This window comes from Salvia hispanica, chromosome 6 (genome assembly GCF_029641045.1).
Source record: "Salvia hispanica isolate PSC_SH4W2 chromosome 6, Shi_PSC_v1, whole genome shotgun sequence".
NCBI classification, from domain to species: Eukaryota; Viridiplantae; Streptophyta; class Magnoliopsida; order Lamiales; family Lamiaceae; genus Salvia; species Salvia hispanica.
In genome coordinates, this window is record NC_142697.1 from 33,432,362 (window position 1) to 33,484,935 (window position 52,574).

At 37.4% G+C, this 52,574-nt stretch overlaps 3 protein-coding genes across 9 annotated transcripts; all 3 read right to left on the reverse strand.

The window, feature by feature from the left end:
• Positions 1-1,614: 1,614 nt before the first annotated feature.
• Positions 1,615-8,467, reverse strand: LOC125203650 (uncharacterized). 7 transcript variants are annotated; one of them, XM_048102045.2, is made up of 6 exons: positions 7,966-8,466; positions 7,600-7,821; positions 7,258-7,470; positions 5,344-5,562; positions 2,322-4,307; positions 1,615-2,222 (listed from the first exon to the last, which is right to left on the reverse strand). In XM_048102045.2, exons 1-6 carry the CDS (start codon positions 8,426-8,428, stop codon positions 1,819-1,821), a joined length of 3,507 nt encoding a protein of 1,168 aa, XP_047958002.1. In that variant the 5' UTR covers positions 8,429-8,466; the 3' UTR covers positions 1,615-1,818. The 7 variants fall into 7 exon arrangements, with proteins under 7 accessions (XP_047958002.1, XP_088917280.1, XP_047958004.1 ...); XM_089061154.1 differs by having other exon boundaries at positions 7,258-7,467; positions 7,600-7,715; positions 7,966-8,164; XM_048102047.2 differs by having other exon boundaries at positions 7,600-7,715; positions 7,966-8,164.
• A 1,787-nt stretch (positions 8,468-10,254) lies between these two features.
• LOC125206650 (uncharacterized) lies at positions 10,255-35,759 on the reverse strand. Its single transcript, XM_089059845.1, has 6 exons — positions 35,260-35,759; positions 34,911-35,215; positions 34,361-34,497; positions 17,110-17,773; positions 10,846-12,024; positions 10,255-10,746 (listed from the first exon to the last, which is right to left on the reverse strand). The coding sequence occupies exons 1-6, from the start codon at positions 35,757-35,759 to the stop codon at positions 10,364-10,366; spliced, it is 3,168 nt and encodes a 1,055-aa protein (XP_088915971.1). The 3' UTR covers positions 10,255-10,363.
• Positions 35,760-41,205: 5,446 nt separating this feature from the next.
• Positions 41,206-45,720, reverse strand: LOC125204949 (nitrate reductase [NADH] 1-like). Its single transcript, XM_048103720.2, has 4 exons — positions 44,609-45,720; positions 44,179-44,319; positions 43,081-43,313; positions 41,206-42,758 (listed from the first exon to the last, which is right to left on the reverse strand). The coding sequence occupies exons 1-4, from the start codon at positions 45,618-45,620 to the stop codon at positions 41,427-41,429; spliced, it is 2,718 nt and encodes a 905-aa protein (XP_047959677.1). The 5' UTR covers positions 45,621-45,720; the 3' UTR covers positions 41,206-41,426.
• Positions 45,721-52,574: the final 6,854 nt, after the last annotated feature.

A 52,574-nucleotide genomic window follows, 5' to 3' on the forward strand; every position in this document is an offset into this window, starting at 1 on the left:
GCTTTCTAGCTACAATGTATGGAGTAAGTGGAGCAACAAATGAAAACAATTTCCGGACTATCATGATGTGTATACTATATTGTAGTGTTACTTAATCAACGGGAGAAAGATGGATTTAATTGTTATAACTTTAAATGTACGACGAGAAACAATTGTCTATGTACGACGGGGCAAATATGACTTGGTCAAATCTTAAAGTGGAGTTTTTTAGAGTGAATGGAGAGAGTAATTTGAGGCTACATACCTTATGCATGCCGCATGCGGAGTACTGAGGAAAATAAATAATTAAAATAAAGGTAAACTGCTTCTAAAATCGTGAACTTTCACAATAGTTTGGTATTTCCCGTAAACTTTAAAAGTTACATAAAAAATCATGAACTTTGCTCACGTGTGCCGATTTCCCGAGTCGGGTTTTCCGGCTAAGTAGAGTGTTGACGTGTATAAGTGTCTGACGTGGATGATGTTGTGGGCGCTGATCTATACAATTACATGGATTTAAATTTTAAATTTTAAATTTTTTAAATCATCACATACCATAAAAAAACCCCAAACCCCTAAGCTAACCAAACATCAGAAATTAAACATCAAATTTCTTCTGCTCAGCGAACATCTTAAGATTAATTTGAGAGCTTCCACCGTCGTCAACAGCCTCCCTCGCCAAATCCCTCCATTTCTTAGCGTTTTTCCTCATCTCCCTACTCTCATCTCCACCGTCCATCACCATCTCTAAGCACTGCACGGTCTCATCTGCCTCCACAATCTCCCCCTTCACAACCCTCACTCCACACCTCCATGAATCCTCCACCAGCTTCGCAATCGCCACCACCGGCACCCCCAACCGCCACGCTCTCCAGCGTCGAATTCCACCCACAGTGGCTCACGAAAGAGCCAACGCACATCAGGGAGGATGGTGATGATCTCCAAGCGATGATTTTCTCCCCTGAGCTGAATTGGCATCCGCCTGAGATCTCCCCGTCGTTTTACGTTTGCAAATTTTAGACATAATTAAGGGATATTTATTTAATTTAAGGGATGCAGCGAAAATTATTTTTTTTTTAATTTTTTTATTTACAAAACACAAAACGACGTAGTTTTGTGTTCCGGCTGCCTAGTCACGCTTCCGGCTGACACATAAGATAAGTTTATGCCAGAAAATTATCGGGTCGGGTCGTTTGGGAAATTTGCACAACCCGACAAAGTTCATGATTTTTTATGCAACTTTTAAAGTTTACGGGAAATACCAAACTATCGTGAAAGTTCATGATTTTAGAAGCAATTTACCCTTAAAATAAATTATCTCTCTACCTTTTCCTTTCATACTTTATTCTTCTTTTACTTAACTCAATTAACACAATTTTTTTTTATAATTTATGTGCCAAAAAGAAATGCATTCACTACTATAGAACGGATATGTAGTATATATGATGCTTGAAAGAACACCATTATTTTCACATGTATATATTGTCCAATAAAATATATAAAACCTTTTGGCATGGGCGGATCCGCCTATTAAGAGGTGGGGCATTTGCCCCTCCTTAATTCTTCTTTGCCTTTATAGATTGTTATAAATTTTCAAATATATGTAAAAAATTGCCCTAAATGCCACTGTTCAAATATATAAAAAATTCTTATACATAATTTTGCCCCTGCTACAATAAAATTCTGGATGCACCCTCGTTTTTTGGGATTTTAATACTCGTTGCTGCAAGTATACAACTTTACGGTCTCATTATATTCTAAGTCAAATTCAACACATATCATACATATTTCTATTGTGGAATTTATTTCATGCTCTGCTATATCGGATATATACAAGAATCAAACCCTCGTATGGCGAATACTAGCTGCAAAAGCATACCCTGGACGACGCCTTTCTGTCCCTGCAACAATTGTAGCATAGATCTTGTGCAAAGCAGATGTTGCTTCAATCATGTTGATTCTTTCATCTGCTGAAACGGCTAAACATTTCATTGCCAATATAAATATTGACAACAAACATTGCACCTTGGTAGAAAAATGTTGATCTTCCCTTGACAACAATTCTGGCGCAACCATTTGAGTTGCTACATTTTGATCTAATGCTTCACTTATCCACTCTTTTATGCCCCTTTCTTCACCGAACATATCGTCTGTCGGCCTTTTTCCAGTGAATATCTCTAACAGCAATATCCCAAAACTGTATACATCCCCATTTGTTGACACTTTGCCTTCCATTCCAAACTCTAGTTGTATCACGAACATGCATTCAATATTTTGTTACGATTAGTAAAACATTTTAATAAAATGAGAAATAAATATGAAAAATTAACATCATGCATCACCTGGTGCTGCATAACCAATGGTTGCCATTGTTTGTGTTTGAATGACAGTTTCCCCTCCATCGAAAAGCTTGGAAATACCAAAATCAGCAAGATGAGCAGTCATGTCTTGATCAAGCAACACGTTACTTGGCTTTATATCACAATGAACAACTGGGAATGTATGGCCGTGGTGAAGATATTCCAATGCTGCTGCAACATCTATGGCTATTTTCAATCTTTGTATAAGATCCAAACCACACATGTTGGAATGTAACCATTTATCCAAGCTTCCATTTGGCATATATGTGAGAATCAATGCCCTAAATTCCATATTACAACAACATCCAATAACTTGAACTAAGTTTCTATGTCGAATGCTGCTCAATATAGAAGTTTCCGCATCAAAGCTCCTTAATGCTCCTTGCAGTTCCAAGTTGAACACTTTTACTGCAACTTTCAACCCATCAGAAAGTATTGCTTCGAATACAGAACCGAAACTACCTCTCCCAAGTAGGTTGGTTTCACTAAATGAACTTGTTCCTCGTTCAAGTTCTATGTAAGAAACTCTTCTCCCTTTAGTAGTTGATGGTAAAATATTAGTTGTGGGTGCTAATTTTTTCTGTTTACACATCTTTATGTAAACAAGAACAACAATCACCACAATGACAGCCAAAATCAAAGATGACACCATTAATTTCTTTAACCATGATCTATGATGATTTGTGGGGCACGGTGGAACTTGAAATGTTATTGGACCACAAAGTGCTAAGTTGTGGGAAAAAGACGAAGCACTAAAGTTTTGAAAATGTCCTCCATCTGGAATTTTTCCCTTCAATTTGTTGTTGGAAACATTAAAATTTTCTAGCAAGGGAAGGTTCTCTAAGGACTTGGGTATTGACTCAGAGAGATTATTGTAAGATAAATCCAATGTTACCAAACCTCTAATCCTTCCCAACGATTGAGGTATGACTCCACTGAACAAATTATTCGATAAGTTGAGAAATGTTAGCGATTGGCAATCGGCAATGGAGTTGGGAATACCATCTGAAAATTGATTCGATGACAAATCGAAGGAGGTGATTAACTTTAAATTTCCAATTTGTGGTGGCAATTTACCACTCAAATGATTCAAGGACAAGTTCAAAGTCACAAGGTCGGTAAGAATCCAAAAGTTGGGAGGAACAATTGAATTCAATTGGTTGGAGCCTAAGTTGACAACTCTAAGTGACTTAACTTTACCCAAACATTCAGGTATTGGACCCACAAGCATGTTACCATGTAGACTTAACTCCCCCAAATTAGTAATTTGGCAGATATCATTAGGGATAGAATCTCTCAATTGATTTCTATTTAGATCTAACCTTTGGAGTTGCTTCAATTTTCCAATCATTGGTGGAATGGGCCCACTGAGCTGGTTTATAGCCAAGCTTAGTAATAGCAAACTGCTTAAGTTTCCTATTTCAGCCGGAATGCCACCCATGATATTGTTGTTTAATGCTGCAAAACTCTCAAGAGAAGAGGAAAAATTCCCAATTGAGGGGGGTAGGATGCCATTTAGTGGATTGCTTGATACTTCCAAGCTCTTCAAATTTCGACAATTAGTTAATGAAGAGAGAAATGTCAATTCCTGAGATGGGAATTCTGTTCCACTCAAATTATTATTCCAAATGAAAAGTGCTTGGAGGAACTTCAATTTACCAAAGTAGGGTATGGAACCACTAAATGAGTTGGCAGACATGTCCAAGACTGTCAGTTTAGAAGCATTGGTGAGAGAGGTTGGAATTGGGCCACTGAGGTTGTTATAAGCCAGTATAAGCCGTTTAAGATTGACAAGTGAATTCCCCAAATCTGAAGGAAGAGTACCAGAAAAATCATTGTACGAAATTTCGAATATCATCAATGTTGATATGTTGAATATGGAAGATGGGATGGATCCATATAGGGAATTGCTAAACACAGTGAAAACTTCGAGCATCGATAGAGTGCCAATCTCTTGTGGTATTTCACCTGTCGTAATAATCGCTGTGAATGAGAGTGTATATATTTATATATAGGGTCGCACTGGATGAAAATCACTCCGTTAGATGATAACTCAACTACTAATTTGAACCCATTAGATATGGAAATTAATGAGCATAATATTGATCTTGACGGATATCATCAATACTAACGTAGATAATATTGCCTGAACGATAAAAAAAAAAAAAAAAAGGCAAAACACATTCTTAGGTCCTTATACTTTAATCAAAATGTTCATTAGGTCCTCGTACAATTTTTTCGTTTTAATAGGTCTTTATACCTTTCTTATAAATTTCATCACATCCTCGTACAATTATTTCGTTTTAGTAGGTCCTTATACTTTGATTATAACTTTTATTAGGTCTATATACAATTTTTTTAAAGATATTCTTTTACTTTTATCTTAGATAATAATTTATATTTAATTAAATTTAATGAACCTTTTAATTTTATTATTTTAGCTTATCTTATGATTATTAATATTCAGGGTATCTTTCAATATATATATAAATAATCAATTAAAAATTCAGATAGTTATTCTAAAAAAAAAACTTCGATTTTAATCTTCAATCATCACGGTTAATCTTTTTATTATTCTCTACAACTTATTGAGATTATTGGATAACAAGATGATATATCTTTATAGACTATGCTAAGTTAAATAATGGAATATTAAAAAAGTTCATTAAGTTTAATTAAATTTAGATTATTATCCAAGATAAATATAAAAAAGTCCCTAAAATAAAAGATTGTACACGGATCTAATGAAAATTATGATAAAAGTATAAGGACCTACTAAAACGAAAACTTGTACGAGGACATTATAAAAATATTGTGAAAAGTATAAGGACCTATTAAAACGAAAAAATTGTACAAGGACCTAGTGAACATTTTAACTAAAGTATAAGGACTTAAGGATGTATTTTGCCTTAAAAAAAATTAGATAGTTTATTATGTAACAAAATAAATCTAACCACTTTTTCTCTCTTACAAATTATATCTTTAAACAAGAAAAAAAATATACCTGTGAAATAATTGAATGCCAAGTATAAATCTCTAAGCATGCTCGTATTTCCAATTGAACGAGGAATGTTGCCACTGAGATTGTTTTGGGAAAAGTCCAACAATTGAAGATGTTTGCAAGTCAACATATTTGGTGGAATATTCCCTTCAAGTTGGTTCTCTGAGAGATAAACTTCTCTGATGCTGGAATTATTATTGCACATAATACTTGGGAGCCAACCTAAGAGAATTATTATCCAAAATATTATAGAGTTTGTTTTCAAAAGGTGTTTTACCAAAGTACTAATATCGAATAATCCCTTTTGTCCTATAGAAATAACACATCTTGGATTGACATAATACTCAATTGTTAATAAGAGATAAAAAAAGAAAAATTAGTATTATTAGTGGAGAATGGTCCATATCATTAAAGAGAGAAAAAAGTTACCTAAAATAGAAATGACTAAAAAAAAGAGTCAATTTTCATGGGAGGGAGGGAGTGCATAGTAAAAATTTGATTTTTTATTTCACTTTTTAATGAATTGTAGGTCTATATTCGATTTTGCTCGTTAGGATTTTCAATTGTTAATTGTGCTAATTTTGTTTTATTCGCAATTCCCCCATAATATTATTTATTATCAATTTTTATATTAATAATTATACCTTTAGAGTAAGGATTTTGATCTGTGCAAAATTAGATTTTAATATATAAACGCAAAATAAAATCATACAGAATGCATGTTTAGGTCATTGGTAGTGTATTTTTACGTCATTTTAATAATAAATGACTTAAAACTGATTAATAATGACCTTCTGTGTTTTTGGCCAATTATTGATCGTTAGATCACCTAATCCTAGGCTCAATATTTGAGCAAATGGACAAATAGATAAAAAAAAACTAATAATAACCATACTACAATATATAGAGAGGTTTAAATTAGAGTCCTTGTTAACGTGAGAACATGAAAACCATTTTCCTATGCGCATTTATTAAGAGAGTTCAAATAAAAACTCGATTTTGAGAAGAAAAAACAAATCATGTGTGATCCTTTAATTATGCCAACTCAAATATTCGAATTCAGTGCCAAAGAAAGTGTCACTTATACTTATTAGTGTAACTATATGGAGTACCTTTCCAAGTACAATTTTTCTAACCAAAATACTAATTGTAGCCAAAATATAATACTAATATATTATTGATTTAATCCTTAAGTAGTAAAGGAAAACAATAAAATTTAGATAAAAAATTACTCCCTCCGTCCCACTAAAGATGATTCACTTTCTTTTTTGGTTTGTCCCAATCAAGATGACCCATTACTAAAATTGGAAACACCTTTATCTCTACTTTATTCCATTTCTCCTACTTTCCTCTCTCCACTTTACACACAAAATAAAAATGCATAAAATCCCGTGCCGCCCAAGGAATGAGTCATCTTCCTTGGGACGGAGGGAGTACTACCTATTTCCATGAAAAATAGACAAGATTGTGAATGACACAGGTTTTAATGTATAATTGTTAAAGTAAGAGAGAAATAAGAAAAGTAAGGGAGAGATAGAGCAAAAAGGCAGTCAAATGAGTATTAGTGGATTGTAGGGTCCATATTTAGAATGATGTATAGAGTTAGTATTGATTGAAAACTTTCCTTTTTGAACTTAGTCTATTTTTTGTGAATAACCAAAATGGCAAAACTTGTCTATTTTTCGTGGACAGAGGGAGTATAGTGTAGGGGTCCAAATTACGGTGAACAATTCTGAGGTATATTCAGAAGCGTCGTCTCAAGAAGAAGTTGTGACATAAGCAATAGGGGTTGGAGACGAAGAATTTTATTATCGAAGTTGAAATTATTTTTTTATTTTAAAAATTATACTAATATCTTACTTTTTGAACTTATAGTTACTTAAACTAGATTTTAAAACAACGGTTCAATAGCCATACCTGTGAACTTGTTATTATCAAGATATAACTTCTCAAGCATCGGTAGATTGTGGAATGTTGAGATACTTCCTGACAAACTATTGTCAGAGAAACTTAAGAACGTCAAGGAAGACATGTTGAAGATAGAAGATGGAATATCTCCAGTCAGAGAAGCGTCGTCGATGTTTACTCTCTCTAGTCTCGAAAGATTTCCTATTTCAGGCGGAACCCCTTCTGTGAGAATAAAAATATACCATTTATATATACTTCAAGAATAAAAAATACACGAAATTGCATGGATAAACAAATCGCACCGCGTTTATCTATAAAATCAAATATCGAACGAAGAACAAATATTTATACCTCGAAATCCATTATTGTACCCCAAGTACAAGTATGTTAGCATTCTCAATCTCCCAATTTCACGTGGGATGTTGCCACTGAAATTATTGAAGGATAATGACAAGATCTCAAGAGGCCTGCATTTCCATATATTTGATGGAATATGTCCTTCAAGTCGGTTATATGAGAGTGACAATATTTTGATGTTGGGCATATTGTTGCACATATCATTTGGGAGCCAACCTGATAGGCTATTATTTCTGATTCTAATTTCTCTTATGGAAGACACATTGAACATATCATGTGGTATGGGCCCACTCAATTGATTATTGTTCAATTGTAATATTTGTAGCATGGTATTGTTAAACAAAGACATAGGAATTGTACCTAAGAAAGTGTTGTTGTACAAATAGAGCTCCTCCAGTTGAGGTAAAATACCCAACCATGTTGGTATTTCTCCGGTAAATGAATTTGCTCCCACATTCATCACCTTCAAACGACGCAGTTTAGAGAGCTCAAAGGGTAACGTCCCCGTGAAACTATTGGAACTGATATCCAAATATCTAAGAAACGAAAGGTTTCCGAGATGTGGAGCGACAGTTCCAGCAAGGTCGTAGCCAGGGAGATTGAGAGCAGTGACACGACGGTGTTTGAGGCCGCACGACACACCAATCCAATAACAAACTGATGCATTTTGAGACCAATTGGTGCTCAAGATAGCATTAGGGTCGGAAGTGATGGAGTTTTTGAAGGAAATCAGTGCATTTTTATCTGTGACAGAATTCAATGAGAAGGCAAAGCCTATTAAAAATAAGATTGACAGAACAAAGGAGAATATTGAAGTCTCCATTACTAATTAGCTACTTGTTTTTCATTTGGGTTGCTCTTCTTATGTAGAGTCCAACTGCTTTAAAAAGTAGCTAGCTAGATGCAATTAATTTGTAAAAGATGGGTCGTTGTCGTCAACTCAATTATTTGTACCAAAAAGTAGTGAGATGCTATTAATTTTCACGAATATGAAGATGAATAGATTGATTTATATAAATTTGTATTGACTATAATTTGCACCTCTCTATCCATTCAGAGGGTATGTAACTTTTGTTTGTCTGAAAAATTAGGTGGGAAAATTGATCAAGTAGGGGAGTAATAAGTTAAAGCCATAAACATATGGTGTAAATAATGAAATCATATATTGATGTTTGATATGTATTGAATTTTCATTTTAGGTAGTGCCCTATTTAAATGTGATGGCCAAATAAGGTACGATATATCTAATTTTTTTTCATCTATCCAAGCTATTTTCCGCAACTATTCTCACCTTTTGTTTTAGTTGTTTAATCTCACAATCCTAATCATATTTTCAATTACTTTAACAAAACGGGATTACAAAAAAGAGAAAATAAAAATAAAAATTTATGAACTTCATTTCTTCTCCACAATGTTTAGGTTATTATGAGTAACCGAAAGTTATACATGATCAGTCTTCGTCAACGATGCACTATTAGGTCCCTCCATAATGAATTTGCTACTTGTTTTCATTTGGGTTGTGGCTGTTTATGTAGACAGCATATGATGCTTTTTTGACTTATCAATAGGGCAAAATGTGGGTCTTCGTCGTCAACTCAACTTGTCACAAACGATTCAACTATTAATTCGAAGGAAATAAGTGCATGTTGATTGTGATAGAGTTGAAGGAGAAGGCAAAGTTAACAAAAGTCTCATTTTTTACCGATATAGGTTTTAAGAAATTGTTTGATTTTATAAATGAAAATAGTAGAAAAAGTTAGTGGAATGTGGTTCTTACTTTTATATATTGTTTTATAATAAAATGTGGTTAGACTGAGTTAGTGAAATACGAGGTCCACTCGCCAACAATAATAAAATTGAGATGAGACTTCTAATTACGATCAGACGAAATTGTTAAAAAGAGACGTCTATTGGGAACCGGAGTGAGCATGATTTAATTTACTTTCAAAATTTCATGATTGAATTTCTTAGGTCTTCGTCAACGAATACATTAAGCATATTAAGTGGATCACATCTTTTTTTAATCCGTATATTCAATCCATACCATAGCTCTTCACTTGCACATAATTTATGAAAATCTAATGATTTATTTTTTAAAACAAATATATTTTTTACAATAAATTACGGAGATTATACATCCTAGGATACTTTTATGCTACTAAAGTGTCGTGGTTAATTTTATGTTGGAAAAATATAATAGATATTCAATCAAATTCTTACCAATACATATTTTTGTTTTTAAATAGTGCATATAAATCTACCAAATAAATTTCCTTCAAGAGAAGTTCCGTGGCTATTTTGACAATTTAATTTGATGTACACCATCTGTATGAACACATATGAACCAAACTCTAAAACTAATTACTAAGGGAAATTAATAAATTTCAACATCCAAAATTTTGAAACACCTATATCCATGATTTCGGATTGTTGGAAATTTAAATATACTGACAAAACTTTGGAAAAGCAATTTCCAGACTAAAGATGTATATAGTCCAGCCTCAATTATTTTAAGGCCTTTTTGGTGATCCAAAAACAAATTCGCACGGATTTGGCTCCATCCAAAGCCGACAATATCAAACTAGCAGACAATATAATATCAAACTAATTGCAGTCGACTATTCTAATATGGCCTCTCATCTACTTTATTATCTCTCCACAAATGTATCAATACAACTTTCAAATGCTTAAGTTTTTTCCATATAAAGTTTCCAGATGCTATGCTATATACAAGAATCAAACTCTCTTATTGCGAATACTAGCCGAAAAAAGCATACCCTGGACGACGCCTTTCTGTCCCTGCAACAATTGCTGCATAGATCTTGTGCAGAGCAGCTGCTGCTTCAATCATGTTGATTCTTTCATCTGCTGTATCAGCCAAACATTTCATTGCCAATTCAAATATTGACAACAAACATTGCACCTTTGCAGAAAAATGCTGATCTTTCCTTGATAATAAATCTGGCGCCACCATTTGAGTTGCTACATTGTGCTCTAATGCTTCACATATCCACTCTTTTATGCCCCTTTCTTCACCAAACATATCATCCGTCGGCCTCTTTCCTGTAACCATCTCTAGCAAAAGTATCCCAAAACTGTATACATCCCCATTTGTTGACACTTTGCCTTCCATTCCAAACTCTAGTTGTATCGCGTACATGCATTCAATATTTTGTTAGGATCAGTAAAACATTTAAATAAGATGAAAATTAAGTACGAAAAATTTTCATCATGCATCACCTGGTGCTGCGTAACCTGTGGTTGCCACTGTTTGTGTTTGAATGACCGTTTCTCCTCCATCGAAAAGCTTGGAAATACCAAAATCAGCAAGATGAGCAGTCATGTCTTGATCAAGCAACACGTTACTTGGCTTTATATCACAATGAACAACTGGGAATGTATGGCCATGGTGAAGATATTCAAAGGCTGCTGCAACATCTACTGCTATCTTCAATCTCTGCATAAGATCCAAACCGTAGATGTTGGAATGTAACCATTTCTCCAAGCTCCCATTTGGCATGTAAGTGAGAATAATTGCTTTGAACTCCATATTAGAACAACATCCAATAACTCGAACTAAGTTTCTGTGTCGAATGCTACTCAATATAGTAGCTTCAACATTAAAGCTCCTTAATGCCTCTTGCAGTCCCATGTTGAACACCTTTACTGCAACTTTCAACCCATCAGAAAGTGTTGCTTCGAATATAGAACCAAAACTACCACTTCCAAGTAGGTTGGTTTTGCTAAATGAACTTGTTCCTCGTTCAAGTTCCATATACGAAATTCTTCTGTATTCAGTTATTAATGATGGAATATCAGCCACTCTTTTCTGCTTACACTTACTTATGATAACAAGCATTACAATCACCACAATGACAGCCAAAACAAGTAATGGCACCATGCGTTTCTTTAACCATGATCTATGATGATTTTCTGAGCAGTGTGGAACTTGAAATACTATAGGACCACACAGAGCTAAGTTGTCAAAAAAAGACGTAGCGCTGAAGTTACGAAAACGACCCCCTTCCGGAATTTTCCCCTCCAATTCATTGTTGGAAACATTAAAATTTTCAAGAAAGTGGAGGTCTTCAAAGGACTTAGGTATTGATCCGGGAAGATTATTGTAAGATAAATCCATTGCTATCAAACCTCTAACCTTTCCCAAGGATTCAGGTACAGTTCCACTAAACATATTATTTGATAAGTTAAGAAATGATAGTGTTTGGCAACCATCAATTGAGCTAGGAATATCATCTGAAAAATTATTGAATGATAAATCCAAAGAATAATTGATTGACTTCAAATTTCCAAGCTGAGATGACAATTGACCGCTCAAATGATTGGAAGACAAGTTCAGCATCACAAGGTCTGTGATAATCCACAAGCTAGGAGGGATGGTGATAGAGACCCAGCCCAGACGGCCCAAGAACGCCATGCAGAGGTGCACGAAGGAAGCACACCGAGAGGACGAGAAACAAGGAGGAAAGAACCAACCCAAGCCAAGAAGGATAGACCAAGAAGAGAGGCACTGAAAACTGCTAAATTCAAGGATTTCATATCTCACTAGAATTAGGCCTTATTGTATTTTTATTTGCTTTCCTTATTTTTCGAAGATTGCATTAGGATAGATCTTTATTTTTTTATTGTTAAAATCTTTTCGGGTTTTCTTCTTGATTCTTTTCCGAATCGTAAGTCGAATCAAGCAGGGTCCGAACTCTATATAATGGAGTTCATTAGAGAGTCAAAATATCGAGAAGAAGAAATAAAAAGCTTATTCTCGAAACCCTTGTTCTTATTTCCGCCGCCTTCTTTTTTTCATTTGCAAAACAGGTGCTTTGTTCCACCGATAGGTTACTCAAACCTATCATTTGGTGCTTTACATTGAGTCCTCTTCTCCCACCACCCATACACAATCCCCCATGGCTTCTGGTTCAGGTTCAGATTCAACCAACAACAATGACGTTCCACCGCCGACCCCCTACTCCAACGAAGAACTTACCCAGATGCTTATCGACATGAAGATCCGTTACGCCGGCCAAGATAAGAAGTTGATGTCGAATCAGTTCGACCTCGAGGCGTTCTCTCGCCGGCAGGAAGCGACGAACCGTAAGATCGAGGAGAGTCTGTCCATCCTCATCGACGCAAGCCTGAAATCTCGCTTGCCTGACGCAGCCATCGCGTCACCTTCCACTAGGGGCTGGAAACTACCGTCGTCCCTCACCCAGCCACCGACGGACGTGGAGACAGAACCCCTAGCATGGGTCAAACCTGAAGCCCCTCCCTTCAATGGAGATAACGCTGCTGATTGGATCCGTAAGATACAGCGTTACTTCAATCACCACTTCACCCCACTCCAGGACCGCATCCACTTGTCGCATATCTATTTGATCACCCGGCCTCTAGCTGGCTGACATACTGGGAGGATAACTGCAAGAACAAATCTTGGGATCAATTTCTAATGGCGATTAAACACCGCTTTGACCCGGATCTCTACGTCGACCATGTGGGCTGTCTCGCGGGGCTGAAACAGACGTCCACCGTTGAGGCATATCAGTCTGCCTTTGAAGATATCATGCAGAAGGCATCGAACATTTGCGAAGAAACATTGATTCCGCTCTTCGTCAAAGGCCTTCATGAACCAATGAAACACGAACTCCTCACCAAGCGACCATCATCTCTGGATGAAACCTTTGCCCTCGCTCAACGATCGGTTGCCTGCCATAAGCTATCGTCCTTCACCAAAACTACCCAGCGCCCAAATTGGTCGGAGAGGGAGGCGCGACCTCGGCAACAGCAGTCGCCAGCCTTGACGTCGGCGGGTTTCCAGCGGTCAAACCCGGACAGCCAGCAACGTTCAGACATTCTGGTAGTCCACGTCTCTGCAGCGGAAAGGAGTGAGCGCGCCCGGAAAGGGCTGTGCTATTATTGCCCAGAAAAGTATTCTCGGGAACATGTCTGCAACAAGAAATTTTATGCTCTGATAGGAGCAGATGACGAGGAGGAACCACCGCTGTCTGACCAGGAGACAGAGACGGACACGGAGGGAGAGAATATGGTGATTACAGGAGATGTATCCAGTGTGCTGGAGATTGGCCCGAAACTGCGACCACGGTCTATTCACCTCCTCGACGATATCAATGGTTCGCAGGTGTTCGTACTGATTGATGGTGGCAGTACCCATAACTTCATCAAGCCCACCATCGCGGAAAAGCTAAGTCTCCCTATCCGCTCTGTAACTCCTTTTCGTGTCTTTGTTGGTAATGGAGCGTCCTTACGTTGTAATTTTGCTTGCCTAAAAACTCCTGTTTTACTGCAAGGTCATGGGTTCGACATCGACCTATTTATACTGCAAGTAGAGGGGCCGGACGTCATCCTAGGAGTCCAATGGCTGCAGGAATTGGGCGATGTTACAAAACATTATCGCAATCTGACTATGCAGTTTGAATGGGGAAGCCAACAGGTCTTCTTGCGCGGAGAAAGCTCGACCCCGCGGCAGATTTCTTACAACAATTTATTCTCGCTCATTGGACAAGAGCCGGACTGTGCAGTATTTGAAATCATCTCAGCACCCAACCAGTCCAGGCCCTTCGTTCCCAACCAAGGGGATCCCACCCCTGCTCCATGTCTCACGGCAGTCTTGGAGACTTTTGACTCAGTTTTCTCTGTCCCAACTACTCTACCACCACCGCGACAGTGGGACCACAGAATTCACCTACCCGAGGGTACGAAACCGATCAATGTGAAGCCATACAGGTACCCTTATTTTCAGAAAACTGAGATCGAACGGCAGGTGAAAGAGATGTTTTCCCAAGGTGTGATTCAACCGAGAACCAACCCGTTCTCATCTCCTGTCCTCTTAGTGCGAAAGAAGAATGGTTCCTTCCGATTTTGTGTCGACTATAGAGCACTAAATGCAGCTACAACTCCGGACCATTTCCCGATCCCAACGGCAGACGAGTTGTTTGACGAGCTCAACAAAGCACGGGTATTTTCTAAACTTGACATGCGCTCGGGATACCACCAAATCCGAACGAATATGGCAGATGTGCATAAGACGGCGTTCCGCACACACGACGGGCATTTCGAATTCCTAGTGATGCCGTTTGAGCTGACGAATGCTCCATCAACATTCCAAGCGGCGATGAACAGTGTTTTCAAGCCCTTTCTTCGCAGATTTGTGATTGTTTTCTTCGACGATATACTCGTCTATAGTCCCACGATAAACAAGCACGCTGCCCATTTGAAGCAGGTCCTTAGTATTCTGCAGCTCAATTCATTTTATGTCAAAGCCTCGAAATATGCATTTGGCATGGGAACGATCGACTATCTCGATCATATTATATCGGCTGGAGAACTGCGGGCTGATCAAGCAAAGATTGAATCAATGACGGCATGGCCAACACCGGTCAAGCAATTGAGGGGTTTTCTTGGTCTGACGGGCTATTACCGCCGCTTCGTCAAGCACTATTCAATTATAACCGCACTGATCTACTGCGAAAGGAGAATTTTCAGTGGACACTGACAGCAGAGGAGAGCTTTGCTGCCCTCAAACGGGCCATGACAGAGGGGCCCGTGCTGCGTCTACCCGACTTCGAAGCTCCATTTACTATTGAAACTGATGCTTCCGATTTCAGGATTGGAGCAGTGTTGCTCCAACATGGGCATCCGTTGGCCTTCTTTAGCAAAAATTGGGGCCTAAACGTCGCGTAGCGTCAACCTACCACAAGGAGTTGTACGCGATCATTGAAGCAGTCCAAAAATGGCGTCAATACTTGTTAGGGCGCGAGTTTGTTATCCGAAGCGATCAGTGGAGCTTGAAGGACCTTTTATCTCAGATTGTGCAGACGCCGGACATCAATTCTACATCCGAAAGCTCATGGGATTCAAGTTTCGGATCGAATATAAATCAGGGGCATCTAATCGGGTCGCCGACGCACTCTCTCGCCGTGACCCTGACCCCCAAGCCGAGGAGGCTGCGTTGGTTGCTATGTACGCACACCCACTCCCTGCAATTATGGAAACGATCAAGGCCGAGAATGATAAGCTGCCAGATCTGGTGCACCTGCACCAAGCTGTTGCTGACCGAGCAGCACCTATGCACATCTCAGTGGCTGACAGAATTTTGTTCTTCAAGCACAGCCTCTATCTCAGCCGCGATTCATCCGTCCGAACTGATATTTTAGAAGAATCACACAGCGTGAAAACTGCTGGCTATCCAGGAGAAAAACGCACCTTTGCGAGAGTGGCTGCCTGGGATGAAAGCCGACGTCCGTCGCTTCGTTGCGGCTTGTGCCGTCTGCCAGGCGACAAATTACATCACTGATAAACCATCGGGCCTTCTTCAACCTCTCCCGATTCCTGACACGGTATGGTCAGCTGCCTCCATGGATTTTATTTTGGGCCTCCCTTCATCTAATGGTTACACTGCAATTATGGTGGTCGTAGACCGCCTTTCCAAGTATGCTCACTTTGGGGCTTTACAGCCGGGTTTCGACACCCCCAAAGTGGCTAAGTTGTTCGTCAACACCGTGGTGAAGTTACACGGCTTTCCAGAGAGGCTGCTCTCAGATCGTGATGCCATTTTTATGAGTGATTTTTGGACAGAATTGTTGTCACTGAGCGGTACTAAACTGCAGTTTATAACGGCATATCACCCGCAAACGGACGGGAAAACGGAGGTGACTAACCGCGCCCTCGAGCAGTATCTCCGAGCGTTCACATTCGAACAACCGAAGAAGTGGTTTGATTATTTGCCATGGGCAGAGCTCGCGATGAATTGTAGCACCAATGTGAGCATCGGCATGTTGCCGTTCAAGGCTCTTTATGGGAGGGATCCTCCGAATGTTTTTGGAACACCAGCGAAACCTGCTAACAATGCCGCGGTGGCTGCTAATCTGGGCGAGCGCACGGCTCTGTTGGGCATTTTGAAGAAGAGCCTTACTCATGCCCAAGCTTTGATGACGCAGGCAGCTAACAAACACCGCTCTGACGTCGAATTCCGCATTGGAGATAAGGTACTGTTACGCCTACAACTATACCGTCAGATCTCAGTAGGGAAACCGCTCTCCGCCAAGCTCAGTAGAAGGTACTACGGCCTGTATGAGGTCACCTAACGTATCGGTGTTGTGGCTTACCGCCTTCGATTGCCCTTAGGGATCGAATTCATGATGTGTTCCATGTCTCTCTCCTCAAGCCATTTGTCCCTCCCATATCAGACTCGGCACTCTCCCAACTGCCCAATAGCTTCAAGGGGAGCAGGCCGATTGATTCCCCTGTTCGAGCAACGGCCGAGAGAGTTGTGCTGGTAGATGGCGTTCCTCAGGTTCAATGGCTCACCACTTGGTCCTCGGATCCATCAATGTTGTCATGGGAAACCCGGGACGACTTGCTACGTCATTTTCCGACGCTTCTCCTTGAGGACAAGGATACTTTTATCAAGGGGGGAGTTGATAGAGACCCTGCCCAGACGGCCCAAGAACGTCATGCAGAGGTGCACGAAGGAGCCTAAGTTGATCTTTCTCAATGATTTAACATCACCCAAACATTCAGGTATTGGACCCACAAACATGTTACCAGAAAGGTCCAAGTCTCCCAAATGATACATTTTGCAAAGATCATTAGGTATAGACCCAACCAAATGGCTGCCATTAAGATTTAGTCTTTGGAGATCCTTCAAGTTTCCAATTGTTGGTGGAATGGGTCCACTTAGCTCATTTTCAGCCAACTTTAGTAATAACAAACTACTTAAGTTTCCTATTCCTATTGGAATGGGGCCCATGATATTGTTGTCTAATGCTACAATCTGCTCAAGAGATAAGGAAAGATTCCCAATTGAAGGAGGTAGGATGCCAGTCGGTGGATTGAATGACACTTGCAAGATCTTCAAATGTCGACAATTAGTTAACAAAGAGAGAAATGTCAACTCCCGAGTTGGGAATTCAGCTCCGCTCAAATTATTTCCCCAAAGTCGAAGATTTTGGAGGAGCTTCAAATTACTTAACTCGGGTATGGAGCCACTAAATGAGTTGACAGCCATCTCCAACTCTATAAGTTTAGAAGCATTGTTAATAGAGTTTGGAATTGGGCCACTGAATCTGTTGTACGATAAATATAGATGTTCAAGATTGGGAAGTGAATTTCCCATTTCTGATGGAAGAGTGCCATTCAACTCATTGAATGAAGTTTGAAATTGTGTCAATCTTGAAATGTTGAATATGGAAGATGGGATGGATCCATTTAAAGAATTGTTGAATACAATTAAAATTTCGAGTGCGGGCAGGGAGCCAATCACTTGTGGTAATTCGCCTGTCGTTTACATAGCAATAAATGAGGTAGTAACATTAAAATTTATATAAATTATACTCTCTCAGTCGCAACCAAGATAATACACTTTCCTTTTTAGTTTATCTTAACCAAAATGACACGTTTCTATTTTTGGTTTCTCTCTCGATTTAATACTTACACTCACTCTTTCTCTCTCCAATTTACTATATTAACCAGCAACTCCTAAAATCACGTGTCGAATAAGAAATTTGCTATCTTAACCGGGAAGGAGGGAGTATTAATACAAAAGGTGCAATATTATACAAACCAAGTTATAATAACGCTTCCTCCATCCTAAAAAAAAAAAAACTCATTTTTCCATTGTCTAGGCATTCAAAAATAGTCTCCTTTGAAAAATAAAAAGGTTCTCTCAAATAATTATTCTTAAATTCCTACTTATTTTACAAGTTATACCTACCATCTATATCCCCATCTATCCATCATCTGTTTCTCTCATACTTAATCCATTTTTTACATTTCTCTCCTCCACTATATCCATTTATTATTCTTTCCTCTTTTAATTTACTACTCCTTCCGTCCCAGATAATTCGACCCAGTATTCCATTTCGGGCCGTCCCACATAATTTGTCTCATTTCACTTTTACCATTTTTGGTAGTGGACTCCATATTCCACTAACTCATTCCTACTCACGTTTTATTATAAAACTATTATATAAAGGTAGGACCCACATTCCACTAACTTTTTCAACTCACTTTTCATTACAATTCTTAAAACCCGTGCCCGGTCAAAGTGACCATTATCGAGGACGGAGGAAGTAATTTTTTATTAAAACTCGTGTCATTACCGAATAGGACTATTTTTAGTGGACTGAGTGAGTTATCAAAATACAACAATTCGTAATTCACCTACGCAAATTAAAGATTTTTTTTTTTTAATTTGGAAAAAAAAGTTTATGATATTTAAAAGTTTGTAAAGATGCAAAAAAGGAAAATATTGGGTTGAATACATGTGAAATGATTCGACGACAAACAACCTTATTTTAAGCATGCTTGCATTTCCAATTGCACGAGGAATATTGCCACTAAGAATGTTGTACTCTAGGTTCACCAATTCGAGATGTTTGCAGTTCCATATATTTGTTGGAATACGCCCTTTGAGTCAGTCAATTGAGAGTGTCAGTATCTTGATGTGGGACATGTAAATCAGGGCTCAGCCTAAGAGTGTTTTTACTTGAAATATTACTCCATCCGTCCATAAATAGAAGGCCAAGTTTAACCGGACACGAGTTTTAAAAAATATAGTAGGTTGAAAAGGCTAGTGGATGGTGGGTCATATTTTTATATATCAGTTTTATAATGAATGTGAGTGACATAAAGTTATTGGAATGTGAGGTCCATTACCAAAAGCAGTAAATATGTAAATGGATATTTATTTATGGACACACGAAAATGGTAAAATGAAACGATTATTTGTGGACAGAGGAAGTAGTGCATTTTTTCTCTAAAGATGTTTCAGAGAATGATATCTAATAAATTTAAAAATATAATACTCTCTCTATCTCATTAAAAATGAAACGTTTCCTAAAATAGATACAACAGTATCTCTACCTTTTCCTCTTTCTTACTTTACTATCTCTTCATTAACTAACAAAACAACACTATATCAAAACAATTTTGCATGTCAACTATATGAACTATATGTCTATATTTGATTTTGCATGTTACAATTTTTAAATAGTACATACCTGTCAACTTGTTCCTATGAAGATATAACTTCTCAAGCTTTGGTAGATTGCTAAAAGTTGGGATAGTGATAGGATGCGGGATCCTATCGATTGGTAGAGCACACGAAACGATGAATTGAAGTAGCAATTATCAACCCTAACGTGAGGCTAGGGTTTAGAGAACAAGAGATGAGAAAAAGTGTTTTTATTACTTTAATTCTCAATGACTCGATCTATGGGAATTCTACATTCCCCCTACTTGATTCGGACTTACGATTCGGGAAAGAATCAAGAAGAAAACCCGAAAAGATTTGACTCTATCATAATAATAAATAGTTCTGCAAAATAAGGAAATAAACCAAAAACAATTCAAAAACAAATCAAAACAAATATATCTCTAATATTGGACGAAGTCTCGATACTTGGCAGGTCGAGGGGCGTTCCTTCTCGGACGCTCCTTCTTGGTAGCTCTGCTCTTCGATCTGCCCCTTTGATCTGATTCCTCCTCGCCGGCTGACGTCGAAATGTCTAGCTGCATGGGCTCGTGCAGCTCCGTCTCGTTGTCCATCGGCCTCTCGTGGATTAGGGTCGTATCAACTCCCCTTCCCTTAACAGCGTCCTTGTCCTCGAGGCGCAAAGTAGGAAAATGAGACCGAATGAGCTCTTCAGGTTCCCACGACGGTGCAGCATGCACATCCGACGACCATCGGACCAACCACTGAACCTGGGGAACTCGATTCACCAAAACTGTACGCTTCTGCGTAGCTTCCACAGGGGTATCACGCGGCTGGCTCCGACTAAACTCAGGCAGCAAACCGACCCCCACTGATTTATTAGGAACAAAAGCTTTGAGCAAGGAGACGTGGAAGACATCATGAATTCTGCTGTCCGCGGGAAGTTGAAGTCGATATGCAACCTTCCCAATGCGTTCAAGAATCGTGTATGGACCATAGTAACGTCGAGCAAGCTTGTTCGAGAGCGGCCGTCCCACCGACTTTTGGCGGTACGGCTGGAGTTTAAGGAGAACCGAGTCACCCACCTTAAATTCCACATCCTTCCTCTTGTGATTCGTGAATTCTGCCATCGAATGTTGAGTTCGCTGAATTCGCAGCTTCAAGGCACGCAAGGTTTCTTCCCGTTCAGCCAACAGCTCAGCTACCTCAACATTATGAGAGGGACGTGCATAAGTATCAAACAAACTAGGCGGCTCCCTGCCATAAAGGGCTTGAAACGGAGACATCCCAATACTCGAGTTAACACTGCAATTGAGGGCTAGCTCAGCCCACGGTAGTGTTAGGTTTGGTATACTGAAAAGCATGTTTCGAGCAAGTTTCGCTCGAATAGAATCTTGCTTGTATACGTAAAACTCTACAATCCACTTTTAACCCGATTCAGTATTATTCGAGCAGCTCCGCACGAATAGAATCACTATTATTATTACATTGTATTTGCTTGTGCATTTATAAGATGTTTTACAAACATTTAAATGCATAAGAAGTAAACAAAGTCTAAGTCTTTTGCTTAGTAGACCGGTTGTGGGCGTCGTCCACTTTCAGGTAACACGGTCAGATCTATGCAATGCTTTGCAAAAGAAAAAGAAGAATTTCACAACCTAGATAGGCTTAGACTACCTATCGTGAAAGGTTGCAATGTCAGTCCGCATATTTCTAAGCCTTACTAAAATAAGATGACATTGGTGTGGTATAGCACTGAACGGATCTAACAGCAAGACGTGTCTTTATGCTATCTACCGAAAGACTAGGTCTTGATAAAATATTATTTCTTAATCTACATATGTTAGTATTGAGCATACGGTATTGATTATGCACTACTTTGACTTATCAAATGGTGCGGGTTTTTCGCAACCCAACAATCCTGATATATTGGGTAGTGGTGATTAATATCTAGCGGTGCTAGGATTGCTATTATGTTGAAACGTGCGCGAGGTAAGTCTCGTTTGATAATGTCCTCAAGAGGAGCTCGAACAAGGTTTTATTATTCAGAAAACTGGCCAGTTGGAGTTTTATTACTCTATGAATAATAAATAAATGTTTCTTGCTAAGTCCACTCTTGGAATTAATAAGATATTAATTAATTAAGTCCATAGTAGACATTAATTAATTAATGGACATTTATATCTTAAGCGCGGGAAATAAATAATAAAAGTGGAAACCCGGATTACTTGTAATTTCGGATTTAGACGGGGAGAGTTCAATATTACTTCTGTAGTGGCTGCTCGTAATATTCCAATATAAGCTTATATTAAATTGTTGGTTCAATTTAATTAGTAAAAAGCTAATTGGGCGAGCCCATATCCAAAACCTTCCATAGATCCTGTCTGGGCCCAAAAGGAACTTAATATAAATAGGAGAATAAAGGAGACAAAATAATCACAATTTTCATTCTTGAAAAATTCGAAATTTTCGAATTCCCCAGCTGAAGGAGATTTCAAAATTTTCACCTATTCCCAAAAGGATTTCTTCTGTCTTCTTTATTCGAGTCCTAATATTTTGATAAGATCAGTCCACCCTGATATCGAGATACAGTTCGGGAACCAGAGAGAAGATCTGTGGTCTAGTATTGAAGATCATCACGTGGAGAAGGCGCGAGCAATCGACGATTCTTTGGAGAATCAAATCGGTAACCCTAAACCGTAGAATTCATGTTTTAGGATTTACTTTCTTTGAGCATGAATTATTTGCGTTCTAGCATGCAATTATCTGTTTAACATGTGAATTGATTAATCGCATAATCGGTCAAATAGATCCGTGTCTGATTTATTTGTTTTGTACAAGTCTTCCGCTGTGCAAGGGGCACCAAAACCCCATCAATTGGTATCAGAGCCAAATTTTTGGCTCTGATTATGTGGATTAATTTCATGTTATGTGAATTTCTTGAATGCGTGTTTTTCTTCGCAGCGTGTTTTGTTTGATTGTTTATTTGTTCGAACACAAGGACGTAGAAGTGCGAAGGAATTTAATTCTCTATTTGTGGAATCAAATTCAAAGTTGATGATTGCATATCTTTTTAAATGCGGCGTGAATTCCTGGCGTCTCTTTTACGTGTACATGTGTTTATGAGAATTAATTCTCAAGTATTGCAATCTTTGCATAATGGTTAGATTAACTAAATTATTTGATATATTTCATCAATTGTTTGGTTATACGTAATATTACACGTTAATTGAAATTGGATTCGCGGGTATAACCGCATTCGTTCGGCGGGCTCGCAGCCTTGACGTGATCCAGCGGCTGCAGCGGGAGCAGCGACGCAGCTGCACGATTGCGGCTGCAATCTGCAAGCGCGACGGCAGCGGAGTTCTGGGCAGCAGCAGTGGCTGCAAAGCAGTGGGAGTCGACGGAGAGAAGGATGCCCAGGCCCTCGGGCTGGGGCTGTCTCGACTGGGTGCTGGCAGCAAGCTGCGACGCCGGGCAGGCGATCAGCGAGCAGAAACGCAGCAGCACCGGAGAGAAAGAAGCAGCGGCGAAGTCGACGCAGGAGCGCCGGCAGCCTCCGTGAGGCGGCTGTAGTGCAGCGTTCGGGTTGGGTTTTTCCTGCGCGACGTCACAACGTCTTGTCTCGTGACTTCGCTTTCCAAAATTGATTAGGATTTCCATATCTTTGGATTCAATTTTGGAAATTATTCAAGATTAATTTGGAAATAAGATTTGAATATATCTTGTGGATTTTATATTTATTATATAAGATTTGATTTTGTATTAAATCATGGATTAATATTAGATTTTGTCCTTATTTTATGGATTTGTAGGGATTTAATTCCTAGACGAAAATCCTAGTTAAATTTGGATAATGACAATCTAATATTTATCTATATCCTATGGATTAATGTGGATTTATCCCTAGACAAATCCTAGTTGGATTTAGATAATGATAATATTATTTTATTCTTATCCTATGAGTTTATGTGAATTTATTCATAGATAAATTCTAGATGGATTTGGATAGGAATGATATAATATTTTATTCTTATCTTATAGATTTATATGAATTTGTTCCTAGATAAATCTTGGATAGATTTGAATAATTATAATATAATATTTTTCTTATTCTATGGATTTGTATGGATATACTCCAAGATAAATTCTAGATGAATTAGGATTAATATTTATATTATTTTATTTTATCCTATAGATTTGAATAGATTTAATTCTATTAAGACAAATCTTAGATGGATTAAAATAAGTATTAATCCAATTTATCCTTATCTTTTGGATTTATATCCTAGATAGATTATGATAAAGATGATATGTAAGAAATCCTTAATTAATTGGATTTAGATAAATTTATTTATCTAAGAAATCCTAAGTAATGTTTGATATATTCTGGATGTCTATTCTAAATAAAATTAAGATTTGTATAAATCTTGATTGATTGGATTTTATTTTTATCTTATGGATTGTGATGGAAGTGTTTCTATCTAGTAATATCCTAGTACGATTTAAATAATGATAATCCTAAATCAATGTTATCTTGAATTGTAGGATTTGATTTTATCGAAATAAAATCTAGAATAATCCTAAATTGATTTAGATAGTTAACTCTATCTTGATAAATCCGATCAGTAATTGGATAATTATGATCCAATATAAAACTTAATTATTTAATTGATTCTCCCTTGACTAGATTAAATAATTGTCGATAATTATCCTGTGTTTAAATGCCATGCATTAGATGGATTTATCTGTTTATTTGGTGTTTATCTATTTTAAGTGGATTATCTGCTTTATCTGCTTATGTGATAATTATTAAAAAACCATATAAAAATATCTAAGTGATGATTACAACAAGTGCGTTGTATATGGTCTCCATCGGTTGGACTGTCAAATTTTGTGAAGCTGATTTTCTAATATTATCACCACCTACAGAGTAGGGACAATAATCCTACGAAAACAGCAAGTTCATAAGGGCGGACTTCTCACATAATAAATAGAATGAACTAGAAAGTGGTTCCCAATATTATTGCCACCTGCAGAGTGGGGACAATAATCCTAAGGAACTGCGAGTTTCAGGGTTCAATCAGAATTTATGAGATAGCTTGATTTTGTTATCAACACATGAACATTGTTATGGGAGTGTGTTGTAGAAATAAAATTCTGTAATGCTAAATCTGATGGTCGTGCTTAGGCAGCATTAGGTGTGTCAACCTCCAGAGGAGGAAGCTATTGATTCGTCGGTGTTGTGACCAGTAAAATTGTCAAAATTTTAATGCGTATTAACCTCCAGAGGAGGATACAATTTATTAATTTTGCAGTTGTAAGATACATAATTGTTTTGTGGTTATTTGTGATTATGTATTGAGCATGAGTATGCGATAATAAGTTTATTTGCCAAATCTTCATTATGTCATTTAATATTTGTCTGTGATCCTTAAAGAAAGTAAACTCAAATGCCTAAATTATGTAGACCGGAAACGAAAATGGATAAGATTCTCATCGCTGAAAGCTTGGAGTTTATACTCAATGATTCATGTCCTCCATTTCCTCGACATAATTCTACGAAGAATGTTCGAGAATGCATTACGCATGTACTTGAAAAGCTCTTTGAGGAATAAGGTCAAGCTATTTTCCTTTAAGTAGCTCGACAAGTCTTGGTTAATGACGATGAAAGATGGATATCAATAGAATCTGTCAAGATGATTCGATTGGAATATCCTAGAGTGACAGAATGTTTTGAGTGATCAACAGATCCTCAAATAGTTTCTGACACAAGTCATCGCCTAAAGTAATAAAGAATGACTACAAGAAGGTTTAGCTGAAAAGTAGAAAATCTTCAGAATAATAGTCGTTATATTACTGTTAGAGGAAAGTAACATCATAGATGACGAATTCATAAAGGCTGCATTTTTCTTAAGTCCTAGTTCATTTGAACAAAAGACTAGATATGGAAATGGGAGAGCCTGGATTGTCATCGAAGTTTGTTTAAAGCGAGTAAAGATGCTTTGTGAGTTGGATTGACCTATTTTATAGAAGGACAATGACTTACATGACAATGCAACTTCTAAATAAGAGATCTTGATCCAGTTAGGTTTTTGTTGCAGTGGGAGCTATTAATACTCAACTATTGTTTTATGGTTGATGCTTAAGGCATCATAGTATTAAAATAATATAAGTGCGACAAGGTTGAGTATTCAACAACACATCAACTTCTTAATCATTGAATGATAAAGTATTTATGGCTCTTAGCCTTAAGGCCAAGAAAATACTTAGAAATTGTTCGAACTGATCTAGACTATCAGGATTTTAACAATTTGTTTGTTAAATAGCTTGAAAGTCGATAATGTCTGTTTGATGCACTATGAGTTAGAATCGTTTGATTCAGAATACTTATAGAAGTGCAATATAGAAAGACTAGCGAGTCTTAATGGTTTACACCATAAGACCATAAGAAGACGAGCGAAGGGTTATGATCAGTAGTGGGAGTCTAATCTCCATTAACGAATCCAAGCATTCATCTAATGAATGGGATAGTTATGTAAGAAGGAATCGAAGTCTTTCTAAGACAAGTTTGATTATGTGATGAGTTGTACTCATTAAAATCTTGTCATTGATGGGATAAACATTAAAGAAACTACTAACATCAGTACCTTCTACAAAACACGAGTTGTGAACTAGAGCGACTCTAGTCTAGCACATCTCAAGGTGTAATGTTGTTCCAACACGTGTTGGAAAAGTGTCCAAGAAATTGGAGTTGTGTACTGAGGCATGTTTTAAGGTTTTTCCCAAATGATGTAAGGTTATAAGTTCTGTAATCTTCAAAGATATAATTCTTGTATGAAGATCTAGAGATGAACTACAAGCCTAGCAGTGTGATAACTCTCAAAATAAAGAGAGAGATATTGGATTTTCCACATTACCAAGAAGTCATACCATTAGAAACGTTTGCACTAATAAAATCAACTTCAGTACCTAAGATTGTAAGAATCATATCGTAGTGGGAGCGTTCCACTGGAACATAACAAGTTCATGGGTCTAAGAGTGTCGTAAGACTCAGTCTTAGATCAACTTGAACATAATCCCTTTAACTACAATGTAGTATTGGTTCATTTGGATATTCATCCTTATAAAGGTGATAGATTTCAAACTACAATCTAAGATAGACAACATGTTTTACAAGACTTGCAAAACTACCTATAGGCTGTGTCAGTCAGTGGGAGCTAGTATATTTGCAAGTGTAAATATGGATCTCAAAAGGCTAGACAATGACAATGGGTTATCCCCAAAGAGAATTATCTTCTCGCTATCATTGTGCCAGGATTTATTTGATCCTATTGTCTATTAGAACTTACATAAATTAGAATGTATGTATTATGATTGTCAAGACAGCCTTCTATAAATAGAAGTCTTGAGGAAATCATCTACTAGAACATTCTAATGGATATGTAATTAAGGGCAAGAAACGCATGATTGGAAGCTTATATAGACCTTCGTGGTCTTAGGCAAGCATCTAAATCAGAGTATATGTGTTTTATCAAAATTGTCAAATATTTGGAATTTGACTTGTGTCCTTAACAGTGCTGTAAGCACAAGGAAGTTGAAAGTGCATTACATATAGTATTATTGGTACTCTACGATGATGAAATCTACAAAAGTTGCAAACAACTAAGATTGACATCTGGCGTAGGAAACTGGTCGTCTACCCAGTTTAAGATAAGTGATTTAAGAGAAACTAATTACATTCTTAGCATCTAAGTCCTTTTACGATTGCTAGAAAGAATGTTCTTAGGAATCCTATATCTACACATTGCTTGGAACATTTAAGCATTAGAAATTCCATGAAAAGGTTTATACCTCTCAAGATGGAATTGTCTTGTCTCTAGTCAAGTGTCGTTTGACGCTTAGTGAGATCAAGAATTATGAGACTGGTTTCGGAGATAGTTGTCTCATGTATACTATAATGTGTACTAAGTTTGATATTAGTTGTGCTTATGCATAGCAAGTATATATCATATTAACCATGGCAAAGGATTTTGATTGAGGTAATGAATATACCCTAGTGCTTGAGAAAGACTAGTAAATATATTCTAGTTTACCAGTCATTCATGTAATGTCCTTGGGGTTACACTGTCTTAGTTTTATGACTAATCAGTGATCGAGTAAGTCATCCTCTGAATATGTGTTTACCTTAGGAATATCTTCCTAATAGCTTTAATCGTAAGTTTGAGTATGCCTATGAGTATTATTTTTTAATTACTCTAGTGAAGGCTAACTCAAGGGACACACGAGTTTATTAAGCTAAGCAATCACATATGGGGATGAAATTAATTAAAGATCAAGTACGCAACAAAGACATTATGGTGAAAAAGATATTATCAGAGAACAACCAAGCAGATTTTTCTTTCACTTGGTGAAATGAATGGTAGTTCGATATATCTAAAATCAATACCTGCTTTGTGTATAAGTGGGAGAGTTTTTGGCAGTGGGTATACTCGAAAGCATGTTTTGAGTATAAGTGGGAGATTGTTAGGTTTGGTATACTGAAAAGCATGTTTCGAGCAAGTTTCGCTCGAATAGAATCTTGCTTGTATACGTAAAACTCTACAATCCACTTTTAACCCGATTCAGTATTATTCGAGCAGCTCCGCACGAATAGAATCACTATTATTATTACATTGTGTTTGCTTGTGCATTTATAAGATGTTTTACAAACATTTAAATGCATAAGAAGTAAACAAAGTCTAAGTCTTTTGCTTAGTAGACCGGTTGTGGGCGTCGTCCACTTTCAGGTAACACGGTCAGATCTATGCAATGCTTTGCAAAAGAAAAAGAAGAATTTCACAACCTAGATAGGCTTAGACTACCTATCGTGAAAGGTTGCAATGTCAGTCCGCATATTTCTAAGCCTTACTAAAATAAGATGACATTGGTGTGGTATAGCACTGAACGGATCTAACAGCAAGACGTGTCTTTATGCTATCTACCGAAAGACTAGGTCTTGATAAAATATTATTTCTTAATCTACATATGTTAGTATTGAGCATACGGTATTGATTATGCACTACTTTGACTTATCAAATGGTGCGGGTTTTTCGCAACCCAACAATCCTGATATATTGGGTAGTGGTGATTAATATCTAGCGGTGCTAGGATTGCTATTATGTTGAAACGTGCGCGAGGTAAGTCTCGTTTGATAATGTCCTCAAGAGGAGCTCGAACAAGGTTTTATTATTCAGAAAACTGGCCAGTTGGAGTTTTATTACTCTATGAATAATAAATAAATGTTTCTTGCTAAGTCCACTCTTGGAATTAATAAGATATTAATTAATTAAGTCCATAGTAGACATTAATTAATTAATGGACATTTATATCTTAAGCGCGGGAAATAAATAATAAAAGTGGAAACCCGGATTACTTGTAATTTCGGATTTAGACGGGGAGAGTTCAATATTACTTCTGTAGTGGCTGCTCGTAATATTCCAATATAAGCTTATATTAAATTGTTGGTTCAATTTAATTAGTAAAAAGCTAATTGGGCGAGCCCATATCCAAAACCTTCCATAGATCCCTGTCTGGGCCCAAAAGGAACTTAATATAAATAGGAGAATAAAGGAGACAAAATAATCACAATTTTCATTCTTGAAAAATTCGAAATTTTCGAATTCCCCAGCTGAAGGAGATTTCAAAATTTTCACCTATTCCCAAAAGGATTTCTTCTGTCTTCTTTATTCGAGTCCTAGTATTTTGATAAGATCAGTCCACCCTGATATCGAGATACAGTTCAGGAACCAGAGAGAAGATCCGTGGTCTAGTATTGAAGATCATCACGTGGAGAAGGCGCGAGCAATCGACGATTCTTTGGAGAATCAAATCGGTAACCCTAAACCGTAGAATTCATGTTTTAGGATTTACTTTCTTTGAGCATGAATTATTTGCGTTCTAGCATGCAATTATCTGTTTAACATGTAAATTGATTAATCGCATAATCGGTCAAATAGATCCGTGTCTGATTTATTTGTTTTGTACAAGTCTTCCGCTGTGCAAGGGGCACCAAAACCCCATCAGGTAGGAGAGCGAACCACCGCTTGGGACGATCATAGACAAAGGCACGCAAATACTGTTCCAATGCACGGTTCGTCACCTCGGATTGGCCATCCGTTTGGGGATGGTAGGCCGTTGTGAATTGCAGTTTCGTTCCACTAAGAGAAAGCAACTCGTCCCAAAAATCACTCATGAAAATAGAATCCCGATCCGACAGGAGCCTTTTTGGAAAACCGTGTAGCTTTACTATGGTGTCAACAAAGAGCCGTGCCACGTTAGGCGCATCGAACCCCGACTTCAAAGCACCAAAATGCGCATATTTAGAGAGACGATCGACCACAACCATCACTGCGGTGTATCCGAAAGAAGGGGGAAGCCCCACTATGAAATCCATTGAAGCCGCCTCCCATACCATGTCAGGGATCGGTAACGGCTGAATCAGAACGTTGGGCTTATCACGAACATACTTCGTAGCTTGACATGTAAAGCATGCAGCCACATAATCACGAACATCCTTGCGGAGACCCTGCCAATAGAACAAAGAGGCGACACGGGCGAAAGTCCGCCGCTCCCCCGGATGCCCTGCTGCCGGCGCATCGTGGCATTCCTCCAAAATAGCCCTGCAGACCGCAGAATCCCGGCTGACGAATAGACGCCGCTTAAAATACAATAAACCATCTGTCACAGATACATGCTTTGGTCCAGTACCACCCGCCACCTCGGCATGTAGTCGTAGCATGTCCGGGAGCGATCCATTTTCCGCCCGGACTACGTCCAAAACAGCCGGCATTGGCCGTGTATAAAGCTCGAGAAGCTTCGGGGCCTCGGGTCCGATAATATCTTCTTGGCGAGACAGAGCATCGGCAACTTTGTTTGCAGCGTCGGCCTTGTATTCGATGGTAAATTTGAACCCCATAAGTTTCCGGACATAAAATTGTTGATCCGGTGTTTGCACCACCTGTGACAGTAACTCCTTAAGACTCCGCTGATCGCTACGTATTATGAACTCCCGACCCAACAAATATTGGCGCCATTTTTGTACCGCCTCAACAATTGCGTAGAGCTCTTTGTGATAAGTAGAAGCCATGCGTCTCCTCGGGCCCAATTTCTTGCTAAAGTAAGCAATAGGGTGGTTTTGCTGCATTAGGACAGCCCCAATTCCAAAGTCAGATGCGTCCGTCTCAATTACAAATGGCATTGTGAAGTCAGGTAGACGGAGGACGGGAGCGGAGCTCATGGCCGCCTTCAAGTCGGTGAAACTCTGCGAGGCCGCGTCAGTCCACCTAAACGAATCCTTCTTCAAGAGCTCCGTCAATGGGGCCGCAATAATTGAATAATTCTTGACGAAACGACGGTAGTACCCAGTTAAAGCGAGGAAACCGCGGAGCTGCTTGACGTTGGCGGGAGGCGGCCAATTTATCATGGCTTCAATCTTGGTCGGGTCCGCATGCAGCTCCCTTGCCGTAATAATATGACCTAGGTAATCGATCGTGGCCACCCCAAAGGCACATTTGGATTGCTTGATGAAAAAAGAATTTTCCTGAAGAGTAGACAGGACCTCGGTGAGGTGCCGGATGTGATCGGCCATCGTGTTGCTGTAGACGAGGATGTCATCAAAAAAACAATAACAAACTTGCGGAGGAGAGGCTGGAAGATGCTATTCATAGCTGCCTGAAAAGTGGACGGAGCGTTAGTGATCCCAAAAGGCGTGACGAGAAACTCAAAATGCCCGTCGTGTGTGCGGAACGCAGTCTTATGGATATCATCCTCATGCATGCGAATCTGGTGATAGCCCGATCGAAGATCCAACTTAGAGAAAATTCTGGCAGCGTGTAGTTCATCGAAAAGCTCGTCTGCCGTGGGAATTGGGAAATGGTCCGGTGTGGTGGCAGCGTTCAAGGCACGGTAATCCACACAAAATCGAAAAGTGTCATCCTTCTTTCGTACCAACAAAACCGGCAACGAGAAAGGGCTCGTACTTGGTTGTATAACGCCCTGGTGGAGCATCTCACGGACCTGCTTCTCAATTTTCGCCTTCTGAAAATGTGGGTAGCGATAAGGCCTGACATTGATTGGCTTGGAAGTCGGTGGAAGGTGAATTCTATGGTCCCACTGGCGCGAAGGCGGTAAACTAGTTGGAACGGTGAACACCCCGTCATAAGCGGCCAGAGTTTCGGTCAACAGGGGATTGATGGGGAGAACCAGGGCCTTTTCCGTGACCATAGATTGGTCGATCTGGAGGAGCTCAAATAACTGGGCTTCCGGTTCCTGAGCAATCAGTGAGAACAAACTGTTGCACGAAATTCTTCGCGGGGGTGTGTCTTCCCCTTGCAAACAAACGGGCCCCGAGTCAAGCTCAAATTTCATCAACAGCGTTCTGTAATTCTTCGTAACATCACCCAAGTCCTGAAGCCACTGCACTCCCAAAACTACATTCGGCCCAATGACAAATATGCGAGACACATCCCCAGTTATTTCCATATGAACTCCATCGTCATCTTGGTGGTCGTGAAGAGGAATGGTTGAGTCCTCGTCCTCACTGTCCTCACCAATAAGGACGTAAAATTTCATTGCGCATGGGTGTATTTTTCCGGACAGTACCAACAAAGGTTCCGAGCTGTCCGGTCTGCCCTCTCAGCCGCGGAGATCCGTAAAACCGGGTAGTCTCGTGGGCTACCCTCCCTCAATTGTTTAGGAGTCGTAGCCGGTGGTTTTGGGCCGGTAAGTTGTTTTGTTTCAATCGCGACATCCGATGCTGGCGCCCGAAGATCACGACGCTGCCATGGTTGGCGAGCGCTGGGCTGAACTGGCTGCGCCGAGGCGGCGCGGCAGGCTGCAAGCTGCTGAGCTAAGGCGATGGCGTCGCTCAGAGACGACGGTCTTCTGATAAGTAATTCGTGTTTCAATGACGATGCGAGCCCTGCTATAAAAAGCGATGTCAGAGTGCTGTCGCCCACATTCGACACCTTCCGGAGGAGTGGTTCAAACTCGGCCAGTTAGGCATCTAGAGAACCGGTTTGGCGCAGGGCAGCTAGGCGGCCGACATAGTCTTCGTAGAGATCAGGGTCAGAACGTCGCTTGATGTCCATCAAAAAGTCCTCCCAACTGCGGCCCTCGCTATTAGATTCCCAAAAACCAAACCACTCCGCAGCCGAATCATCCAATAAGAACTCTGTGAGATAAAGTCTGTCCACCAAAGGTGTGAAGTTGTGGTTGTAATACTTTTGAACCTTTTTAATCCACAAATTAACCCCCTCACCACCGAAACGTGGGGGTTGGACCTTGAGTTTCGGCCAAGCCTCCGCATCGAAACCTACTGGTTTGACGAGGATGGAGCGGGGTAGCGACCATCCGCGTGGGTTAGTCGCCGCCAAAGTCGCTGCTCTATCCGGCGGCTTCTTCCCCAATTCCTCCATCGTAACCTGCAACCGTGTGATGTGATCCTCGACGCTCTTATTGAGAGACGTCTGTTGCCGTTCAAACGACTCATGGGCGAATCGGTTGGCCTGGATCTTCTTTTCGTCGTTGGCTAGCCGAACCGTCATGTCGTAAACCGTCCGACCAACTTCGTTGAGGGTAAACTCCTTGGGCGGCGTACCGTCGGTCGTCGCACTAGTTTCTCCTGCCATGGCGAAGGTGTGCGGGGGAAGAGAAAATCAAGAAAGCACCAGTTGATAGGATGCGGGATCCTATCGATTGGCAGAGCACACGAAACGATGAATTGAAGTAGCAATTATCAACCCTAACGTGAGGCTAGGGTTTAGAGAACAAGAGATGAGAAAAATTGTTTTTATTACTTTAATTCTCAATGACTCGATCTATGGGAATTCTACAATTTATAGAATTCCCCCTACTTGATTCGGACTTACGATTCGGGAAAGAATCAAGAAGAAAACCCGAAAAGATTCGACTCTATCATAATAATAAATAGTTCTGCAAAATAAGGAAATAAACCAAAAACAATTCAAAAACAAATCAAAACAAATATATCTCTAATATTGGACGAAGTCTCGATACTTGGCAGGTCGAGGGGCGTTCCTTCTCGGACGCTCCTTCTTGGTAGCTCTGCTCTTCGATCTGCCCCTTTGATCCGATTCCTCGTCTCCGGCTGACGTCGAAATGTCCAGCTGCATGGGCTCGTGCATCTCCGTCTCGTCGTCCATCGGCCTCTCGTGGATTAGGGTCGTATCAGATAGTACCTGACAAACTATTACGGCAAAAACTCAAGTATGTTAAGGAAGACATGTTGAAGATCGAAGATGGAATTTCACCGGTTAAGTAAGAGCTTCCAATGTATAATATCTCGAGTCTCGAAAGATTTCCTATCTCAGCTAGAATTCCTCCTGTGACCGTTATAGTACCAGAGTGAGTGATTTCGTGGTCCTCTGATCATGTCCCCTCTAGGGTAGATAACATCTTATCTCATCTTGGAGTTATCAAATCGAACAAGATATTGTCAAACAGTCCCTTAAATATATTCTACGTTCGTTCCCTCATAGCTGAGTTGCTTCTTTCTTACACTCGTTATAGAAAATCATAATAAATAGATAAAGTGGAGAAAGAGTAAAGTAAGAGAGCCTGCACACCCTATGTGAACACTTAACTAGTTTTAATTGCAAAGTGTTATGTAGGTAAGGAACACATTTGTGACAATATTATGAGATTGGCATACATACCTGTCAACTTGTTATGATCAAGATATAAAGTCTCAAGCTTCGGTGTATTCAGGAGAGTTAGGATACTTCCTAACAAGCTATTGTTAGATAAGCTTAAGTATGTCAAGGAAGACATGTTGAAGATTGAAGATGGAATATCTCCAGTTAGAGAAGCATTGTCAATGTTCAATCTCTCTAGTCTTGAAAGATTTCCTATTTCAGCTGGCACTCCTCCTAATAATACACCTTATATAAGTAATTTTTATTTGTAGATCATAATCAATTTTTCATATTAGGATAGTATAGGTTAGTGACTTTCGATCATTAGAGTAGAATCACATATATATTGTACAAACTCCCAACTATAATTTGGACAGTTAGAAAATGTCAACAGATAAAAAAATAACAGCAACAAAAATGTCAACACAGCATCAATATGATTTAGACCGTTAGAAAATATCAATAAATGACAAAATAACAGCAACAAAAATGTCAACGCAGCATCAACCGTTGACATTTTATGTTGCTGTTATTTTGTCATTTATTGATATTTTCTAACGGTCTAAATCATAGTTTGTAGTTTGTACAATATTTAGAATTTGCATTTGATTACATATCCTTATATTTGAGTAAGAAGAAATTTTTACCTTGATAACCATTAATGTACCCCAAGTACAACTCTGTAAGCATTCTCAGTCTCCCAATTTCACGTGGGATGTTGCCACTGAAATTGTTGTACGATAATGACAATATCTCTAGATGTGTGCATTTCCATATATTTGGTGGAATATGTCCTTCAAGTCGGTTACTAGAGAGTGACAGTATTTTGATGTTGGGAATATTGTTGCAAATATCACTTGGAAGACGACCTGATAGGCTATTGTTGCTAATTCTAATTTCACTAAGGGAAGACCCATTGAAAATAGCATGTGGTATGGACCATTCAACTGATTATCGTCCAAGTATAACATTTGGAGCTTAGAATTGTTAGACAAAGATGCAGGAATTGTACCTAAGAAAGTGTTGTTGTGCATATAGAGTTTCTCTAGTTGAGGTAACCTATCTAACCATGTTGATATTTCTCCGGTGAATGAATTTGCTCCCACATTCATCACCTTCAAAAGACGTAGTTTAGAAAGCTCAAATGGTAACATCCCCGTAAAACTATTGGAACTGATGTCAAGATATCTTAGAAACGAAAGGTTTCCGAGATGTGGAGCAACAGTTCCAGCAAGGTCGTAGTCACGGAGATTGAGAGCAGTGACACGGCGGTGCTTGAGGCCGCACGACACACCAATCCAACTACAAACTGATGCATTTTGAGACCAATTGGTGCTCAAGGGAGCATAAGGGTCGGAAGTGATGGAGTTTTTGAAGGAAATGAGTGCATTTTCATCTGCGACAATATTAAAGGAGAAAGCAAAGCTATTTAATAACAAGATTGAGAGAGCAAAGCAAAAAGTAAAATTCTCCGTTAGTTTGATGTTGTGTGTCATTTGATAGACTGGCTTATTTATAACTGTGAATTATGCAGATTTTACATCCCAATTGATTGTAGAAACTGGCGTTGTCAAGGCTATTAATTATTGATTAATTGAAAATGATTATACCCTTCCAATTTTATATAATTGATTCGATAATGATAGTCATAATCATGCATAGGTGTTTAAATTGATATGGTAACATAATTGATACGGCAATTACATTTGTTTTGGTGAGTAATCTTATTGGGACATATATTTGTTGTTGGTTAAAATCGTGTGTTTAATTTCGACTTTGTTCCAAAGTTTACACGTTTCACCCATTATATGTGCTCCATTTGTGTAGAAACATTTGTCACATTCTAGATGACAATGATTTTAATTAAATTAGTATTAGTTATTTAAGTAAAATGAAATCAATACGGTCCAAATAATTTTGGACTAGAACATGTATAGTGCTTGAATACAAATTTTATAAGATATAGAATTGTTAAGGTCCATGGGCCCATAAGCCCAATGTGGCTCCGTTAATGGATGGAGAAAGATCCAACCCATTTCAGACTAATGCTTCGCCTTAATTATGGGCTTGGCCCAATGGATATATGGACTATGCTATAAGGAGAAAAAATTTCCTACTCGAGCAAATCTTATTTGGCATGTCATGCTAATAAATTTTTAACAAATGAATATATATAAGTTCCAATTTTAACTAGATATATAAATTATGGAAACACTCTAAATATAACCCCACAAACTAATTATATGGAAAGTTTCTGCACATTTAATTTATAACATAAGATATCCCATCAAATTGATTACAATAAGAAGTCATTATTGACTGAGGTAAATTATTTTTGAAATGTATATATATAAATTGTTAAGCTAATTTGATTAAGATAAATTGCTGGGATAAATTAATTGATATATTTATCATAATTCTATAATAAAAAAACTAATAATAATTGTGGGATGGTGACAGAACAAATCGTTATTCTTACTCTTAATTTACGACAAAGAAATAAATGTCAATAAATATAATTATAAACCCAAAGTTTTAGGAAGCTTAATTATATCTTAGTTGGTGTGGAATTTGTTAAAATCAGGTCACTTTACATATTTCAATTAAATATAAAATTTGATTCCAATGTGACGTCTGCATAAGTTCTAAAAAATAAACTGAATCGTACGGTATCCATAGCATTTTTTATATAAGTTCCAAATTCACTTTAAAATTTTCTAATTATTGCCGACTAGCGTAACATAGGATGCATTTCAATACCATTGAAATATTTGCAAAAAAAAGGGCATTAATTCTTGCAAATAATAAAACGGCGCTTGAAACTTTATATAGAAATAGAACAAAAGAAGTCTTTGTCGTTTAGCATATTAAAAAATTTATTTATCATAGAAAATAAAAATATCAGCACCAAATTCCGGTAGGAAACATGTAGATCACATAATATATCAAAATTAATAAATGTTAAACTGACACTAAAAATATGTAAAAAATAAAACAAGCAATATATAAATAGGGGTCAAGGCCGTTGCGCTGCGGAGAAATGTCTTATGACCTTTGAATTCACCAAAATGCAAAAATCTTAAAGATTAAAATTGTGACAAATTTATTTAATTTGGACTTTGGCTCAAATGAAAAAATATACAAACAATCAAGTGACTTTTTGAAGCCCAGCAGCCAATGGTTACTAACCCATATGATTATTGGGTCCCACTTTACTACATCTTTTTATTTTTTTTAGTAATTAATGGGTTCAAGATTTGTAAGTATTTAATCACTTTACTAGATCTGGCTTCGATAAATTATAATGTAAAGTTAGAAAAGGATTTTTTATAGGACGTCTGGACCTTGTATAAATTATCGTGATCATTAGTATAGGTCGATTCCAAGTAGTTCGATCTATTTAATTAGTGTGGATTAATTTTAATTTAGTTTGACTAATTTAAATTATATGTTTAGTAACTAAAAAGTTAACATTCATGTAAGGCAACCAAAGGAAAATACATTTGTCATAATATCTCAAAAACTTAATCACTAAAATACATATGATTAATGTATTATAAAGAAATATTACCATAAAGTGTTGTATATTTAAAAGAACAATATTTAGTGTGAAATCAATCTTGATCATCCATTTAGGCAACATTTATGAACTAGATTGGTTATCTAGTTCCTAACATTAAAATGGTTTCTTCATTTAATCATTCATGTATTATATATGTATATAAATGTTGGGGCGATTTCTTCTTGTTGGTTGTGTGTTTCTCCACGAGCCTCGTGTTACTTTGGACTCGCTGGTCTTTTGTTTAGACTCTATCTATCTCACTTTACTTCTTTTTTTTTATTTTAGAATAATTGATCTTTTCTTTAGTTTCTTGAATAATATATATAGTATATCTAGGGCTGGCAATTTTTGACACGACACGATAACACGATACAAACCGGCACGAAATTAATGGGTTTGGGTCAGAGCTTATCGTGTTCGTGTCCTTATCGGGTCGACCCATTAAGGACACGAAAATTTTGTGTCGTGTTCGTGTCGTGTTCGTGTCGAGTTCGTGTTATCCGTTAACAATGCGTGTTCGTGTCGTGTTCGTGTTATCCGTTAACACATAATATTTTAATGTTATTATTCTTATTAACACATAATATTTTAATATTATTATTCTTATTATTTTCATTTTTCAATACATTTTCGTGTCATTAATGGGTTCGTGTCGTGTTCGTGTCGTGTTGACCCGAAACGGTTCGTGTCGTTAATGGGTTCGTGTCGTGTTCGTGTCTGAGGGTAGCGGGTCGTGTTCGTGTTCGTGTTTGAGGTTTTCTTAACGGGTCGTGTTCGTGTTTGTTGTTATCGTGTTCGTGTCGTTATCGTGTCGACACGATAACGACCCGACACGCACGATTTGCCACCCCTAAGTATATCATTATGTTGAGTTTTGCTCGGGCTTTGCTCGTGTTTTGGACTCATATCATGCATACCTTAGTATCGGATCTAGTCCCTATATGGATTTGAGTTTTTGGAGTTTAATACAAACTGCAATAGAAACAAAATCGCTCTCGTCAACATTCGAACTCTGGTTTTAATGTGGATGCATCGACCGATAAATATTCATTTTATCTGACACCTAGAAGTAGTTTTTAGCTTCTATGATGAGATTTTATATTCAAAGCCAAACTTTATAAATGTGATTAATACCACAACATGTCTATGAATGTATTTTATAAAACGATTGGGGCTATAAACCTTAAGTTAAAATATCCAAGATATGAGGATAACCAATTATTGGTGTTCCAATAATTACTTTTAATAAAATTATAAGTTGAATAGTTGGAACTCATTATCATATTCAAGTCGTCTTATCATAACTTCAAAATTTTGCTATCCATAATATCCAACCTAATCACGAGTTGTCGATTTATAGTGTTTCTCTTATTTGTCAATACTCTCGTGTCATTTCAATCACTCAATGCTATCATTTTCACCAAATAGTTGGTTTTCCACTAATATTGTTGTTTGCTCAAGTATAATTTCATTATCAACATATGTTCTAAATACAATTTATATACTCTCTCCATTTCTATGCTACTCACACTTTTTGTTAGTTGTAAATTAAGGATTGAGTAATTAATGTAATTAAATTAGAATTTTTAGTGTAACAAGAAAATACTTAATTAAATACCATAATTATTAATTAAAATATAAATAGTACAAGTAGAGGCGAGCCGAGGGAAAAAAATGAAAACATGGGACGGAAGCAGTATATTATACTTACATTATCCTATAGTTAAGACGCATCATTGATGAAATTAAGGTTTGCATTGACTAGTATTAATACTACTTAATTAATCAATCTATAATTGGCGTTTTGCTCGTCTCCCACTTTTAATACTTTTCGATTTTTTTTTTTATTTATTCCTTTACTTTGATTTCTTGTGATTTAGTTTAATTTCTTTCGGATATTATAAACGAAAGTTATAATAATTATTCTCTTAATTATTTATAACTTCCACTAGACTTGACCATAGTCCATATAATAATGGAGCTCAGATCCAGTGCAAGAAAACTTGTCCCACATTTTTAATGAATGGGAGACTTATAGGTTAAATTAATTTTATTTTTATAGTCTAGCCTTTTTGGAATGAAACCTCTTGCTTAATCATAACAAATAATAAATGCATATGTGAGTAAGTTAATTGCAATAGTTAAACCTAGGGGGGCAGGGGCAATATATTTTCATAGTCGGAGACTTTTCTTCTTGACAGTGATATTCATATGTCAAAATCAACAAAATCTGGATGGAAGTTTAACCTTAAAATATCTTTATTATTATAAGTGTATGTCATGTATTTAGCTGTCATATAAAATAAAAATCACTAACTTGTGGAAGAGGTGAGAACAATTTTTTATGCAATAGCATATATATATGATGTGGGAAATGTAATTATTTCAAGATTTAACTTTAATATTTCCAACCATTATTTTAAAAAGGCAAATATTCTTACGCTTAACGTATTAGTATTACTTTTTTATTAATTAAATAATTAATTTAACTCTTAATGATAGCGATACGACAAAAAACAAACAAATATACCAAATTGTTTTACATCACCGTACAAATCTTCTGATCTCACGATAAGATTTTGCATCCACAGATATTTGTATGTTGATAGATCAATTATTAATTTGCTATATTGTTAGTATTCAATTTGAGTTTCTCATTATATAATTCGAACGTTACGTTATGCAAATTATGCAATGATTGACCCTAATATAAATACACACAAAAACGTTAACTTATCTTCATGGTGATGTTAGTTAAAAGCAAAAAATACATAGTATATGTTGATTAATTAATTCTTTCTAGCTATACTTATACTTTGTAGAAATTCAACCGTTGAATTTATTTAATTTAGTCAACAATTAAGTATATAAAATATAATTGTAATTGCATGATCATATCCGATCTTTGTTGTTTGGAGCCAATTAATTAGACCAAACACTAAAGCCTTTAAATAATGTTCAAACACTTCAATTTATCAAAAGAGAGTTGAACAAGTTCTAATCGAACTGAGTTTTAGACTGAACATCGAAACTTAGAGGCATCAACAGTGACGACGACACTTCACGCGAGCCATCCGCTAAATTCGACACCTAACTGCCATTGCGGATAGGCCGGCGTTGTTGATGCTCATAAAAATTACTTAGATGACTCTCGATTTTTGAAGTCCATTCCAATGTTCAATTGGTTCAGATTTTATCGACTGAGTAATTGAGTTCAGAGTAAGTATAGATAGTTAGAACTTAGAACTCCTTACTAATTACAAACGTATATCCCCAAGTCTTCGCTATAAAATGAGAAGTAGTAATGTTCAAAATGATTTCAATTTTTGTAAATTCAATTGCAATGCCTTCTAATAACACTAGAATGTCGTATCCACAAATTTCCAATAATTGCAATTCTATTTCATGACTTTGCCACATTTACATTATTGCATTAAAAAAAAAGTAAGACTCCTAAAATTTCCAAGAGGAAAAGACCAAATCATGTAATGTCCACTAGTCCAGGACATACAACCAACGTAGTATATTACAAACATACAAATTAATATATACAAATTACACACCCACATTTTTATATTTTAAAAAATTACTGTAATTCCCTCTAAAACACCAACAAATCCTCCTTCACATCATATCCCATCTTCTCCAAATTCGGATTCACCGCAAACTGCATCATCGGCGGGGGCCCACACGCCAGCGCCAGCGCCATCTCCGCCGCCGCCGGAATATGCTCCCTCAACACCCCCTCCGTCACAAACCCCACGCTATACTTCCAATCCTCCCTCACACTCTCCTGCACCACATACCACACCTTCACCCTCTCCGGGAACTTCTCCGCCCACGCGTCGAGCTCGTCCCTCAGCAAAATGTCGTCCTCCGTCCGATTCGCGTACACAACATACATCTCGGTCTCGTCCTCCGGGTCCTTGAGGATCGCCTGCATCACTTGGTAGATCGGCGTGATTCCGGTGCCGCCGGCGATCATCGCTAATTTTTTGGCGGACTTATGCTTGCCGTGCACAACGAAATTGCCCTTCCCGGCGTACTCGATGTGGCCCAATGGGCCTTTTATATCGATAAATGAGCCCACCTCGAGATTGTCTAGATATTGTGACATCTGTCCCCCATTAGGGAATTTTGGGTGGACCCCCTTAAAGTAGACTTTGACCACTAGCTCGAAGTACCCCACGGCGTCCACGTCACTGGACGGCGTGTAGGCCCGCATGCATAGTTTGTCATCCACGGTGGCGCAGACGAATACGTGCTTTCCGACCGGGAGGCCGAGGACCTGGTCCTCGGCCGGGAGGGCAAATTTCAATTTCCGGACGTCGTGGGATAGCGCAGTTCTTTCGACAAGTTTGCAGGGGATTTTTTGGCGGGGGATTAGGGCGGGGGCGCGGCTGGGAGCGACGACCTCTTTGATTGGGGCGAGGTGGAGGCCGTTGCTCGGGCCGTGGACGGAGTTGTTGGGGGAGGAGTCGGCCGAGGCGTAGCCGGTGGTGATGAGCTCGCCGATGCGGTAGTCCTCGAGGAGCTTCTTGGCCTTGTCGGAGTGGATGGCGTCGAACTCCTCCGTGCAGTCGGTGCCCGCGTTGATGAGGATGCTGTCGGTGCCGCCCGGATGGTCCTTCAGGAAGCGGGTGCAGTCGTAGACGTGGCCGTGGACGATGATCCATGCCGAGTCGGCCGAGTTGTGCTTCCGGACCTCGGAGGCGGAGAACATTTTGGCGGCGGTGTTCATGAATGGCGAGGAGACCGACTTTTTTAGGGTTGGAGCCTCGTTCGAGGATTTCTCGAGGTGGCGCTCCTTCGCCATCCACCCGCCCGACTGGTTGCCGGGCTGGGTCGGGTGCTCGAAGACGATACCGATCTCTCCTCTATGTGGTTTGCAAACATTGGTTTTTACCCGGAACCAACAATTGTTCATCATGCCCTATACAAGATAAAATAAATTGAGGATCAGCTACTATGTTTAAGTAACATTGTACAAATAATCACCTAGACTATAATAGTAATTTAAATGTATGGTCTCATACGTTTTAAAATTATTTAAATTATTAGAGAGAAATTGAAATTAAGTTGGATAAGTGATCACGTGCCACTCACGTGATAAGATTAGAAAATAATAAAGACATTGTTTCTTACTATATCAAAAGTGAAAAATCAAATCTCTCAATTATATCATGTAACTAATATTATCACTATATACTAAACTTATATATAGATATAAAAATATAGTAATTGATTCAACATACCATGAGGTTCCAAATGAGCTTCTCGGGCTGCGTGTTGTGCGTTTCGTCCCAAGCTCTTACAGCAATCTCTTTGGCTCCGAGGAGGTCGAGAACCTCGACCTCCAACGACCAGAAACACCAACACCAATACTTGCCATACTTGTTAGGCTTTTCGGGATGGTCCAAAGAGCAAACTTGCCAAGTTTCGCCACCATCCATTGTCACCTCAACTCTTGTCACTTTCTTCCCACCTCCTATTTCATTCAAAACCAAATTCAATTTCCCATCAATTTTATATCAATATACATGCATTGCTAAAATAGTCTCGATTGCAACATTTCATACGGCGTGACAATCAAATACATCACGCAACTTAGGAATAATTCCCACCAATAAAAAAACACATAGATGAATGCATATTGGAATCTTTATAATTAAGTCTTACTACTTTACAGCATAGAATATTCAACATTTTAATTGCAAAACGTGACCTAAGATTCCGGAACTATATAATTTATTCAAGTTAATTAGCTTTGCATCCACACATATCTAATTGGTTAGTTTTTTATTCATCAAAGAGTAGAAAACCATGTCCCCTAATCAGTGGCCGGTAACAAATGCCTCATGAATACCAGAAAAAATAATCTAATCTCTAAATATTAAAAAATATTTAAATAGGAGTATTAATTAGTACAAGCAGAGGCTCTCTAGAATATAATCATGTGCAGTTATTTTCTTTTGTTTTGCATTTCCTATTTTCCATAAATTATTTTTCGTGCTAGAAAAAAGATATGGGAGCGATTGACCCTTCGTACATGTTAAAAGTTGCCCTTTGCAAGCTCTAAGACAAATTAAACTGTTACGATTTTAATAAAAATAAAATAAAATACGTTATATCACAATTAAATGTACCTATATATATACAGTTGCATGGGTCACATTTAATTTACGCAGTCACTGCACAAAAATTTCTAAAGTATGTATTCATGCATCCATCTCAAAAATTATGAAAAAATAATCATCTATGCACGTCACGTGTATAATAATAGAAAGAATTCGAATTCTTATAAGGGAAGCAATTAATTTAAAAAAATAATTATTGTAAAATTTTGGACTCACCGGAGTAAGAGTATCCTCTCAGCGTATAAGGTCTCTGAGTCGTCCACGCATTGATCGGCAAGATCTCTTCATGGCACGGCGTCGTGATGACCGAGTTGATGTTCAACTCGTTGATTATGTGCTCGGGTTTGTACCACCAAGCTACGATACACGTAAATATATAACATTTAGAATTATATGATAATATACCATATATCATAAAGAATCTTATTTTAGAATAATTGATTATGACTTCATCTTGTGACTAAACAAGTGCCTTCGAAATTTCATGCAAAAAATGGGAATATTTCAATTAGTTACTTTTCTACACTCTTTGTGGATCTCACTCACATGATGAAAGTATATTGCTTATTTTTATAGCAATTCCTTACCTAAGAAGTATTTTATACTTTTTTATGTACTGATGAAATAAAATACGAGATTGAAATACCTTCAGCATTTGCGAGTTCAGCATCAACATGAGACGGAAGAACTCTATTATCTTTAAAATGATAATAATTGTCCGATTCTTTCGGAGTCACGATGATCCTCTTCAACCACTTGACCATTCTACCCCCGATAAATCCGGGGATGATCATCCTGACCGGAAATCCATGATCCGGCGAGAGACGCTCGCCATTTTGCATGTAGGCGAGTATGATGTCTCTGGCCGGATCCATGGCCATCTCCCTGGACAGGGAGGTTCCGTATTTGGAACCTCCTCCGCCAGGGAGATCCTCGGCCCCCTCGAAACAGACGTTGAGGGCGCCCTTTTTCCGGCTCATGATCCCTGCGCGCTTTAAAACAGCGCGCAGGGGGACGCCGCGCCAGACGGATGTGGAGACGCCGGCCGCGCCCCAGTTGAAGCCGATGGTCTGCTTGACCATGTTCTGCTCCTTGCGGCGGTTCCCAGCGCAGACGAGGCTGACCGGGAGCTCGCGGCTCGGGAACTCTGTGACGAGCTGGTGCATGGTTAACCGGACCGGTTGTTTTACCAGCCCGGTTATCTCCACGCACCAGTCGTCCCAGGACGCCTTTGGGACGGCGCCATGGTTGCGGACGTAGTGGAGGGGCACCGGCGTGATGAAGCCGTGGTGCATGAGGCGGGGGAGCGGCGCCTCCGCGTTGAAGGGGTGTTTTCCGGTGAGGCGGACGAGGGACGGGTTGCGCTCGATCCAGTTGTCGGCCGTGTGCTCGTCTCTCGAGTCCAGGACCGATGGCTCGAGCTCGGCGTTGCCCTTCTTTATGAGGAGGGAGTAATTCTCGTTGTCGTTGTCGTCGTCGTCGTCGTCGCTGGAAGAGTATTCCGGTTTGGCAATGCCATTGGTGAGATTGGCCGGTTTATTTGTGGGTGGAAAACCGGGCCGGTTTTGGGGGGTCGGACCGGGTTTGAGGGGGCGGCCGATGCCGGATAGGCCCGGTTCGAGGTGGGGGAATTGCCGGTTTTCGACGGAGGCCGCCATGAAGGAACGGTGGTGGAGTGCTTGCTTCTTCTCTCCACAATTTAGGAAATTTTTGTTGTTTAAGGAATTGAATTTTTCTTTGTTGTTCGAAAAGTTTGGGACTAGGTTGAGTGGTTTATATAGAAGGAGAATGGGTTCAATTTATTGAAATAAATATTGTCCAAGCCTTAGGGTAATGGGGCCCATTTAATTTATTCCAGCCATAACTATTTGTCAAGAGTGACATCACTCAAATTTGATATGTTATTCTTGTAAAAATATCTTTTTAAATCTTATTTTTTTTCATTTTACGTAAATTAAATTGTAAAATTTTAGTGGTAGTATATAAAATTTGTAAAAATAAATGCACATTTTCATAGTAGTATGCTGATAGATCAATAAATTGCTTTAATAGGTCTCTCAATATAGATTTATATAACATGAGATGTTATACTATTATCTTTTTAATTTTTTTGTATTTTTATCTCTCTCAATCGCTCCCTAATCCCTTCTCGATAACACAAACCTTTATTCACGGGTTAAGGGTGAAACATCTCACCAACTGAATCTCTCCCTAATCCCTTCTAGATAACGCAAACCTTTATTCACTGGTTAAGGACGTAAGGTTAAGGATGAAACGTCTTATCAACTGAATCTCGTTTCATTAAATATATTTTTCTTTTGTTTAATCTTGAATTGAAATAATGTCCTAAATGTTGAGAGTGGAGAAACCAACTTGCTAATTGGATGGTGAATGGGTGTTTCATATAGAGGTACAGTAATATTTAGGAAGATTTAATATTTTAAATAGAAGGGGTGGGGTAGGATGAGAGGCAAGTTGAAGTGAAGCTATGGATCAGTGGGGAAGACAGCTGCTAAATTGTGACCATAGTTTTTAGTTACAGCCACATAACAACTAACAATTCATGATATAGATGTTGATAGACTGCCAAATAGCAACAATTTGATCAATTTCAAACATTTTAAATCAATCCCATTTTTTATATTTATATTCCCAAGAGAGCAGTTTTACCTTTGCAGAGTGTTGTTGTAAGTATACAACATTGTGAGCTTATGGTGCAACTTAACTTAGCCACGCAATTTATAACTTTTGGTGTCTTATTTTCAAATCTTAGTTTTTATAGGAAAAGTTATGTGTGATATTAGTATAAATCAATTATTCTTCTTTGCCATTTTAAGAACTTAGACTTTACATAGAAGAGACTTGCACACAAATAATTAATTAACTCTTATTATGGATCTAATTTAATTATTTACGAAACAATAGATGCCCACTCACGCATATTATCATTACTTTTTTTTTTAATTACCAAGGATATCCACCAGCGGACCCAGGGACTATTTTCCGCACTGATTTATAGGCATCTCAATAGGTGGGATAGACTTGGACACAAATAATTAATTAACTCTTATTATGGATCTAATTTAATTATTTACAAAAAAATAGATGCCCACTCACGCATATAATATCACTACTTTTATGTCAAAAAAAGTAGCCATTTGTTTCACTAGTCTCTCATTTTGCCCCCTAATCTGTTTATCTAAATCTGGAAATAATATTCGTGACAATTTTTTTATTATGTCGACACGTGTACATGTATTATATTAATTAATTGTTGGAATCAATTTATCTTAAATATTTATGGAAACTTCGTGCCGCCACGAGAAGTCAAATTCCAGCAAAAGAATTGCGGTAAATCTAACCTTAGATAAGACCTCCCTTGGTTAATGTATATGTTTATATTAAAATACTATTGCTTTTTCATAAAGATGGATGCACTTTAATTTCTTGACTGCCAACCCTTGGTTAATAGTACTAATATTTAATTATATTGGAATAAACGTAATTTTGTAAGTGTGTTAATGAATTTGTCGAAGAATATTTCAGATCTGTCGCACACAATGACGCAATTAAAATAATTTTATTATTTTGTTTTTTGTTCATATTGTCGTAATAATAATAATTTTATTGTTTGGAGTTTTTTTTTCATGTGTTTATAGATAGTATTGCATGTGTTCCTATCACGAAGTAAAATTTATGGGATTATACACAATGAAAAAGGTTGTTGTCAGCGTTTGAAGGAGGAGGCAGTGTGACGACCCTTGCTAGCAATGAACAATAGACAAAGAATAAGAATGTAAATGAACCTCAACTTAAGAGATTGGGAAGGTAGCGACGGGTCAGTGGTATCTCGAATTAATGTTGAACTTAATAGAGTTATCCTGTCCTAATGAACCTACAATAAATCGATCGACCTTAGACATCAGTTGAATCTGTCATTATGAGTTTGTGCGTATTATCGATAAGTAGGAGGTGGTCATTAATTATCTGTTTTAATTGTGATTTAATTTTTGGTAGAAAATTATGGCGTAATATAAGTTGCAACAATAAGAAACTGAAAATCGAAAACCATTAAAAAGGTCTTGGATTGATAAACATCATTAATCTACATATAAGGGTAATATTATTCCTTGTATTTCTTGCTAAAATAATGTACTAAAGCATGTATTTCTTTTTTTTTTCTATTAGTTAGTGTATAATTTATGGTTTCTGTTTTAGAACTTGCTGGATCATTATTAATAATATAAGTTTTCTTGATGAAAGCAAAATTACATAGAAAAACACTAAAATCAAATATATATACTACTTGTGTAAGACTCTCTTTGTAACATTTCAAATTTCACAAAATAGGGTAACATCAAGATCAAATCCATATCTAACATCATTATCATAAATTAATGATAATTTGTTTTATCATACTCTTGTTAGATTCTTGAACCGTCGCATGTAATATAACTAATTTTGTTTAGTTCTTGAAATCTATAGATTAACACAATTTAGGGCTATAATTTAGTTATTTAAGATGTATGATGTCTTTTTACTCTATTTTCTTGTGTTTAATTTGTCTGCTGTTTTTCTTCTATAGTGATTTTAGATTGAAAAATTGTTTTATTGATTCATTAATTTCATTATATTTAGTAGTATTTGACAAATTTCAACTTTGAGTATTTATTTTGTATTAAAGACATAATATTAAAACTGATCATGAAATCGTCTCAACTCTCACGTACAACTTTCCCATCAAATTATAGTAACCTCTAAAGAAAATTTTAATATTGAGCCCAAATCTTGCTTTTAACACAGGATTATTTAAATACGCCCACATTCGTATTACATAATACAAATGTTATCGAGTCATCATAAATAAAAACATAAAAGTTACTTTTATGTTTTCATTTTTATATGGGAAACATCTTCTGTTGTTGAACCAACAATTATGTATTTGCTAAAAGTAAATATTCCGTAAATGTTTCCTCCGTCCATGAAATATTGTCTATTTTGCTATTTCAGTCCGTCTGCAAATTATTGTCCAATTTTTTTCATTTTTGGTAAGCGGAGCTCAGTTTCCACCAACTCATTACACTCACATTCTATTATAAAACTAATATTATAATTGTGTGAACCACATTCCATTAACTTTTTCTACTGACTTAATTTTTTTCACATTTCTTAAAACTCGTGTCAAGTTAAACATGGACAACATTTAACGGACTGATGGAGTAGATACCAATTTCGAACAGTAGAACTAATATAAATGTAATTCAATTATTCAAAACGGGAAACAAAAACGTGACTCCTTGGATTATGAATAAATATTGATGCACGGACTAAATGATTTTTTCATATTTATTTTATTTAATTCCATCAGAAAAAAAAATTATTATTTGTTTTAAACAAATAATCGTATTTTAATAGGATAATTGTCAATAACTTTGTAATATTTCGATTTTGCATGCGTTTTAAAAGTCATATCACAATTATCCATATAATCTTTCAATAATATGAATTATTTTGAAGATGGAGTATATAATACAACCAATTTACAACCACATAGTTTTCAAACCAAATGGAGAAAGGCAAATCCAAATTGACTTGTAATATTAACGGTACAAATTTTGGAAAATATATTTATATTAAGTTTTGTTAGACACGAAAAAAATATTTATAAATCTAATAGTTGGACCATAATGTCGCATTTCGTTGTTCAATAATGACCAATCTTTTTATAAAACAATAAAATAATTCATTCATCCAAAAAAAATACTTTCACGAAAAATATACACTTTCCCTTAATAACTATTGTTAAGATGAGGCTCATTCTCCACTCAATTTCTTGAATCACAATTCATTTTTAATAATTACTTACACTATACATGCGACTAATTATCTCCTCATAATACAAGATTATATTATAAAAATGATTGTACGTATATCAAACAAATTTTTTGTTAAAATAGAGTATAAATTTTATAAATAAGTCATATCAAAACCACAACCATCACAATTAGCATCATTAATTAAACAAGGGATCATCTAATGGTGGCATTATCGTATACAATTAGACTATTTAATTAGCCCTAATCATTGATTATGGTAATAAAAATATAATTGATTATGTGCTAAATGGTGGGGTTTGGTTGGGGTGATACTAATAATAAAGGGGAGGAGAACTTAGATTTGTGTAGAAAAGGGGAAGGTGTGAAAATTGAAATGGAATTTAGATTAATAAAAAAAGGGGCAAGATGAAAAATTAGGGTTGAGAAGTGGCGCATGGGAATCCCAATAGCCAACAAAATGGGGTGTAAAATGATGAGTAACAAAGGCACATGAAAAAATAGGGTAACACAAAAATAGAAAGGGGCAGAATTCTCAACCGGGGGCGGCTAATTGAAGCCCATGAGGTTAAGAGACATTGGCCTTTTCGTGAATCATGGAGTCACCTTGGTATTTGTTCACCATTCTCTCTCATATCTCTTGAGGAATACGCGGAAGCGTGTATTCGGTGTGTAATTTGTTTGAACTGACGTAAATGTATTAGAGTATCTATAATTCTACTAACCAATTTTTGTTATCCCCTCTCTCACTCTACGCGTATGTGCAGTATACGGTGTATAATTTGTTTGAACTGACGCGTGTATATCTGAGCATCCACAATCTTGCTCAGCATATTCACTGATCTACTTTCTCTCATGGGGAGTGTGAACATGGCCAAGCCAGGATTTTTGCAATGGGGGGTTCAAGTCACGATTAATAGTTATAGAGTTTATTCGATGCAGGTGACATTGGAAACTTGAAATAGTTAATATTTTAAATTTTTACAATAGTATAATGGATGAAAATGAAATTTTTATGATGTTTAAATCTTCACTATAGAAAATATAAACCAACATATATATTTTATGATGGGGGACCATGGGCCTCCGACCCAAACATGGCTTCGCCATTGAGTATCAATATGTGTCGTATACAATGTATAATTTGTTTGAACTGAACGCATATGTATTAAAGCATCTGTAATTCTACTCACCATTTTCTTTCATCTCTTCTCTCAGTCTCTTGGTGAGTATAACGTATGCGCCATATGCAAGATATAATTTGTTCTCTTGGTGAGTATAACGTATGGGTCCTATACAGTGTATAATTTGGTCATCCCACAACTTTTGAGCACTAAGAAAATTGATCAATATACCATTTCACATGCTTCGGATCACCTTTCCAATTTTATCATTTCTCATTTCTTACTTTTTTTATTCTATTTTTACTTATAATTTCAATTAAATTTATTTATGAATTAATATATAAGAACACTTCGATTTAATACATGCATACAACGAAAATTAAATAATTGGGCACCAGCCTGAATTTGGTAGTTACTACCCGACCACCTTGCTAGTAAAGCTTAAATATAGCAGCAGTTGTGCATTGCTTAAGTGGTTTCGTGACTAAGTTTATCGAGAAATTATATGATTTATATCATGCTTAATTAGTTAGATGTGTTATACAGTAATATATTCGGTATGTAATTCAGTGTTTCCTATTAATATATATTTGTTGTGATTGTCTTCACTATTACGTATGCGACTTAGATTGTGAAAAACAGAATTACATATATTTGTATTTTTAGTTAATAATGAATCTCACGTACTTATGTTTCATGAATTTAAGTATCTCGTTTATATGTATATATGAGCAACAATAAATGGATGATGGGATCAATGAATGTCCAATGCCTTGTTTATGCTAAAAAAAATTGGGGTTTCGAATACTTTCATAGATTAATGTTGTACGTGAGATTATCTACAATTTTCAACTTAGTACTTCTCTCATTTAAGTAACTAAAAAAGGTAGATCAAATTACACTCTTCTAGAAATTACTGGCGGAATATTAAAAATTTGAATAAAATTATTCAACAACAAAAATTACTTGCAGAAAAATACTACTGGTACTATATTTATGTGGGCGTGCGTGTATTGGAATAAAAATATCAAATGCTACGAATATATAAGAAATTTTTTTATTATTTAAAGTGTAATAGTTAAATAGTTGGACCTTGGTTCATATAAAACCAAACTATATATGTCCTTCCCCCTAATCCTAGACAAGGACAAAACTTTGTCTACTTGTGAAATTCAATTTCATCCATAGATACAAGTATATAACTTGTGTGTGTGCGCGCGTGTGTGTGTGTGAGAGAGAGAGAGAGAGAGAGATTTGTTTGTGACTTTGTGTTCATATGATTGAAAATATTTAAAATTCTATCTCCTCACATTTTGCGATGCATACACATTTTTTTCATTTCCACTTACAATTTCCGTCTGTATATTAGCAAACCCAAGCACATAAATCAATCTCTTGTTTCAGTTGAAATCTCCTTTAGTTTTGGTATAATCACATATCTCTCTCTTTATATGTATATACATACATAATTATGAAGATAGACATTATGTAAATTAATGTTTTATAAATCTAAATACAAAAGGGAACAAAAGGCTTGTAGGAAATTGCATGAAAGATATTCTGACATGACAACACAATAACAAAATAGACCCATTATTTGTGTATATTGTGTGGCAGGTAGGGTTCGAAACAAGAGCGCGACACCGATTGGCTA

Excerpts from the sequence above, each read along its gene's own strand:
- LOC125203650 (XM_048102042.2), bottom strand. The coding sequence starts at position 8,428 with ATGGAGACTTCAATATTCTCCTTTGTTCTGTCAATCTTATTTTTAATA. Across the intron at positions 5,563-7,257 it reads TGATAATAACAAGTTCACAG|GTTGGCTCCCAAGTATTATG; the intron begins GTATGGCTATTG and ends TAATTCTCTTAG. Across the intron at positions 2,223-2,321 it reads CATTGGTTATGCAGCACCAG|AGTTTGGAATGGAAGGCAAA; the intron begins GTGATGCATGAT and ends TGATACAACTAG.
- LOC125206650 (XM_089059845.1), bottom strand. The coding sequence starts at position 35,759 with ATGACACACAACATCAAACTAACGGAGAATTTTACTTTTTGCTTTGCT. Across the intron at positions 35,216-35,259 it reads TTAGGTACAATTCCTGCATC|ATCAGTTGAATGGTCCATAC; the intron begins TTTGTCTAACAA and ends ACTTGGACGATA. Across the intron at positions 12,025-17,109 it reads ATTGAGAAAGATCAACTTAG|GTCTGGGCTGGGTCTCTATC; the intron begins GCTCCTTCGTGC and ends CGTTCTTGGGCC.
- LOC125204949 (XM_048103720.2), bottom strand. The coding sequence starts at position 45,620 with ATGGCGGCCTCCGTCGAAAACCGGCAATTCCCCCACCTCGAACCGGGC. Across the intron at positions 44,320-44,608 it reads TGAACTCGCAAATGCTGAAG|CTTGGTGGTACAAACCCGAG; the intron begins GTATTTCAATCT and ends CGTGTATCGTAG. Across the intron at positions 42,759-43,080 it reads AGCTCATTTGGAACCTCATG|GGCATGATGAACAATTGTTG; the intron begins GTATGTTGAATC and ends TATCTTGTATAG.